Source organism: Coptis chinensis, chromosome 5 (assembly GCF_015680905.1).
Source record: "Coptis chinensis isolate HL-2020 chromosome 5, ASM1568090v1, whole genome shotgun sequence".
Taxonomy (NCBI): Eukaryota; Viridiplantae; Streptophyta; class Magnoliopsida; order Ranunculales; family Ranunculaceae; genus Coptis; species Coptis chinensis.
This window is the reverse complement of record NC_141460.1, coordinates 16,051,639-16,123,727: the sequence shown is the minus strand read 5'-3', so window position 1 is coordinate 16,123,727 and position 72,089 is coordinate 16,051,639. Positions and strand designations below refer to the sequence as shown.

Genomic DNA, 72,089 nt, shown 5'->3' with positions numbered 1-72,089 from the left:
TTCCTAACCAGTAAGCTAACACCTTGGCAGCACACCCCTTCTTCTCACCCTCTCACGTTCAAGCACAAGGATCTCCAGACGAAATCATCAGTTTAAGGTAAAAAAAATACCCTATATTTCCTTTTCTTCACACCAAAAAAAAAACACTCCAATTCAAATTCAACTCTTTCAACACTTCTTCAATAACCTTCTTCAAATGGTGGAGATAACGAGTACTCTCTTTGTGGTTCTTTGATCTTCAAATACTTTTTTTTTTCAGTTCTCTTTGTTTAATCCTTTGTAATTGAAAGAATTGTAGTTTAATTACTATTTTGGGAATTGTCTCGGTTGCATACTAGATTCTAACATTATTATTATTTTTTAAAGAGCGGGTAAGGATGGAGAGAGAAAAGGAACTCAGCCACAATGAGACTGAGTAGAGCACGTAGTTGAATAGCAGTTTTAGCTAGAGTGATGTGACACTTTGTTCAATTTCCTATATTTATTTGCATTAGTGTTCTAGAGTGAACATGCATTGAAATTTCTACTACCCATTTTATCATGTAGCTTTATGGCCGGTTTAGTTTTAGGAGAACTCTATGTCTCTATATATTTAATTTTACAAAAGTAAAAAAAAAATGAATGGAGGTATAGCTGACATAATTTTATCAGTACTTTACTTTTGTCATGAATTTGTTGACTACTGAATTGGTTGGATTAGTTTTCTAGAAATCCCATATATACTCCATTGAAAAATTAGCTAGATGAATGTGGCATATTCCTCCAAGCATTAGCCTACCTAGCACGAACATTTAACTCAAACACAAACTGCAATAACAAATGCCAGCTTTCAAATTTGGCAAGTACCATGTCATCATGAGTATTACCACTGTCTTTTCTCTACTTAATATGTATCCTTTATAGAGAAATTTTTGAGAGAATTATTGTTAGGCATTTATATGTTCTTCTTCCTATTTATTTTGGTATTTCACGTAAATTTTTCTTCTTCGTTCATACTGATTTTAGTACTTGCATAAATCAATCTACTTAAATTCAAATTATTGTAGGCAAGCAATATACACAACTATAAAATTTAGTATGTTCCCTTTTCTTTTGGTAAATCTTTGATGATCTATGATTTTGAACTTCCGGTTTTAATGATTTTGACATAAGATATTATTTTAGATTTTTATTACTCATTACTGTCTTTGCTTTAGGACCTTTCAACAGTGTTAGGCATGTTAGTACTTGAAGTTAGCACATGCATATGACTATGTACATTGATATACCATAGTGCTCAAGCAATCACTTGATATTTGCTCTCCTAGGAGTCTTGACTTTAACTGTTTGAAATTGTTTTATAATGGTTACATATTATAGTTGTAATTATCTGAGATTTTCTTATTAGTTGTAAATCCCTTTAGTTATAAATTAGTTTGTTGTAAACATTATCTGTTTAGTTGTAAATCCCTTCCGACACATTTTTTGTCAATATCACTTGGATTCCATGTTCCTAAAAAACGCGTGTTTATTTCTCTGGGCCTCAAGTATAACATCAACTCATACCATTTTTTGTCTCTAAATGTTGGGCATCCACCCTTAATTCTTATTTTGGATTGTTGCCTTATTTTGTTAAGCTATCTTTCCTTTAACATTAACTGGCATGTGCAGGTGATTGAATCATTGCACTACGGCCATAATGCAAGACCACAACGCTAATGTCCTGAGTGTTGGGGAATAACGATTCCAATCAATCCCCACTACACAGATAACTTGTAATATGAACACACTACTACTCCAACCAATTCTAAATATCCACTACAACCAACCTAGCATGCCCAACTCTCTAAACAACTATTAACAACAAATAATAATACAAAAAAAAATAAAGCATACCATAACACAAAGATGTATCGTGGTTCGGCTAATGATGCATACTTCTATAAGAGTTAATCCTTTTATAACGTGGGAAGGAAGATTACAATCACTCCTCTCAAGTCTCTCCACCTTACTAGATCACTCCTATCTCTTTACAGGCTTTTCTCTCTGCAAAGGTTTTATCTCAATTTTGATTTCTCTCAAAATTGGGTTTCTAAGACTACGTGACTTTGTTTTCTAAAACCTTGTTTTTGGTTTTATACTGCACTTTCAATTTTGCAGTTACTGTAGCGAATTAGAAACTACAAATATAGTCATGGGTGTGGGCGCGCTCTTGGCAAGGCAAATTTCGAGCGAGCACGCCTTCAAGTGCCTGTTTAGTTTTCCAATAACAAGGGCGCGGGAGTGCCTTGGGCTTAGACCAATCTGAGCACGCGCGCTCAGACCTCTTCACGCAAACAACACTTCTTTCTCTCCTCTTCTTCCTTATCCTCATATGAGGGATAACTCCAACAATCTCCCCCTCCCGAATAGTGAGGGGGACTACCTCCATGCAATTTCCAAATCAACAGGAGAAGTCTGCTACCATTCCGGCGGTAACACAACAAACATCAAACTTACCTTTCTGTAAGACTTTGGTCATCATATCCGACCCGTTCTTGTCAGTATGGATTTTCTCAATGCACAAATGCTTGTCTTTGAGTACTTCTCTAATCCAATGACAACACACATGTATGTGCTTGGATCTAGAATGAAAACTCGGATTCTTGCTCAAATGGATGGCGCTCTGATTGTCACATAGAACTACAAATTGTTTCTGCTTTAGCCCTAGTTCATCGAAGAACCTCTTCATCCATAGCATCTCTTTGCAACAATCAGTGGCTGCAATATACTCAGCTTCTATAATGGAGAGGGCAACACACTTTTGCAACTTAGATTGCCAAGAAACTGCTCCCCCTACAAAAGTAAATAGATAATCGAGGTGAACTTTATCGAGTCAACATCACCTGCCATGTCTACATCAGTATAGCCTTCAAGTAAGGGCTTACTTCCACCAAAACACAAACATGCTTTGGAAATGCCCTTGAGATATCTCAATATCCACTTAACACCTTCTTAATGCTCCTTACCCGAATTTGACAGAAATCAGCTTACAACACCAACAGCGAAAGCAATATCTGGTCTTGTATACACTATTGCATACATCAAGCTGCCCACTACGGATGCATAAGGAATCTTTTCCATCTTACTCTGCTCATGCTCACCCTTTGGACACATCTCCTTGGTCATGCAAAATTGGCCACCAAGCGGACAACTAACTGGCTATGCTTGATCCATGTTGAATCTCTTCAACACCTTCTTAATGTAGCTTTCTTGAGAAAGCCACAACTTCCCACTCTTTCTGTCACAAGTGATCTGCATCCCAAATATCTACTTTGCTTGACCCAAATCCTTCATCTCAAAGGACTTACTCAAGTCTTTCTTCAGCTTGGATATATTATTAATGTTCGGGCCAACTATTAACATATCATCCACATATAACAAGAACACTATGAAATCCCCATCTGGAAATTTCTGAACAAACACACAATGATTAGAAGCAGACTTCTTGTATCCTTGCTTCAACATAAAGGAATCAAACTTTATGTACCACTGTCTCGGTACTTACTTTAACCCATACAAACTCTTTATCAGCTTGTATACTAGGTGCTCCTTACCTTTGACCTCAAACCCCTATGGCTGGTCCATATAGACACCTTCTTCATGGTCTCCATGAAGAAAAGCTGTCTTGACATCTACTCGCTCAACCTCTAGGTTCATACTTGCCGTCATACCCAATACCACCCTGATAGAAGTTATCTTAACTACAGGAGAGAAAATTTCATCAAAGTCAATACCTTTCCTTTGACCGAATCCCTCCACAACAAGGCGAGCTTTGTACCTTGGGTATGGATTATTCTCCTCATGCTTGACTTTGTAGATCCACTTATTCTTGAGAATTTTTTTTCCTTTCGGTTTCTCAACTAACTCATAAGTGTGATTCTTATGCAAAAAATCCATCTCATCATGCATGGCCTTAAACCACTTCTATTTGTTTGTACCTTCAAGAGTCTCTTGATAATACATAGGTTCTCCACCATCAGATAGTAAAACATACGTATGTGGTGGATACCTGGTTGAAACTTGTCTCTTTCTATCGGACCTCCTTGCCCCATTTTCTTGTGCCTTAGGAGGATGCACTTCTGCTTGCTCAGGTGGTGGTTCATGCACTTCATCTTCATCTTCTATATCAATAGATTCTATCCTATCATGAGCAATAGTATCATTATCATGAGCTTCAAACCTTTGATTCTCTACATTCTCAATGCCTTCTGCACGTTCCACAGTAGGAACTTCTGGTTCTAAATCAACAAGATCATTAGTGAAAGCTTCTAGCTTCTCACCATCCTCAAAGTCTGTTATGGTTTGGTATTCCAAGAACACAACATATCGACTTCGGATTACCTTCTTGTTAATCGGATCATAGAGTTTGTAGACAAATTTCTCATCTCCATAACCCAGAAAAATGCACTACTTGGCTTTGTCATCAAGCTTGGATCTCTCATCCTTGGGAATATGAACAAATGCCTTGCACCCAAATACCCTCAAGTATCCATAATCAATATCTCTGCCTGACCAAACTCTCTCTGGATAATCACTATTTAGAGGCTTTGACGGCGATAGGTTGATTACATGTACGGCTATGCACATTGCTTCTACCCAGTAACTTCTCGGTAACTTAGAGTGAGACAGCATGCATCTCATCCTCTCTACAATAGTACGATTCATCCTCTCAGCTATACCATTTTGTTGCAGTGTCTTGGGAACGGTCTGCTCATGACGAATCCCATGACTCTTGCAATACTATTCAAACGGCCCTATGTACTCACCCCCATTATCTGAGCGAATACATTTTAAAGGCTTCCCTGTCTCCCTTTCCACCATGCTATGGAAAATCTTGAACACGCCAAGTATTTCATCCTTGGTCTTCAGACTATATGCTCATATCTTTCTTGACACATCATCAATGAAAGTCAAAAAGTACAAAGCTCCCCCGTGAGACTTCATTTTCATAGGACCACATAAGTCAGTGTGAACTACCTCAAGGACATTGTCCTTTCTGTGAGGCGGGAATCTTTGGAAAGACACCCTGCGTTGCTTTCCTACGAAACATTGAGTGCTTCTATTTAAATGTGTACCTTTGATGTCTGGCAAAGCCTTTTACTTGGCAAGAACTTCCATGCATTTTCTCCCATATGACACAGTCTTTTGTGCCATAGTTCGGAGGAATTGAAGCTTCTTCTTCTACCGCACTTACTTCTACTTTACACTAACTAGCCTGTGTCTTGTAAAGAGAGCAAGTTTTCTTCTCTTTGGCTGCTGCAATGGAACCTCTGCTCAGTTTCCATTCCCCATTACCAAACAAGTTTAGAAAGTCATCATCATCTAACTTCCCAGCAGAAATTAAGCTTAGCCGAATGTCAGGGACATGTCTTACATCCTTAAGTGTCAAGGTGTACCCGACATTGGTTTCTACATGAACATCACCAATGCCTACAATCTTCGAGATGCCACTATAGCCCATCTTTACCTCACTAAATTCACCACAGCTATAGGTAGTGAAGAATCCCCTGTGCGGTGTGACATGATAGGATGGTCCTGTATCTATCACCCACTCTGTATCATGGAATGAGGTACTAAGATAGCACACACCACATTCTGACACAATTCCCACTAGACCATCATCGACTAATGTGGTAGTATCTATGCCTATGTTTCCATTTCTCTTTACCATGTCTTCATGTACACAGTTATTCTTCTCATCCCTTATCAGTGTTCTGCACTCATACCTGAAGTGACCCTTGGTGGCACAATAGTAACATTGTCTCTCTGCCTTAGGAGTTCTAGCTTCACCCCTAGATTTGCTTCTGTCATCACCTCTAGAATGAGATGGTTTTCTGCTCTTACCTCTCCCCCGCTTCTCTGTGACAAGGATCTCTGAGTGAGAGGAGCTGCTTCTTGAACCCCTTCTTGTCTCCTCATTCAACAATGCCCTGGTAGCCATCTCCATGGAAATAACTCCATCCTTAGCGGCTTCGTTTAGAGAAACTGCTAACGTCTCCCAATTGTCGGGTAGATAGTTTAGTAGGAACAAAGCCTCAACTTCGTCTCCCATATCAATCTTTATCAAGTGCAACTGATTGATGGTATTCTGTACTTCATTAAGATGCTCAGACATTAAAAAACCTTCTTTGTACTTCGTGTTAGCAAACTTCTTAATGAGCAGCACTTTATTTCATGTTGACTTCCTCTCATAGAGGTCTTCGAGTTTCTTCCACAAGCTAAAAACACTAGTCTCTTGGAATACATGGTGGAAAACACTGTCGTCAATCCACTGTCGAATGTAGCCTATTACTTTTCTGTCAAGCTTGCTCCACTCAGCCGCAGCAATCATTTCCGATTTTTCTCCTCCATTTTCAATGGGTTGTGCCAAGTCCTTTCAATAGAGCAAGTTTTCCATCTTGGCCTTCTAAATAGTGTAATTCGCTCTATTCAGACTAATCATGCGAGTGTTCACTGAATGGTCTATCTCTACAAGTTATTTAACCTCAAATCTTCTCTCAGGAATTTTTTCAAATACCTTCTGAGCAAAATTCAGATAACAACCTAGGTTAATCTAACCTAGCTCTGATACCACTTGTTAGGGAATAACGATTCCAATCGATCCCTACTACATAGATAACTTGTAATATGAATACACTACTACTCTAGACAAATTCTAAATATCCACTACCACCAACCTAGCATGCCCAACTCTCTAAACAACTATTAACAACAAATAATAATGTAAAGAAAAATAAATCATACCATAACACAAAGATGTACCATGGTTCGGCCAATGATACCTACTTCCACATGAGCTAATCCTTTTATAACGTGGGAAGGAAGATTATAATCACTCCTCTCTCTTTACAAGTTTTTCTCTCTGCAAAGGCTTTCTCTCAATTTTGATTGCTCTCAAAATTAGGTTTCTATAACTTCGTGACTTTGTTTTCCAAAACCTTGTTTTTGGTTTTATACTGCCTTTTCAATTTCGCGGTTACTGTAGCGAATTAGAAACTGCAAATATAGGCATAGGCACGAGCGCGCTCTCAGCAAGGCCAATTTCGAGCAAGGGCGCCCTCAAGTGCATGTTTCATTTTCTAGTAACAAGGGCGCGGGTGTGCCTTGAGCTTAAACCAATATGAGCGCACACGTGCTCAGACCTCTTCACGCAAGCAACACTTCTTTCTCTCCTCTTGTTCCTCATCCTTATGTGAGGGATAACTCCAACACTGAGTAATATGTGTTGTTTGATATTTCTAATATATATTTCAAATGCTTATATTGCAGTAATAGTAATTTTCATTTAGATATGAAGTCTTTGTACTAACTTTAATTTTGTGGATTTTTTTTTTGTTTGTTTATCGCTCTTTTCGATCAGGTTCCCTTCAATCCAATCATTCAGGTACTTCATGTTCAAGCTCTTTGATGTACTATTACAGTTAAAACTAATGTGTTTGGTGATGAATGAAATGTGTGAGAAATGCTGCGCTTTCAAGTAAATTCAGTAGATACTGTTTTGTGTACATCTATTTATAGATTATGTAACTTCTTTTACACATGGGAATCTATCTGTTATGTATCTATCTATATCCTTACAAATCTCTAGATATCTTATGAGCTATATATAAAGTTTGCCATTGTGCAGCGCCATGTGTGATCAGTGATGAGTACATATAACATTGTTAGCAAGTCCATCTGTTGCTCCATTACATCCTTTGAAATTATGTATCGTTTAGTTTTTTGTCTGTTATAGTTAAAATTAGGGGTGCAAACGGATAGGTTCGGATGCGGATATGACTGTATCCGGATCCGAATCCGAAAATTTATACCGATATCCGAATCCGAATCCGAATCCGACGGATATTAAAAAAATTATCCGAATACGATTTCAGATATCCGAAACGGATATTGGATAATATCCGATCCAAAAATTAAAATTAATTAAAATTTTATTTGTTTTGAATAATTCATTTTACCACTATAAAAACTAGTATAAATATTATATTTGTCATTTATTATTAATATTTTGTTATTATAGTTTTATATTATTAGTTTATGATTTTATATAATATTTTGTACAATAAAAAATGAATAAATTAATTATATATAATAACTATTAATTTTTAAATCGGATCGGATATTATCGGATCGCGGATATGTCGATATCGAATCCATTATCCAAACCAGTTCGGACATAAAAAAAATATCCGAATCCGAATCCGAATCCGAAATTTTCGGATAATATCCAATTTTTCGAATACGAATTCGAATCGGATTCGAATATTTGGATATCCACTTGCACCCCTAGTTAAAATTATAGCTAGAATTTATTGAATCATAGCTATAAGTTTCTTAATACATATATTTTTGGTCTAATTCGATGAGAGATTTCTAAAGGCGTAAGCAGAATCCAAGTTAGAATCCAAGCTAGAAGATGATAACTGAGTGCTTTTCAGCTAGACAGTTTATATTTTTTGCTAGATTTCTGCTGGAAAGAGGTTTGGTTTATACAAAAAACCATCAATAAACCAATTGTTAAAGTAATTAAGAAAAAGGTTCATTTTCAATATAGTTTGGAGGTTTTGAGTATTGTATCATTGATTTCTAATATATAGTTCATTTTTTTTATAGGCACTTGAGTGACAGGTTTTTATGAAAGAAAACCAAATGCCAACGATGACAACCTGATTTTTGGGTCATATATTGAGACAATAACTATATTTTGCAAGAAATGAGGCTCACCTCCCTCATTCAGAACCCGTTACACTAATCCACCCTCAAATTGCCAATACCCACTAACCCCCCCCCCCCTCTTTTTAAGTCGTTTATATGTAACCTCCCTATTTTTGTAAAAGTAATTAAATCTCGGTCTAATTTTAATATCCTAGCCAAAATTGTTTCCTTTTCTACCCTTTCACGAAAATAGAGATTTAAGATTGACGAACCGAGGGTTACAAAAAAAAATGAAGAACACCGAAACAGTTATGTTCTTGTTTCACCATTGAATTGAAGAAACAAACTTCCACTTTCAGATTCTCATTGTTTGGTCATTGAAGAAACAAGATTTGACATTGAAGAATTGTAAAATGGTATATATTCTTATATAGAGAGATTGAGGAAAGTGGTATATATTTTCAGCTCGACCATCTTCAAATTTGTGTTGGATGCTTTCTCAATTTGATTACGAACTCTATTCAATTAATGCTTCTTGTTTCTTTTGTATTTTATAGTTTTATGCAATTATACATCTTGATATTATTTTCACTTTGTTTTAATTTGCTTTTATGTGTTTCTATTAGATTTTGAATTTGTTATGAAAAGTAAAACTTTCGTAATGATTCATCAGTTTTGGTGTTGTTACTATGAAAAGTTAGATTTATGTAGTGTTCATCAGTTTTGGCATTGTTTTTGTAAATGCAGTGAAATGGAGGGATTGTGCTTTTCTGTCATTTGTTGCAAAATCCTAACTAGTGTTCATCTTGGCGCTAATTGTATTATTATGGATTTTAAAGGGGAAAATGGTCGGATTTTATTCCTTTATCCATTAGGCATTTCATTTTATTCGTTCTTTGAAGCATAGTGTGATAGGGATAGACTCGGAGCTTCAATCCTTGGCGTGCTTCTGTTAGGTGAAAAGTGAGTACCGTTGCTATGGCTACCGCAAGCTTCAACTCTTGGATTCTGCTAGAACACCACTTGCCTATCACTCCAATGGTGGACAAAATCCATGGGAAAATTATGAAAATGACGTCTGATCGGCAAAAGTTAGGAGACCAGACAAGAAACGGAAGCAGAGCACTGGTGCTGTAAGAGGTAGGAAGAAGAACAAGCGCCCTTACTATGACCACCGCAACCCAAGAGTGGGCTCCACTCCTACAACATGCTCTGCACCGATTCAATTATTTGTTCTTTCATGGTTGCTCTTTTTTTTTAAAAAAAAAGATAAGCTAGGGTTAAGCTGACCATCACCTGTATTAATTAACCATGTCTTACATAAATAGTACCTCGTGCATCCTCTATTAATTTTTGCAATTCTCTATCTAGAGGAGGAATAAACACTGACAAGTCATTACAAAGAGATGGATTAAGCCTAGCAAGTAAGTCTCCCGGCTTATTAGCTTCCCTAAAAACATGCGAGAAAGAGAAAAAACTAAATTTCACAACTAGCTTTGATATCTGGGCTTCCAAGTTCACACATGTCCATGGTGGTTTTGCTATCTTGTTGATTATCTTCACTGATGTCAGGGAGTCGGATTCAACTTCCACCTTTTGAACTCCTATCTCATAGCATATCTCGAGTCCAATCACAATAGCTTTTATCTCCTAAAATAGCACAGCCTGCGTATCACCACTTCCCGAGTAAGCAGACAACACCACTCCATCACTGTTTCTGATTATACCTCTATGACCAGCTCCCTTATCTGTCAATGCCCCATCAGCATTTAACTTTACCATTCCTTGTTCCGGTGGTATCCAGCTGTACTTATGCATCTTTGTAGCTTTGAACTTTATTTGTATGCCCAGCGACTGGCAGAGGTTTCTAGCTTCTATGGATTCTGCCATTTTAGTTACTTGGGTCTGAATGTACGCCTTGGTTTCTCTGATAATTCTCCTTAGAACCACTGCAACTGGTCTCGCATTGTTCTTGAATCTGCTCTCATTTCTTTCTTTCCAAATCCCATCCACAGCCGCACAAATGTAAACCTTGTATACTTCAGCCACTACACTCGAGCCTTTACACATTCTCAACAGCGAAGACCATTCCTTGTTCGAACTTCTATAGTCCGCCGTAATTCCCAGAACAGTTTTTATGCTTTCAATAATCTCTCGTGAATATGTGCATTCAAAGTAAAGGTGATTAGAGAACTCTCTACTCTGATTGCACAAACAACAGGACAAGAAAGAGATGATCTTTTTGTATACTAACCTATCTTGCGTTGATAAACTGTTGGAGAACAGTTGCCAGGTAGTAAAAGAATGTCTTGGTATAACCAATCTGCCCCAGACAAGTCTCTTCCATCTTACTTTTTCTCCTTTTCTTCTCATAGCTTCATATGCACTGCTCGATGTAAACTTTCCACTTTGATGAGGCTTCCACACTACTCGATCCTGATCTAGATGTTTATTGATTCTTATGTTCAAAATGTCCTCTTGTAATGATAACCGTAAAAAGATAGTCTTACTCACAAATAGAGCGATGAAACTCTAAACGAAAGTAAAACTATAAACTGTTGCTTATACTAGACTTATCAAAGATATTTGTTTTCTACTCTCGAATCTATTGACGTAGAGTTGGAATAGAAGATTCGTTCCACTCCTAGTCCTTTAGCATTAAAGTTTTCTACAATTGATGGTCTATCCAAGGTCAATGAGAGATTTACGAAAGGAATTTATACTACGATGTGAATTCAAATAACAAGATACAAATAACGGAATGACAGAATGCTAAGAGTTGAATATAGATAAAGAATTAGGGGAATTTGAATCCACCTTGAATCCAACTTAATAAACTAGCATAGATTTGTTGTAAACCAATTCTTATGTTCTTACGGTAAGAATTGGTCGTTCTAATCCCTAATTATACATGGCATTTCTATCAATTCATAACTAGCATGTGAGGTCGTCCACCCATTCTCATGGCGAATCAATAACCTTCTAGAGTGGAATAGATTCTTACAACGATTCTATACTACACAATCAAGTTTTCATCAAGGCTTCATCAAACCCCTCTAATGGAGGTTTAGCCTTCATTCATCAAACTATCATTTCCAATTGAATTAAACCTAGACATAATATAAAGATTTGAACTTTACTAATTTAACTACTCAAAAATTCAATTCGAAATTAAACAACTAAGGAATGAATAACAACTAAGAATTGAAATGAGATCTAAACAAATGTAAATGACAAAATCTAAATGATCAAGAATAAACTATTTTATTTATCTAATGAAGGATAATGATTCAAATAATTAATCTAAAACAAGGAATGAAACCTAATTATTTAACTAATTCAAATTCAAAAACTAGATCTACAAGCTATTCTAATGGCTACTTTCTATTCTAAGCTATCTAACTATATCTCTTTCTTAAGAACTAAGTCTTGTTTTATGTAAAGGATGAGACCAGATCCACAATTTCGTGCATGGGCTGAGGAGCCATGTTTTGGGCCGGAAAATCGAGCCCAAAGCCCAATTTCTTCAGTTCACAGAGCCCGTTTCAGTTGGCTTTGACTTCAGTAGACTTTTCATCCACTTCTGCTCCTTAGATTGGGTCAAGGCTTAAACCATTAGAAAGCTCTTTCCGAGCCGGTCGTTTTGACGAAAGGTAGGCCCAAATCCGAGGCCTGAGTCCAAAGATATGGTCTTCAGAAATTCTGCTGACTTTTGCACTATTTTTTCCCGTGTTGACTTTTTAGCTTTTGATTGGGCTTCATAAAGGTTTTGTCTCCTTGAATCTTGGCCTTTATCACAGAACTTCTTAGCAACCAACCCTTTTATCCTTTATATTGCCAAAGTGGCACATTTCTGCACATAATTGAGTTCCATGCCTGAAATACATAAAAGCACGTAATTAGCATTAACTCTTATTTATTACTCACATAATTGGTCTAAAAGTAGTATTATTTAGGGGTTAAACTACAGTTTTGGGCTCTTATCACATAACCTGTTACATTGGATGTTCTGTACCACTTTATTCTAACGTCCTTCTGATAGGAGCTCATCCACTGTGGCGTTGATAGGAAATTGGAGTTCAAATTACTGCACATAAGGCTGAGCAAGAGAGGACTACTATTACACCAAATATCATGCCATAACAGCGTGTCTCGGCCATTTGAGATAGAGTACAGAATTAGTTCTCGCGCTTCTTTTCTGCTCTATAAGATATTCCTCCAAGACCATGAACAGTCTTGCAGGATTGTCATAGTCCACAAGAACCTGTTAGCCAGTTGATTCTTCCACACCCAATCGACCCAAATACTACTCTCCTTGGCAGCCACTTTGAATAGCAGCCCACAATAAGCTCCTTTATTCCAAACTTCCATATTCATGATTCCTAATCCGCCTTCTTCTTTTGTCTTGTAGATGGTTTTGAGGCTCGCTTGATGCACACATCTTTTGGTATCAGTTCCACTCCACAAAAAAGTTGCATATATCTTTTCCACATTCTCTAGTACCGTTTTTGGTAGGATTAATGTTCTAGCCCAATATATATGTAATGAGCTGAGCACTAATAAAATCAGTTGCAGTCTACTTGCATGAAAGAGTAACTTTGCTTTCCAGTCCTTGATTCTGCTTGTAACCTTATCTATAAGAGGTTGACATTCTTTGACACCAAGACGAGCAGAGAAGAGAGGGAGTCCTAGGTATCTTACTGGAGGATGTACAAGTTCGATACCTAGTATCTAAGCCAGATCCAAAGAGTCTTGTTGTCCCATGGCACCAGTCATAATAGTTATCTTGTTCGAATTTATCTGTAGACCAGTCGCTAAGCTAAATTCCATCAAACAATCTCTGAGAGCATGTATAGAATTCACTTCACCTTTGTAGAAAATTAGTACATCATCAGCAAATGCCAGGTGCGTGAGCTGATTTCTCTTGTATTTAGAGTGGTATTGAATAAGTTTATTTTCAATACTCTCTCTAATTAGACAACCTAGAACTTCCATGATAAGCACAAATAAATATGGAGATATAGGATCCCCCTGCCTTAATCCTCTACCTCCAGGAAAAACAACCTTCAGGAGAGCCATTTATGAGGACAGAATAAGAAGGTGAGCTAATGCACATCTGAATCCACATTTTCATCTTTGGAGGAAACTGGAATCTTTCCAACATGTAGAGGATGGACTGCCAACTCACCATATCATAGGCCTTTCTGATATCCAGTTTCACTGAGCATCTGGGGGTGTCGTGTCTTCTCTCATAGCCTCTCAGAACTTCATGGGACATAAGGATATTATCCTATATAGATCTTTCGGGAATGAAAGCCGACTGATTTTCATGTATTATCGCAGGCATCACCATCTTCAACCTATTAGTAATGACTTTGGCCACGCCTTTGTATATCGTGTTGCACAAAACTATAGGTCTGAAATCTTCAACTTTGGAGGGTGAAATCACTTTTAGGATTAGACAGAGAAAAGTTGCATTAGTACCCTGAGGCAGCTTATGTGTTCTAAACACATTCTCAATTGCGTTTACAACATCCTCCCCTACAGTGTCCCAGCAATATTTGAAAAAGAAAGGATTATATCCATCCGGTCCTAGCAACTTATTATTTTCCATCTCAAAAAAAGCTTCCCTGATCTCTATTTCAGTCACCTCAGTTTCCAACACAGCACTCATACCTGGCTCAATAGTTTCTCTGACTTTCAGCTCCATGAAGAATTCTCTATCGCTAACTGGTGGAGCTATAGCACCCAACATCTGCCAACATCTGTGTGAAGTATTTCACAATACTATGAGTTACTTCTGCCTGACCATGAGCTGTACCACCACTATCATTCTTTATCGCCCATATTCCTTTTCTGGCTGCCTTTTCCTTTAAGGTGTTGAAGAAAAACTGCGAACATCTATCCCTTTCTGTCATCCATTGGGCCTCAGACTTTTGGGCCACATCTATAGCTTCGGCTCTTGCTAGATCAACATATTTCTTCATAGTCTCTTTTTCACCTTGTCCACATCAGTTAGGTTGTTTTGGAGTAGTATCTGTGCATCTTGTAATTGTTGCCTTGCTGAAATAACTCTCTCATGTAGATTAGAAAAGTTTTTTCTGGCCCACAGTCTAATCCTCTCCTTAAGCATCTTAAGCTTTTGAATGAGAACATACATAGGATTTGCATAAATCCTTGTATTCCAAACTTCCTCTAGAATGGTACTGAACTCCGGTTAATAGACCCAAAAGTTGCAAAATCTAAATGGTATTGGAGCTCGACTAAAATCATGCCATGTGAGGAGCATGGGGGAGTGATCAGAAACTCCCTGAGGTAAGAATTTGGCCCCTGAGTTTGGATATCTTTGTTAACCACGACATCGCTCAAGAGGGCAGCTATCTATTCTTGACATAATACTTGCAGTACCAATAGATTTATTCCACCAAGTATAGAAAAATCCGCTAGAATTGATGTCCGTTAGTCCAGCATTCTGAAGACAAAGTATAAAATCATGGTCTTCTCTTGGATGCATAGGGTCCCCACCTACTCTTTCATTAGTAGACCTGATGTTGTTAAAGTCTCCCGCTACACTCCACGGTTTATGGATTGAACCATGCAGCCTTGCCAAATCTTTCCACAATACTAGCATTTCTTGAAAAGAATTACTCGCATACACCACTGTAAGAAAAAATTCTTCTGCCTTGGGAAGGTATTCCACATTACAATGAATGAATTGCTCAGACATCTCAAGTTTTTGTACCTTCACAACAAAAGGATCCCAACATATCCAAATTCTTCCTGATGAAGACATCTCATAGTTATTCTCCTCCTCCCAGTTAGGGCAACACACTTTATGAATGTTATCATACTTATCCTTCTTCACTTTTGTTTCGAGTATCCCAAACAAACATAGTTTCTTGTCTATCCTCACCTTATTTATTTCCTTAGCTTTCAAAAGGTCATTTGCTCCTCTCACATTCCAAATACATATAGGTCCTATCATTAATGATGATGTTTTTTGTTCTTTGCTCCCTTGGGTCTCCCCTTGCTTTTGCTACCTTGCTTTTTTTTACCACTGGCTGCTTGGGTCTGTTTGCCTTGACTTCTAGTCACCACTCCATCTCGAGGTGTTGGAGTATGAGGCTCTTTAGTCATAGGCAAAAGATTTTTGTCTTTGAAATAGACAGTTTCTTCCTCAGACACTTCTTCATCAGACATCTCCCCAAGTCGTGTGCTTTCACAGATGTTATTGTATTCCTCATGTTCCGCTTCGTAGTGCATCAAAGGGTTGAATCCGACAACTTGTTCAAGGCCTTGTGTGCTCTCCACATAAGGCACTAAAGTGTTAACATTCTCTCCCAACTCCACCACAGAAAAGTTCTCTCTGATCTCATTGTTAATCATACTTGACTGCTCCTGTACATACTCAGAAAACTCAGCGCTATGATCAAATACCCTATCTAACCTTGCCTGAGCCCCATAACCATCTCATAACTCCTATCCCTGTTCTCCCTATTCAGCCCTCTGCTGTGCTCGGACCCTCTATCTGCTACATCCTCTACTGCTACCATTATCTCGGTACTGACCACTAACGCTGACTCTATCCGAGTTTCTGCACTATAAATGGTATCTATTACTCTTTCTAGGCTCTCTGTCTCGCTACTCAGACCTCTGTTGTCCTCAGACCCTCTAACAGCTACATCTGCTACTACTGCCACTACCTCAGAACGAACCACTTCCTCTGTTTCTGACATCATTTCTGCTTTGCTGCCTGTGTCTATTATTCTCTCTGGATTCCCTGTGCCCACTTCCTCATTGATGTTACCGACTATCAGCTCCTCTCTCTCAGCTGGTAGCTCTCCAAGGGCCTGCCTCACTGTAGCATCAGAAAGACTAGTGATTTCTTCCCCTACTTTGTTTCTAAACATACTACTCTCAGGTATGGTAACTTAACTCTCCGCCTGCATCTCCTTTTGCCTCTCAGCCCCTATCATGTTACCTCTTCGCAAACATCCATCGGTCTTATGCCCAAACTTCCTACAATGGTCACACAACTTCGGTATACATCCATATTCCACATCAATCCTTCTAATATATTCACCACCCATATCTATATCAAAGGTATTAGGTAACTCTGCATCTATCTCTACTAACACATTAACTCTAGCAAAAGCCAATCTTTTCCTTGTGGCACTTGCTTCATCCATCCTTTGGGGTTCTCCTATTCTGCTTGCTAAAAACCCCAATCCTTCACCAGTCCATAAATCTTTTGACACATTGTGTAGATTCACCCATATCGGAATAGCCTTTACTGTATTTTTCCTCTTCTCAACATCTTGATTCCATTGGGTAACTATGAAGCACTTTCCTTCCATAAAGATTTGCGCCATCCCCAGAACCTTTCTCTTATCTTCTTCATTAGTGAATTTGAAGTAGAAAAGATTGGAGTCCGCAACCATCTCATAATCACCCTTTGTTTGCCATTTTTTCCTGAGGAATTCCCTGACCACTGGACATGGAAGTTTTTGCTCTAAAAAAAACCCCACAACATAGTCTTGCCAGATACTACGACCTTTACAAATTAAATCCTCTGGTACTTGCGTTACCCCTTCCACTATATTTAGACTAAACTGTTTGAGCCCAGTTTCTAATGGTGTTCCCTTATCTCCCTGGAACAGTTTATTCCAATTCCGTGGTTGCGGTCCTGGATTAGCTCCATTTTCTCCTTGAGTACGGTCTCTATCCACCATAGCATTGAGGGTTTGAGCTTGAACATTTGTATTTGTGGTTTGAAGAGGTGGGAAATTCTGAAGGTTCAGAACATGAGAAAACATGTTGCTTGCAAGGTTTAATTCCACTAATGAGCTCGCACTGTTATCAGTGAAGGATTTTACTAAAAGTGGAAGTAAACATGCGTTTGGAAAGGATAAGAATTACTAGACAAAGGGTTTCTTTCCTATTCTTGGTAAGAAGATAGGACACAGGCTCAAAACACAGCTTAAGTTATGTTGCACCGGTCGCCACAAGAATGGTCCCCATTATCCACAAGAATGGTCCTTACAAGTTATTTTCCTAGTTGCTCTTATTCATGGTTGCTCTTATATAAAAGCAAGATGTTAATGAGTTTGCATTCTTTGATGTTGCTCGTGTATAAAAAATGAGATGTCAATGAACTTGCTTTCTTTTTTCTGATGTTGGATTTTATAGTTTGACATTGAATTTTATATGTTACAATTTTTAGTTGGAGATTTTTAAAACAGCTAGTTAATTAAAAGAGGTTTTGTATTACTGTGTAAAGATATTTTTACATAGTAACTTTTAGGACTGAAATTAGCCTGACACCTAACATAATATATATAAATATATTTTTACATAGTCATTATATATGTAAATCTATATTTACATAGTAACTTGACCTATGAAAACTTACAATTACATAGTAACTTCTTGGTAATGAAAATTGCCCGACACCTGACAGAATGTAAATGTATTTTTACATAGTCATGTATATGTAAATCTATATTTACATAGTAAAACTATTATGAAAATTTCAGATTATAGAGTAAAACTACTATGCAAATTTAAGATTGTAGAGTAAAATTTAAGATTGTAAAGTAAAAGTACTATGAAAATGTAAGATTGCAGAGTAAAACCACTATGAAAATTTAATATTGCCGAGTGAATTTTAAGATTATATTGCAGGGTAAAACTACTATGAAAATTTAAGATTGCAGAGTAAAACTACTATATGGACCTGACAACCTTTAATAATCGAACCCAGGGAAAAATAATATTTCGACTTAAATCTTGCTATGTACCATCACCGCATGTTTACATCCCCATAACTGCATATTTGTTTTCTAAATAACTTCCTATAATAACAGCTTCAAAGACACAAACACTCAAAGACCTACCTATTAAGGCTTATCAAAACTCTAACATCATGAATTTTTGAATTGACTACTTGGAAAATATAAGAATGCATAGTAACAATTATTACTAGATCTGTGATTTTCCCTTTCTAAAACACAATATGTTTTCAATTACAGGAATGAACTAGCCATTGGCACCATACCAACTTTAAAATCCAAACAAGCTCGACTTCTGATTTTCATGTGGAAATTTAAATTTACAGAATAGTTTGATATATGAAAATTTGAATTTACGTAGTAGTTTGATATAAGAAAATTGGAATTTACATATGAAAATTTAAGTTTACATAGTAGATTTAAGAAACAAAACATATATGCCTGATGAAAAAACATTTGTACTATGCAAACTTAAATTTACATAGTCACTGGAGCTATGAAAACTTAAATTTACATAGTAACTTGATCTATGAAAATTTAAATTTAATTAGAAGAGTATGCTTAGAAGTCTGCAACACAAATAAGAAACTATGCATGATAAATTGTTTTCACATAGCATTTCTTTGAAATTGACCAATCTAATAATATCTGACAGAATGAACTCATGTAATTTTTTACGACTTATTAAAATGTATTTTTACACAGTATATTACTACAAATAATATCCGACATAACTGATCTATGTAAATTTAAATTTACACAATAACTTCATCTATGAAAAGTTAAATTTTTAGAGAAAACAGATCATAATAACCTATGCAAAATTATTTTTACATAATATATTTCTGAAACAGAACAAACCCAACTGTTTTACCAACTGAAAAGATAAAACAGATTCCCATTACATCAATTACCAACAACACATTAAGCCAAATCAGCCTTTTTACATCAAGAATTCTAACAATTGTAGTCATTACATCAAAGATCTAATAACAAATCCACCAAGAACTGATTAAACAAAAATCAACTCATCATTTCTTGCAATCTTCTTTTGGATCCCATGTTCATTGTTAGGATATGTGCAGCTCTAAGCCTTTTCTCAAAATCTGCCACAAGACCAAGCGTAGGTAATGCAGAAGCTCTAAAGGTCTTGTACGACTTATTCTCGTTTGCCTTCTGTTACAATGAGAGAAAACCAATTAATAACAAAGACTATCTATGCAAAGTTTAAAATGGCATAAATGAATTAATACGCAAATTTAAAAGTGCAAAGTAAAAGTATTATGCAAATTTAATAATGTAGAGTAAAACTACTATACAAATCTAAGATTGCAAAGTAAAACTACAACATAAACATGAAAATGCAACATAAAAGTACTACACAAATTTAAGAATATAGAGTAAAACTACCACCACACATTACACAAACATGAAAAAGTAGAGTAAAAACACTACGCAAATTTAAGAATGTAGAAAAAAAACTACTACGAAAATATAAAAATACATGGTAAAACTACTATAAACACAAACATAAAAATTCAGAATAAACTCAAACTTGAAATTGCAAAACTATGAAAACTATAAAATACAGAGTAAAATCACTAAACAAATGTAAATTCGTATTTACAAACTAACTCGCATATGAAAATTCATTTTTTCATACAAATTTCTAAAAATAAGATTAAAGGTTGAAGATTCTCACCAGATTTGGTTTGTTTGGCGTAGTTTTTAGAGCAGTCATCTTCTTAATTTCATCTCCATCTCTTTTAGAACTTGAAAGTTTGATATTTTTTTGTTTGGATTTTCAATTTTTTTCGAAATTATAGAGTTCTTCCTTTTCTCTTTTGTTGATGATTCATCCACTTTATTCTCCTGAACTATGTGAATTTAGATTTGCATGAGAAGATATTTCAGATCTAAAAGCCTAGTGAGAAGGAAGAGAGAAAATATAAGGATTAAGTGGGGGGGTATTTTTGTCAGTTTCCTATTTTCTTAAAAGTAGGAAGGTTTTGTGAGTTGTTATGATTTGAGGGGGTTTTAATGGACCGGATATTTAACCAGGGAGATTAAACTCAAATCCTGCTATATTTTGTTATAATAGATATTATGAAACCTAGAAGATGCTCCTGTTGACTGTATTTTTTCTTTTATTTTCTTTCTCACATATTTAGTTCTTACATTTTCTAAAGGTGTTGTATGTATCAGAATATGTTCTCATGTTTTAATCAAAATGTTAACTCTATTTTTCCAAGTTTTTCCTATTGAATTAGGTGGATATGTTTTAGTTACTTATGGGATCCATGAGACTAATTGTTGCAAGTGAAAATCAGCATTATCAATATTGAAACTGAAGGCTTGTACATGCTCTACTGACGTTAAACTTAAAAAAATGATTGCATGACCTCAAAGATATAGCTTACTAACTGTTGAGTCATTGGTTTTATGAGAATGATCATGCATCATGTTTATTCTTAGATCGTGTGAAGCATGTTGTTTATTCTTGGGTTGAGGTTTCGCAATTGTGTGAAACACATTAGTCTATTGCAATTGCATAGGATTTGAAGCACTTGTGGGTATATCACGTATGGGCATATTGTCGTGTGAAATTGAGTATGTATGATGCATAAAAGTTCAATTTAAATGTAAAAAAATAGTAGAAACACTCTTGATTTTTTTTCCAATAAAATTGGGGTTAAAATAATAAATTGAGACGATTTTATTTTGCTAAATTCACCCATAATGACTCAAGTGGTGTAGCCACGGGTTAAATTCATGAAGAGTAGATTATATCTACAAAAAATCATTCACTAATTTATTGTTGAAATGCACTTTTTGATAGGATGTACAATAAGGATGTCACATAAGGGATGTCACTCTTATATATATATATAAGTACGTAAGTAAAACATCACCTAGAAAATGAATTAAACTCTAATTTTTTGTAGGTATTACCTTCATACCATAAAGATCATCTTCACAAAATTTGAGCTCATTTGGAAACTTCTAACCTAGCTAAAAATTATTGTCATCTTTAAAAAGAAATCTAACGGTCCATAAAATAGTATTTTTGCAATCATCTTTTGCCTAAGTTAGAGATTTCCAAATGAGTTGAAATATTATAGAGATGATGTTTATGGTGAGTAAATGATATCTACAAAACATTAGGTTTGAATTCATTTTCTAGATGAAGTTTTACTTACGTACTTATTTTAACTTAAAATTAGTATGTACTTCTAAGATCCGGCATATATATATATATGTGTGTGTGTGTGTGTGTGTGTGTGTTGGTGGGGGGGGCGCTACCTTGACAGCTGATCTTAACAGCTTGCTCTAACCGTTCGATCTTGTCTAATCCAACAATCATATCTTGCTTAAAGTAACAAAAGGATTACTCGACAGTCAAGTAATTTCCCAAATTAAACACTTTTCACTACCATTTTCCTCTCCCTTCAAACCCATTATTGCCTACTACTCTATTCCATTTGAGCTCATCTCTCTCCCTCTCAAATCCCAGCCCCATTGCTATTTTCTTTCATCTTAATTCCATCTCTTTTCTTCGACATTTCGAAAACGATTTTTTAAGATATAAAAGATATAACTTTATCTCTTGTTCTGAGTTTTCTCTTCAAATCTTTTTATAAGGAATTGGGTAGAAAGATGTTTAACCCTCTTCAAATCTTTTTATTGGGTAGAAAGATGTTTAACACATATGGGTTGGTTATTGAATTCTGCTGAAAATATATGGAATTGGGTACAAAATATAGTGCATCTGTTGTGTTCTTCCTTTTTGGACTTTGTTTGCTGCGGCAAAATTCAAGTTATAATATTGTTTTGAGGATTTTGCTTGTGTGTAATTTTGTCTCCTACCACTATTTAAAATATGCAATATTCTTTCATGATATCCACCCACAATACTGTAAATTAGATCTGTAACACATGTAAATGAATCTCTAGCGCCAAGACGCACACAACATATATATATATATATATATATATATATATATATATATATATATATATATAGAGAGAGAGAGAGAGAGAGAGAGAGAGAGAGAGAGAGAGAGAGAGAGAGAGAGAGAGAGAGAGAGTACCACACTTTTTATACCATAGTTTATACCATGTCCTACAACTTTATCTACAACGTGAATTATAACCGTATTTTGTGTGGATGTGTTCAACTAACCATGAAGATCACCTATATAAAATTTCAGCTCAATTGATAATGTTTAACTATGTCAAAAGATAATTGCAAATTCAAAAAAATTGAGCAGTTAAAAAAATTCAAAGTTGACAACGATTTTTAACTAGGTTAGAAATTTCCAAATGAGATGATTTTTGTATAGATGTTATCTATGGTTAGTAGATCACATCCACAAATTATATATATATCCCTACAAGTTATATATAACTTTGATTACCCAAAAAAACAAATTATGCGAAACTGTAAGATTAGAGGTTTTTGTTAGAATAATGAATAAGAGAATACTGATTAAGTTATTTCGACAACCACCAAGTACAATACAGTTCGGACTCACAATGATTCATAAAAGTTTCACTATCATCCTAAGAAGCATTTCACAGTCAACATCAGGAAGCATTAATTATTATTACAACTTAGTTTCCAACAAAAAAAAAAAACATAGTGGTACCAAAGGAAAATAAAAAGGCAATACATAGCCAAGCACACGGGAATTAGTATTGTAAATCAGAATCGAGAACATAAAATGTCGGTACTGCAAATGCTTCCACCACTCCACCGGCCAATCCCATCATCATGCAATATTATAATGGATCTGCACCAAACAAATTAATTGTGGGTCTTTTAATAAATTACTTGAGCAAAAAAAGGAAAAAGGTAAAGTACATTACATGTTTCCCAAAACCTTTCGAGAAAATTGATGCCAGCAAGTTCATGACATAACAAGTCAATAGCGAAAGGAAAAGTACAGTGCAGCGCAATTCCTTCTCTATCTGTTGGAATGTTCTGAATTGATCCTGTGTAACAAAGAAAATAATTGTTTCTCCATAAAAGATAATGATATGATAAAATTTAAAGAAAGAAGCTAATGAATGTGAAGTAAACCTGATAGATTTGACCATGGTGGAAACCGCATCGCATTAAGTAATACAAAGTTCTAAAATCTGGATGCCTAAGGTCGGCATTATAACCCCTAAAGCGTTTAAACAATAGTGATGGTTTTTCAATATAGTACTTAAAGTTGAATTGGGGGTTATTATCATTAAGATTGTCCAACGCATCACGAGTTTGCTCCTTGAAAGTTGGGTGGCTATTCAATTCGTCAAACTGAATTATAAATTTACGCCTTTTCTCGTTATCCCACAAGCAATAATGGTTGAGAATGTGTTCTTCATACCTATAGAGAAAATAAGTAAAATCCAACTTCACATTGTAACAAAATAGAAAAAGTTAAATTTGTTTGTTCCTTACTCTTGAGGTTGATTCAGTAGAGCTCGAAAGCTTAATATCTCTGAAGGGATTAGATCTTCTCCGATAACAAAATGTGCTTGAAACCATCGACTGCTATGTAATCATTCATCCACGCCAATCCATCTACATCATTGTTATTATCATCATTAAAAAACCTCGTGATTAACAGGGAAATCAACAACTTTATAAAAATGTTTGTTCAACTTACCGGGATCATGTATATATAAGAGGATCATCTAGCGGAGACAAGTAAGCTTCCGTCAAATCACTCCCATAATCAAAAGAGATTGACTCTATCCCAACGTTACCAACCACCTTATTATTGTTATGGTGGAGATGAATTCCCATTATAAAAAAAAAAAAAAAAAATTAATTAATTCTCTCAATCGACTCATAGAGTTCTCTTCTACTACTTGCTTCGTCGTCCGAGTTTCCTGGTGCCTTTGAAATAGTGCTTGTAACCTTCATCAGATATTTTTTTATCTTACCAAAATCAACATGTCACTACTAAAAAAAACGTATAGTTTATATCGGTTACAAAAATTGGTCTCAATCAATTTTTAATATAACTGATCGATATAATATCTTCGGCCAAGGTTTCTTATATCGTTTCATATTTTATTATATCAGTTTCTTATATCGTTTGATTAGATATTATATCAGCTCAAAGTGGAATAACCGATATAACAAACTGCCTAATAACCGATATTATAAATATTTGTTAAATCGGTTTTGTTGTTACTTATATCGGTTTTACAACAGTTTATACTATAATTTTAGGTCTACAAGCTAGACATCGGTTTTCTAGTAACCGATATGTAAAACACATTTGTTATATCAGTTTCAGCCACTTTTTATATTGGAGGTACTTATATCGGTTCAAAGTGTGTTGCAAAATCGATATAATAGGTCTTTTATATCGGTTAAAAACTAATATATAATGCCTTTGTTTTTAGTAGTGTGTTTTGCTTGAAGTGTAAGTTTGGTATTAGGGTTGTTGGATAAAACTTGTTCAATTGTAGACTTGGCGTCATTGAGGTAGCCTTGGACAAATTCAGCACAAATTCGGGCTTTCCTAAGTTCAGTTTTGGCATTTTTAGCTGCAAGTTCTTGGGATTTGAGAGACATTTAAACTTAGACAATTCTTGTTCACAAAGAACAACGGTTGCACGAGCATCTCATAGTGTTGCAGATGTAGCACGAGCAGTTTCAAGTGATTGGAGCTTTTTAACAAAAGAAGTAACTGAATCTTTCAATTTTAAGAGTCATACAATTCCAACATGTTGATCTTGCAACGTAGGTCATCCACGTCTTCTACGGTTATATCATTAGGGCGAGGGATCCAATCTATGATGACAGATGACACTTGTATAGATTGTGGGAGTAATGGGTTGAAGTTGTTCTTCTTAGATCTTATGAAGAGAAGAAGTATGGATGGATAAAAACTAAACCTTTTCTTAACTTCTCATTTTCTATTTGTAAATTTTTGATGTATGAAGATGTAGACAACAATTAGTTATTAAGGGTTTTGATGATTAAGACATGAATATTTGGATTGGTTAAGTGTAAAATATGTAAAATGATGATATGGAAAGATAATTTGGTTAGTAAGTTATACTCATTTGATTTATTCAAATGAGTATAACTAGCTTTTTGGGTGTGAATGAATGAATAAGAAGATGTTTTAAAGAACAAATTTGATGAAAGACAAGATTAAAAACAATTTTGAATTGAAGAAAACTAACTTTGATTCAATGAAGCTTGAAGCTTAAAAACAATGAAAATGAAAAACAATAATAAAAACTAAAGAAAAACTATTATCTATTTATGATATCCTACTCCTACTAGAGTCTAGTTACTACTTAGCTAGCTCCCTTATTTTGTGGGCATCTCTACACTTATAGTTTATCCCTCTTCTTTTGCTTATCAATCAAACAACCTAATCTATAACCTCTTATGCCTTTTAGAATTGAGTGGATAGGACCATGCCTTTGGGCCTAAGCCCATGTATTTGGAAGTTTGAGCCTTTGGTCTTTTGAAGCTATAGGTGTTTAGCCTATGTCTAGAAAATGGTTGAGCCCTTGTTTTATGAGCTTTTGAGTTTTTGGCCCTTGAGTTGACCATTGACTTTGATCGTTGACTTTTTGTCAATTTTTCTCAGTTGTTTAGATATTTGGTTCAGAATAGATTTGTATCTTAAAAAAACAATAATATAGTTCTCTATATTATTGATCATATAATTAGATTAAATTGAAGCATTATTAGAGGATAAAAACGTGTATTTGAGGTCTGACCGTCTGATCAATGGATTCAATCATTTACTAAGTTGTGTTATGTTTCACCCACTAACAACCGTCAAATTGATGCTGTAGTAATGTCAGAAGAAATGGAGGAAGTCTGAGGACAATTATTGCCTTGAGGAAATTCATGCGAAGAAGAACCTGGCGAACGCTGATTACGATCTTGCCAAGTTTGGTTTAGCCGATTTAGAGAAGGCTCTACAATATGTTTTGGCAAAGTAGTAGTAGTATGTTCTGGCAGAGTAGTAGCAGCTGAATTTGTCCTCTGACTACTTCTCCTCGAGTCTGGTTGTTGCTTCCTCCTTTTGTGCTTCCTAACCATATCCTCATCATCTGCATCATCAACATAGTTTTGAGAATTTTGTTAAACTACCTCCTCAGGGCATCACCAATGAAGGCCCTCATAATAGAGGGCCACATCAGCATTTTGAAGATATGTATAGAGGAGAGAAGGGACATAGAGGACCCTTATATTTTGTGTCCTACAATGCTAACCTTTAAAATTAATTTTAAATCTTGTATTAACTTTCAATTCTTGTGAAATTGGCATTTGGAAGTGTAGATAGCCCAAGACCCAGAGGTTCTGGGTTCGTGTCCCATTTGTAACATTTCATTGTGATTTATTTTTATTTTAAATTTGGTACAAAAAGTTTAAAAAAGACAACTTGTTCGGGTGGGGTTTCGAACCTGGGATATTTCCCAATATACAACTTAATTGTAATTTTGACCAATTTTGCTGGTATTACCAACTAACTGAAATTATTTTGACCCATTTTGGTCTTATCTTAATTAAATCGGACCGGGACCTCTATAAATGTGATAGAAATTTCCCCCTCCATAGTTTTAAGGTTGATGGTAATTATAGGGGCCAATATAGAGGCTGCTGCATTGGAAGCCCATTTATGTATTGTTCTCTTAAATTTGAAGATACAGGGCCATATCAAGGTCCCATTGGTGATGCCCTCAGTGCCTGATTCCGACACCAAATATGCAAAAACCAGTTCCTCAAGCATCAAAATTAACCGCTCCGCAATGCCCCATGCATGACGGAGCTTGAATCTACAATGAAGTAATTCGACGTTATTAAGTTTTCAGAAAGACCCTCTCCTTCAATTGCTGTCAAACAAACCCTAACACTTTCATTTGTTGAAGGATGACGTACCCAACCCAGTGTCTGTGCTTTGAAGCACTTCCCAGTCTTCTAACTCTGTCATTATTTCAATTGCGGCAGTGTTCATTACAGCAGTAGCAAGAGAAAGAGTTAAGCCCGATTCGTCAGCTGTCGTGGCAGTTACAAATTCACTATCTATGCCATGGGAACTACTCAACAGATGGAAACTCTGCTTGAGAACTTGTCGTACCTCCTTGAATGTGACTCATACTTGTACAATGAGACTATTTTTAGTAACGACCCTCATGGATATATAAATAGGAGGTGCTTAGCTTATGGTTTGTATGTGAGACATGTATGAGTGACTATGGGCATTAGCACTGCCACATAAAACTTGTAATTTTTTACATTCTTTTTAATATATTTTAACTTACCAAACAAAGAGGAAAGTAGAGAATTCTACAAACTGTAGTTTCATGTAGTGGGTTTGGCGATCCAAACGACAACTACAATACAATAAACTTCAGAAGAACATAAATCATAAGGCTTGTGCAGAAAATAAGGAATATGAGAAACAAAGACGTTTTTTACATGGTAAAACCCTGTAAATTAGGGAAACATCTACGATTCGATGCGAGCAAAAGTTCCACTATAAGAGACTTTTACAACGTTACTGATTTCAGCTTATGAATTGCCTCGGTATTGCTAATCTCCTATTCTGTTTTTGCTTCTCCATATAGTCATGAAGAAAACCAGAAAACGTGGATTATCTATCTATACAATGAACAGGTTGGCTTGTCAATTAGACTTCTATTGTGACTTTGTGAAAAAAAACTCACTGATCATTTGGATCTCCCATCGTATGTTAAAGCTTGAGACCTCTTTTAGCCCAGCCCAGCCCAGCCCAGCCCATTTACTACCATAGGCAGCCAGAAAGGGCCAAAAATTTGGCCAACGCAAAAGCACATGTAGCCACCAAAAAGGAGTCAGCAGCTCTTTTTGTTCTGTACCTGTGTCAGATTATTAAATCTATCTCCATTCACCTTTATCTGATTGGTGTAGGACCCACTTTTTACTATAACCACATCACTTCACTTTCAAGTCCCTTTCTTCTTTCTTTCTAGATTTTCTCATAGATTTTTCTTCGCACCATTTTCTACTTACTTTACTTCCCACTTTGTTTTCAACTCTTGTTATGAAAAGAGTATCATCATAACCAACTCATCATAAGTGAAGTAAGTAAACATGGGCTCTTGTGCTTCAGTCTACAAAAAAGAAGATGCAGCTAAGAACGATAAACCCATTAATGGAGAGTGCCCGCCTGTTTCTGTACTGAGTTTCAAGTCTCAGTCTTCTCCGATGCTTCCACAAACTGGGTTTCGAGACTTTGGTATGTTTTTTACTTCTTGTTTAACGTTTAAGTCCATAGTTATGTTCGTATGTTTGTTTATGTTCATGTCTGCTATCTATGGTGTTTTTTATTATTATTTTTGTAGTTGGTGTAGATGATTTCGGTAGTTTTTGTCATTTCTATTGTTTAGTATGAAGTTGTTAATGACTTAATGCGTGTAGCAAATTATTGTTTTATCAATATTATATTATTGTGTATCTACTTTGTTCAACTATTATTCTTCGAATTATTCATATGTAATGATATTATTAAATTATTTAATATCAATACAAGGGTGCTGATAGAGAAATTATGTTTATTTATTTTATTTATTTATATGTTTTTTTTGCTCGTGGTAGAGCGTCTTGTCATACTTTGTAATAAGTTTCTTAATTAGCATAAGACCTACTGGAGATCTGTTCTCTTACTGAGTATGTAGTTTGTTGATATAGGCTATTGTGTGACAGAAAAAGCTGCAGTTTAGTCATGCTCATATATGACAGCAATAATTGGATTTTTAGCGATTTTTTAGACAGATTTACCTTTAGATTATTCGTATGCACGATTGGGAATTTTGTTTCGCTTACAATGTGTTCTGTTCTGAATTGCATGTTTTGCTAGCGATATTACTTTTCCATTAGGAAATGAAAACTGAAATCTCATGTGAGTCCATAATTGAGGGCTTGTTTTCTCTTCTTTGAATTGAATGAAGCATTTCGAAGTTGATGCATAGAGTTAGTTGCAGATCATGGGGACCAAATTGAGTCCAATTAAATATGTTGTGTCACTAGTGCACATGTCAATAAAAAGACATGTTTTAATTTCTATCCTGTACCTCACTTTAAAGACTTGGGGGAATGAGGACCACGCTTGCAAGTTGGATTATAAATGTCTCGCTAAACTGTTAAATTGAGTACAGAGAATTTATGTTATACTCTGCTGAAAAAACTTGTCTTTAAATGTCACTCTTGGAGAGTTCAAAAGGAACTGTATACGACATTTGCATTAGATGACATCGAGTTAATCTACAAATCACTTTGAAACTGACTTAGAATTTTGGTGGATGTCTTTACCACAGTGGAACTCTGTAAGATTTAGTTTTTAGCAGTAATTCAAAAGTAATTATAACTTCTTTTTTTATGTCAGAAGTCGGGATATTGAGAGCTTATAGAATATGGATTCAGGAGGAACTTATTATATGTCCTACATTAGAGATGCATTAGGTTCATCATGTGATTAACATTTAATACTGATACAAGTAGTAGTTATAACATGTATTTTGGATGTCAGGAGTCAGGATATTAAGAGCTTCTGGAAGATGGAGTCTCTAGGAACATTTTATATGTCCTGCGCTGGAGATGCACTAGTTTTCATCATATGAAAAACATTTTATTTATTTATTTATTCTTTGGATAGGAATGACCCACATAAAGTGTCATCTTTGAGTCTCCTTCTAAGTTGGCACTTCTCCAGTGATGTATTTTTGCCCCCTTAGCTGCTAGGTCAGCTGCTAGAAATTCAGCTTCACCTGGAGAGAATGCTTCCATTCTGTTTGTAAACCCCAATAAGTAATCTCTATTGCTATTCCCACACAAACACAGCCAAAGAACAGTGTCTCTTAACTTTACTGCATCAAAATTTATCTTAACTCAGCCAACAGGAGGTAGGATCCAGTGAGAGTCAGGACTGGAAGTGCTGTTGCCTTGTCGTGATGATGTGTTGCTCAGGATTGTTCTGTTATGATCTGCCCATTCCATCCAGTCTGTGAAAACCTGTTGAAGAATACTAGTTGAATCCCATCTCTTGTGTTGGCACTTAATAAGATTCCTGTGATGCCAACTTGCTTTAAGAAGAAAAAAGCATAAGCAGTTTAACTTCCATGTTCAGTAGACTCAGAATCAAGGCTAAGACAAAATTCTTACGAACCTTTTTTCAATAAAGAAAAAAATCCCATTTAATAGCTAAAAGGGTGGCAAACCAAATACTCCTAGATGAAGGGTAAAGAGAAAGAAAATAGGTGATTAGGTTCTTCAGGAGCAAGGTTGCATAGTGGGTTCTAAGATCAACATTAAATACGCTGGGCATACAAGTTATCTGTAGTGAGGATTAGGTTGTTGAAAAGTTACAAGATGAAGGTTCTAAGTCGCACAGAAAATTTTAATTAGAGTTTTAGGTCTAGGGATATTAGAGGACTGGACATCACATAATTCCAGTAACCTAGCTATATGGAATGGAGATAAAAACAAGAACTTGCCAGAATTGGACTTCGTCCATATCAGTTTATCCTCTTCATTTATAGTAGGTCTTATATTGAGGATCAAACTGAGCACGTTTCTACTGAGCATTGTTCTCAGGAGAGTAAAGTTCCATGCACCATTAGGCAAGATGAAGTCAGCAGCCTTGCTATTGTCATATGATTCTTGACTCACTAAATCCCTAAAACAAGTTGGCTTACCATTATTTAGTATCCAAGGATCAAACCAAGAAGTACTTTCTTCCAATTCCGAATACTCCAAAGAGTGCCTTTTTTGTTGATATATTTTGCTTTCCCCATGCTTTTCAAGGTATAGGAGGCATTACTTGGTGGTGGAAGATAAAAATTTAAGGTGGAGAATTTTCCCATACTTTGCTGTCAATCATACTAGTTACTATATAGAGTCAGAGTCTGATAATGCTTTCCACTACTTTTTAGCATGCATAGCCAAATTTTTGTGTCAACTGAGTCTAAATCCTTACCCTCCAGAAGTTTTGGGCTTAGCAATGTTCTTACATTTAGTGAGGTGGATGGCTTTGGCTTTATTAGTTCCTCTCCACCAAAAATTCCTACACGTGTTGTCAATTTTTGTAAAAGTGTGGATTGGGAGGTGAAAGGTGTCCATCGATTGAAAGGCTTCACCCCACTCTTTAAAACGGTTATTTTACCAGTACCTTGGCTTTCCAAATAGCAATTTTTGAAATAATGTCCGAGTCAAATATGAAAAGTAACTGACTTTTGACTTAGAAAAAAGAACAGGAGAGCCAAGATACTTTTCATTAGCTGGCATGGGTTCAACATTCAGAAGAGATCCAATGAGTCTCTGGGACAAAATTGTGGATTTATCATACTTCTCATTAAAAGTTGTTGTTGATGATTTCTGTAGTTTTTTCCATTTGTAGTGTTTATTGTAAAATAGTTAATGGGTATATCAAATTATACGCTTATCAATTATATGTTATGTATACTACTTTGTTGAGTTATTGTTTTTTCAAATTATTCCTGGGTATTGACAAAATCAAAATTTTCATGTGTCTTTCATATTATTCATGTGTACTTCATTTTTTTTGCTCGTGGTAGAGCATCTTGTCATTCTTTTTACTTATCTATCTATGCATACCAATATGCTCTACAATTAGCATAACATGTAATAGTCAACTGTCCTCCGTCTACGTACTCTGCTTTTATAGTTGTTGCGTAATGAAAATTCCATGATTGGTTAAACAATTTAAGTTTTATAACATCTACAGTCTAGCCATGCTCAAATATCAGAGTAAAATTGGCTTGTTTAGCTATAGACAAATTAGACAGACTTAGCTTTTAAAGTCTTCGTATGCACGATTGAGATTTTTTTGTTTCTTATAATGTGTTTTTTTCTGAATTGTATTTTTTGTTATCGATTTTGGTTTTGCACTGTGTTTCTTCTTGTAGCTTAGGAAATGAAAACTGAATCCTCATGTGAGTACTTATTTCCAGAATTGTTTTCCCTTTCTTGAATTGAGCATTTCGAAGCACAGAGTTAGTTGCAGATCATGGGACCAAACTTAGTCCACTTAAATATGGTGTGTCGCTAGTGCACTGTTGCCAAACATGTTGATAAAAGGACATGTTTCAATGGATGTATTTCTATCATATACCTAACTTTAAAGACTTGTGGAATGAGAACTACACCTCCAAGTTCGATTACAAATGTCTCTCTAAACTGTTAAATTGAGTAGAGGGGAGTTAAATTTGACTTTACTGAAAAAAACTTGTGATACTCGCGAGTCCTTATTTATTTGTGAACTTGTTATCCCTCTCTTGAAATGAATACAGCATTTTGAAGTTGATGCACAGTGTTAGTTGCAAATCACAGGGACCAAATTGAGTATGTATGGTGTGTCTGTGGTGTGCTGTTGCCAGTCATGTTGATAAAGGACATATTTTAATAGAAATAAATTTTCCTGTACCTAACTTTAAAGACTGGAGGCATGAGGACCACATCTGCAAATTAGATTGCAAATGTCTAACTAAACTATTAAACTGGGGACAGGGGAGTTAAATTTGACTCTGCTGAAAACATTTGTGGTACTCATGGAAACACCAATGGAAATGGATACAACATTGTGCTGCAGATCCAGTTCTTCTACATATATCTTAAGCCTGACGTAGGATTTAGATTCTTGTCTTTAGGCACCATTTTAAGAGTATTTTTCTTGTGGAACACTAGGCCACTGATAAAATATGGATTCTGGAGTATTTTATAATTTTATTATATGTCCTACACTGGAGATGCATTAGTTTTGATCATATGAATAACAATAATCTCTAGCAAGTCTTAACATAGACTTAAGTAATTTCCCCAACATGGTTTTCAGAGAACTCATGTCAACATATATCAGTGACCACGACACAATTTTTAGCCAATGGTGATCTTTAGGATTTTGGTGAGAGATTAGTTTTAACCCCATTAAGAAGTGAAAGAGAACTTTGAATTCTCAAGTGGATTCTTCAGAACCCCAACCAAAATGATAAAGGGAATATTAGTAAACGAAATGTAGGTGTAAAATTAACCCGATTATTTTAGGAGGTTTCTATTATTGTAAACTCTTATTTTCCTATATATATACTGAAGTGGTACAAGGCCGAAACTAACAAGGCCGTATCCTCTTTTTCTCTCTGTTCTCTCCCAACTTCTTCTCCAAATTCAAAAATACAATTTTATTGTTATTTACTTGAAATGGCTTCTCCCCTGAATCGATCAGACCTGCAATGGATTGGCTTCCTCAAAAATAGAGACCCGGTTTCAGGAAAAGGAATAAATTGGGTTTTAGTAGTGATGGAAATGGTTTAGGATTTATTTTCAGATTCAAATATTCTAGTTTTTTCTTCTTTCTTCTTCTTTATTTATTTTTTAATTATTATTATTACTATTACTATTATTAATCGGGGATGTCTAATGGCTAGGTACGAAAATAATTATCTAAAAGCCTTCCTAGAAGGCCTTCTAGGCGGTAGGTTGTGCCTCTCCAACTCGTCTACTCTAATTGCTTAGGAAATCGATTGGACCGAATGTCGGGCAACTTACGCGGACTATACCAATTCAGTCCGACGAGGTACTGGGCGACTAGCCAATGCCCAACGGTAAGTCTAGTCTATCTCCACTCGTCAACAAGAAGAGGAGAAGGAGAGAGATGTAGTTGTTCTAATTTCTAGTGAAGTTAGTAAGGTGTAAGGAATGGGTGTTGATGGTGGTGATGATGAAGATGTCAAGTCTGGTTTGGTAGTTACTTGGGAAAGGGTTAGAGAACCATATGGAGCAAATAATGTCCTAGAGCCTAGGAAGAACACTATTATTTTTTATGGAAGAGAACTTCTTGAAGAGGACGTTGTAACATATTAGGACATAAATTTGAGTCCTACATGGATGAATATGGAGAAGAAGAGTTAGATACCTAAGTTCATAACTTTTTCTGTCTGGATTACGGAAAATGTTTGGTTGCAGAAATATTTTGGCATTTTAAGATGTATTTTGTTTGTGGTTCTACTTTGAACTATGGAAAATGTTTGGCGGAGAGTTCTTATGCATTTCTAAGAAGTAAAGTTTGACCTTTTCATATCTCAGAGTATCACATTCATATATTTTAAAACAAAAGTGACCACCTAGTGCGTCCTCCCTCGGCCCGCCCTAGCGCTAGTTAGAACATTGAACCAAATCATCAATTATCATAGTAGAACCCATGTTGCACTAGTTTTTATAATCTATCTCTCAGGCTACTCTGCTTTAACATTATTTATTAAATTAACTCATTAACATTATAAGATTGTCATGTTTGAGTGTTGTGTGTGTTTATTTGCAGGTAGTAAAGAGGAGATCTTCTTTGACTCCCAAGCATGGTTAGAATCTGATTGCGACGATGACTTCCTGAGTGTCAATGGTGGTAAGAACACCTTTCATCAGCTGCATATAAGTTCACTTACTCTTTGGTCTTAGAAATTATCGTATAGTGTGTTCAAACAATCTTTCAACAGAAATAATTTATGTAGCATGTATACTTTGTCCGGCGCCCAAAAAGATATCCAAAATGGCTGGCTATGTCGTCCATATCACCCTAGGTAAATTGTCACTGCGTTTCTCTCAAGGACCAAAATATTGCTGATATATCTCGGTTTTTTATGTACCCGATATGGATATATTGCGATATATCAGATGGATATATTGACACATTTTGTATCCGATATATATCAGATTTTCCGATATGTTGATATATATTGACTGATATATACAATATATATAGATCGTTGACTTTGACCAATCTTTGTCCAATTTTTATTAATATAATTAGCGATATTTCTGATATAATTGGCAATATTTCCAATATTTTAAATATATCGACATACAAAACAAAATTTTGACCAGTCAACAAAGGATATATCCACCAATATATCGATATATCTGATATATATCGGTTTTTGGGGGTCCGATTTATCGCCCGACATGGAAATATTTGGCCTTGGTTTCTCTTAGCTGTTGAGGAGTTAAAACTTTCAAGTATACCCTGAATTTCATATCATAGGCTGTTTTGGCCATCTGGTGTTGAAAACAAAAAATAGAAGGTTTTAGTTGGCCAAAGTTACTTTGTCAGAATAGAGGATGCAAATCCCTTCCCCCCCATCACAGACCTTTAGAAGTTACTTCTCTTTTAATTCTAAGACAATTATCATCGTATCATTTTGTTGGTTTTTTATGAAGTTATCAAATTATATGCAGATTTTATTCCATCCTGCGGCAATACCCCGTCTCGTGGCAATACTCCAAACCATCAAAGTAGCTTCATAGGAACTCCTCAACTTAATAAAACTATTTTTATGGGTACAGCAGAAAACATGAAACCCGAATTCTCACCAACTGGTAAGAAAAAGAAGTTATCTGACCTCTTCCGAGAGAGCTTTCAAGTTGATGAAGATTCTGGCGATCGAAATACAGATGATGGAACGCTCGAAGTTAAACCTACAAAACTTGGTATTCAATCAAACGCAAGTCATGAAAGCCCATATACATCTGGCGCAAATTCTGATAGCAATAGCAAGAAAACTCCGAGTAGAGATTCAATATCTGAGAGGGTGAAATCGTCCAGGACTGGCCACCAGTGTTGCCTGCCTAGTTTGGTTCCAAACCGTAGGTCTAGTGAGAAGAAGATGCTGACACCCAGAAACAAGGGTGGAGGATAAACCAGAGTTTTCCACTGTATTTTTGTAAAACTACAGTTACATTGTATAGGTGAACTTGTATTTTGCCAATGTCCTTCACCATGGAAGGTTTCCATCATTCCATGAAACCTGCTGCATATAAGCATTTTCGGGTGAGTATTTTGGAAACGTACTCAGGGCTTATGGTTAAGTGGGAAAAGATGGGGTTTCATTTTAAATATCCCGAATGTATCAGTCCTCGAGAGTGTTACATCTTGTAATTTGGTCTGTTCGCTCTGTTGAGAGACTGAAAAGCCTTGTAATGGAGAAAAATATACACCAACTATATATAAGCAGGGATATAGTTACTCCTCTTGCATTCCAAGTTCTAGAACAACTTGCACTTGAAGTCTTGAACAAGCGTATGGAGCAAGAATGCACTTGAGCTCGGTTTGGGCTTGCGTGGGAGCAGTTGCTGAGGCACAACTGCACGAGTACTTGCTGGCTATAATACCGTTCTTATTTGCCCGAATCGTGACCCACTATGAATGGTACTAAGCTCCCAGTTCTACAACTGAGCAGTATCTGTTCCTCAAGTCTTTGATTAAAATTTTGAAAAGAATCGATGCTTTCACTATGTTTAATGATATTAAGGGAAAACCGTATTTAAGTCCAAGAATTGGGCCTTTCTTGGGCGTTTGGGTCCTTCCAACTTTCATTTTCAATTAGATACTGTAGTTCTCCAAAGCTGTGCCTTCCAACTCAGCTCCATGATAACGTAGATTTTAATCGAAAAAATGAGTTGTTGGATGTTTAATTTTTAGTTGTTAGATCACATGAAGAAAAGGAGCGTCAGGTGTCAAGCAAAATGAGTCATGGGTTCGAAAAAAAATTCGTTGGACTACATGAATCATCACACCTTAGTTTGGAAGCCAAGCTAAATCAATTTCTAGCCTTGCGGGTAATGCAAACAAATCTGAAGCAAGACAGAAGTTAGTCCACGTTTGTTTTAATTGAACGCAAATAACAGCTATTAGTCTAAACAAGGTCCACGTTATAGATCATTTCAGTTGAATTAATCAGTACCTAATTCAAAAGCAATCTTCACATCTCCAAGTTTCCTCAGCATATATATTGGAGTCTATACCAAGTGATTGAAGGAAGAAAAGTGAATAGAAATGAAGGCTGTTTACAAGATTTTGCTAGTTATCTACCTGGCTTTGGGCGCAACAGAAGTTCTTGCAACACAACATGTAGTGACATGGGATGTATCAACTGATTTAAACTCTTGGGCTTCAGGACGCACATTCAAAGTTGGAGACCAACTTGGTAAACTTTTTGTTTCGTTTTGAAATACTTTGAGCTATTCTAATGTATTTAGCTTATAACTTGTGTATTTGGTTCTGCAGTTTTCAAATATATGAAAGGCTTGCACAGCTTACTCGAGCTCTCTAGTGAGAAAGAATACAAGAATTGTAACATTGGAAATGCTGCAGATTCTAAGAATGGTGGGAATGATGTAGTGAAGTTGACAAAACCTGGTACAAGGTATTTTGCTTGTGGAACATTAGGACACTGCGACCAAGGGATGAAACTGAAGATCAAAACTGTTGCATCGAATGGTTCATCCCAGGATTCATCCCAGGATTCACCTTCATCGTCATCTACGACTACTTCAAATACTCCAACTTCTGCAGCTCCAAGTTCTCGCACATTTGGTGCTTTCGCTCTCGCATTAGCGTCATATTGCATTGGCTTGCTATATATTTTAGACTGAGGATATTAGTTACATTATTTCTCTGGAAAGTTGGTATCAAATTGGAGGCCTGATTACCAACAGAGTACTTCTTATTAATATTCCTCTTATCCCCAAAACATGATTACTGATTTCTTAATGCAGTAACTGCGAACACCTTTTCCTAAGAATTTGCATTTCGATTTATTGGTTGTACTTTGTGAGCAATTTTGAATAAAATCATGGGGACATGGGTCCAGGTTTTTTAACTGCCCTAACTTGAAAATGTGATTCACTTAGATTGTTGATCCACACTGTAAATAATACATTAACATGTTATTCGAGTTATAGAACATACCTCTTGTCTAGCGGAAGAAACCCGAAGTCAAAGAATGATAACCTTGTGAGTTGTTACTAGCCTTGTCTCTTGAAGGATTGTTACTTAATCAATCAATCCCTTTGTATCCACACCTTAAGTCCACCCTTCAATGAAGAAATAAGAGAGTCGAGAATTGTTTTTTTTTCCTTCAAGCGGTTAAACTTGTCTTTTTTGTAATACCTTTAATTAAGACAAGTTAAGATATATAAAACCAACCAAGCATATATTAAATGAGCAACTCCCCTATGCGACTCTTGGATTCATATTAACAAGAGATTCATGATATTGATTATATTCTATCCAAATTTAGTGTATATTCTATCCAGTAGAACTACGATCCTACGATCCAGGGAATAGCTTAAATAGGGGATGGATCCTTGATCCATGTAGGCGGACCTAAGTGGTCGAACCCACTTACACACACAAACGTTTAGACAGACTGATCAGGAAGGAGGGGAGCGATGAGCAAGAAAAATACTAAAATCATGAGACTAGGTAATTGACCACCTCTAGTCTATCTAACAAAAGGTAATTGACCATCTCTGCTTCATAAGAAGTAACTGAATTTCTTTGTGGCCGATAAGGCGCGTGTTAAACCATGGTGCTTTTTGAGTCCTGGTCACATGCTCCACTGCCTATCAAAGGGCTCGTTGTGCTAGTGCATCTTGTTCTGTCACGTTTTCTTTTATAAATTGGACAGAAAAATACACACATAATATATTCTTCTTCTTTTTTCGATGAATTACATCATTTACTTAAATTAAAATGGGCACTAGGCCAGAATCTCTAATACAGAATTACAGACAGAGGCTGCCCACAATGCCTACTGACCTAGATCATGAGCATCTCCATTGACTAACCTACTTATCCACTCAAACGTACGTGACTGAAAACTAGAAGAAATCCTACTAATGTTAGCGAGTAGCTACTACATTTTCTAAGGACCAGCACAACTGCACAACATGTTGCGATTTGACAAAGCATTAATAACATTTCTGTTATCTCCTTGTACAACAAAATGCCCTCCACCCAAGCGGCTTGCTAGCATCACTGCAACTTCACCAGCTATCACCTCTGCTTCTTCGGGACTTTTTGCATTGAATCTTCTTACACCGACTCCCACAACTTTCCCATCTTCATCCACTGCTACAGTGCTACTGCCGCTCCAGCTCCTCTTCTTTCCACATAATATATTCATTGGTTTAATTTCTATTTCTATGTCTCTTTTCTAAAATCAATATATGAGCTGGCAACTTGAAACCTCATAACAATGAAATGAAATGTTATTGTAAGGGAGTAATATTCTCATTGAAGAATATTAAGCACGCGTTAAGCATAAGCAGAGATCGTAGCGAACTCATGACATCGACCTCGAAGATCGATTCGTTAGCAACTCGCTTCATATAGGTGGTACACTTCAGCTCGCTCAAGAATACCTCAAGGCGAATGAATGACCTAAAGCAGAATGCTTCGAATAAGGACATCGTCCCTTATCCAGATGCAATCATCACAATAGCCATACTTGTACTTCCAATCACCGTGATATATGAACCACTGCACCCACTCCCAATCATCACACAATTCCAACCAAAACCAACCTAACACTCATACTCAATCTCCACCCTACATATGTACATGACAGTACACGTGTCTCGAGGATCTAGACCTTCCAATGCTTATAAATACCACTTATATGAACTACGTGAGACCTGATTCTTCTCTCCTCCCAGAATCAAGAGAAGATACGTAGGCAGTTCGCTCAACAACGAACTCGGTCTAAACCTTTTCCCACATCCAATTCCCATTCCATCCTCTTTCCTCCCTTGTATGTGAAGCTAGGAAACTAAAACACACTTTTACATTGGCGCCGTCTGTGGTCTCGATTACTTGAGAAACCACTTTCACACAAATAAAAAACCAAAAACCAAAAATCTCAAGCCCACGAAGCATGGCAAACTTCGAAGCTCAAGTTCAAAGCCTCGCAAACCAGCTAGGTTTAACGAATGAGAGCATTTCCTTGCTCAGGCTAGAAAATGCTTGCTCACTACCGCGCTGTAACAACCGGTTGGAACCCCGTCGAGAATGGCATCAACGAAGTTAATCAACAGATTAACGAACTGTCTCAAAGGATCGACCAGATTGCAGTAAGAAAAGACGCAACCCAGATCGTTCAGAAAATGCTCAAGACGTACCGTGCATCGCCATTCACTACTGAGGTACTCAGTAAACCCTCTCCTCGAGATTTCATTCAGCCACATTTTTCGATGTAATGCGATGGCAAAGACGCATTGCCACGGTCGAAGACGCGTGGCTCACTACATTCAAATCCTTGCACTCTACAGTTCACCAGAGTTCGATCACCTCCACTGTCGTTTGTTTCCCGTCAGTCTCAAAGATGGCGCACTCAATTGGTTTTTCTCACTCGAGCCAGACTCGATAAAGACCTTCGAGCAGCTCACCGATTCATTTGCTAGTTAGTACGTCCATAACAAGCGTAAGAAAGCTGATCTTGATTCGCTGTTCCAGCTCTCACTTGGCTAAGACGAAACAATTCTTGAATTTCTAGGTTGGTTCAAAGCCGAACTACTATGCATGGAAATAGATATGAAAGAGTCCTTCGCTACCCTGACATTCTCCAATGCCTGCCATGTGCGTAACACGGCACTCGCCAGATCGCTGATGAAAGAACGTAGTCAACAAGTACATTAAGCTGCAGGAAGGCCTGAAGCGCCAAGGCCTACCAGAAGAAGAAGAGGTCGCAGCAATATCCGACGACCACCCAGCTTCCAAAAAGTGACCCCGACAACAAGAACGAAAGTCGGGAAACAGAATGAACAATGACCGTGAGTTCACTGTTCTCACACGATCTCCCCACATACTGGAAAAGATCAAGAAAGCTACCTACTACCGACCTACTGTACGACAACTAGAAGATCAATCTGGCAGGCCTTATTGTGCCTTTCACCGTGCCAAATGTCACGAGACCGATGCGTGCTGGGGGCTAAAACATTACCTCCAGGACCTCATTGAATCAGGACATATCAAGCAGTACACCAACATTGCTGATGGCGATCTGCGCCATAAGCTCATGGCTCGCAGAGTGCACAGTCGATCTCCACCTCACCATGAACATCACAACGTCCAAGCTCGCTCTCATAGCAGAGGACGACCAAGAGATCGCTCCCGCCATGAGCGTCGTCAGCATTTGTCAGACCGAGATAATGACAGAATCATTCACATGATAACGTTTCCAAATGATTTAGTAACATCATCCAGAGAGAAAAGACGGCGTGTTGACGCCCTTCAAGAAGTTTACCATTTTTCTTCCCGGCGCGCTGCCCCGCCAGCTTCGGTCCTCAGCTCGAGATGATATCACTTTTACAGAGGCCGACCTTAACAAGGTTTGCCTCCCACACAATGACGCACTTGTAGTCCACGTTAAAATCAGCGACTGAACAGTCAATTGCGTCTTGATAGATCCCGGTAGTTCATGTGACATTCGGTTCTACCATACTATTCAAGAGATGAATTTGCCCAAGTCGGTATTCATAGACCCCATCGCTCCTCTTTACAGGTTCAACAGCTCCAGAGCCGACCCAATTGGTGACATCATACTCCCAGTTTCGGTGGGATCTAGAGAGGACAAAGTCAGCTTCAATACGCGCTTCAGCATTCTAGACCAATGTTTTGAAAATCGAACCGGTGATTGAACTGATTTTTTGTTAACCAGGTTCAACCATGGTTCTACTCGGTCGGACCGATTGATGTTTATTTAGCAATTTTTTTAATAATTACAATAATAAAATGAATAAATACATGTTTTAATTTAACATTAATTGGTATTATATATCGAAACAAATTTCTTATACAAGAAACACATAGTAGCATGTTGGTTTGGAGTTTAGACTATCTGGTTTAGGTGCTAGGTTCAACTCCCCACATTATCAATTTTTCAAAAAAAAAAATAATAATAATAATAAAGGTGATCCGGTTTAGAGTTGAACCGGTTCGCCGGTTCAACCACAGTTTAAACTTAAACCGATGGTCCAACCATAAACTTAAGTTATACCTGAACTGAACCGAAAATTTACCGGTTTCGATCGGACCCCGGTTCAACCACCGGTCCGGTCCAATTTTCTAAACACTGTTCTAGACATCAAGTTGTCCTACAATGCTATTCTAGAACGGCGTTGGAGTTTCGAACCAATCAGCTCGAGGCTTATCATTGTAATCAAATCCTCTTAGCGAACAAGACCGCTGACCTACATTCCCACACAAGGAACGAGCCCACCAGCTACACAATGGCCAAGGACCTGGTCGCTGAGGTCAGAGCCAAAGCACCAACACAGAATGCTGGGGGCTCCAGCAAGAAGGTATATTTGTCTGTTCAAACCCCTGAAGTCACTCAATCCATAGTTGCTCCACCAGTCAGGACCCCAAAGGTCGCATCAGTTGTTGTTGATCCACCAGTCAGGACCCCAGAGGTCGCTTCAGTTGTTGTTGCCCCACTAGTCAGGACCCCAGAGGTCGCACCATCATGTGTCGCACAACCAGCACCGATTCCAAAGGTCACTCCAGCCCCTATTGTCATGACCACAGAGGCCACCTCAACCCCTGTTGTCGTCGCCACAGAGGTCACTCCCGATCCTGCTGCCAATTCCACTTTCCCTCAGATCGACAAAGTATCTCCATAGATTAGTCCAATTGAGGACGCATCAGCGTCAAAGACAGCATCCCAACCTGCAGACAGAGAGCAAGTGAACCTAGGAACAGAAGATGACCCTAAGTTCGTATACGTAGGGACTAACTTAGACCCTACACTCAAGGCTCAACTGGTAAACTTTTTAGCAATGAATAAAGATGTTTTCGCTTGGTCGTATATCGATGTACCGGGTATAGATTCCAATGTTGCATGTCATAGACTAAACGTAAATCCTAATGCTAGGCCAATTCATCAGCGACCTAGAAGGTTATCTCTGAGGTTTCAAAAAGTAATCAATGATGAGGTCGACAAACTCAAGCAAGTCGGTTCATCAAAAAAGTCGATTACCCAGACTGGATCGCTAACATAGTAGCCGTTCCAAAAAAGAATGACACAGTTCGCCTTTGCGTGGACTTCACCAATGTTAACCAAGAAACACCTAAAGACGGCTTCCCTTTGCCTAGAATTGACCGACTTGTGGACCAGACCTGTGGCCACGAGCTCTTATTCTTTATGGATGCATACAGTGGATACAATCAAATCCCACTCGCTGAAGAAGACCAGGAGAAAACATCATTCATCACCGAACAAGGAATTTACTGCTACAACGTCCTCTCGTTTGGCCTCAAAAACACTGGAGCGACTTATCAACGGCTGGTCACTGACATATTCCAGGACATGTTAGGGGATACCATGGAAGTATATATCGACGACATGGTCGTCAAGAGCAAGAAAGCAGGTGACCACCTCTCTCATCTTGAGAAAGTGTTCTCCAGGTTACGCCAGACTCGAATGAAGCTGAATCCCGAAAAGTGCCTTTTTGGAGCGTCCTCAGGGAAGTTTCTAGGGTACCAAGTATCACAAAGAGGTATCGAAGCTAACCCAGACCAAATCAGAGCGTTCTTAGACATGCCCAATCCACAGACAAAGAACCAAATACAGAAGCTATCAGGAATGGTTGCAACACTAAACCGATTCATATCCAGGGCGTCAGACAAATGCCTGCCGTTCTTGCAACTTCTTAAAAAAGGTGAGCAGTTCTCATGGAACGACCAGTGCCACCAAGCATTCTCCACTCTCAAAGAGTACCTGACTACTCCTCCCGTCCTGGCAAAACCAACAGATGGCGAAACGCTGGGGCTGTATCTAGCAATATCAGACTTCGCCATCAGTTCGGTTCTCTTCAAAGAGGAAAACAACTCAGAGAAGCCGATCTATTTTACAAGAAGATGCTCACTCCAGTTGAAAAGAATTACTCTTACATCGAAAGAGCAAAACTAGCATTGTTATATTCTGCACGAAAGTTCAGACCTTAATTTCAAGCGTATCCAATCAAAGTACTCACCGACCTCCCGTTGAAGAAAATTCTTCACAAGGAAAACAAAACAACTCGCATGGCAGTATGGGCCGAAGAGCTCGGGGAACACCACATTGAGTTCATCCCATGTACCTCACAGAAATGACAAGTCGTTGCAGATTTTCTAGTAGATTTCCCTGTTAACGACCTCAATTGGGAGCCAGAAACTAATATTCCATCCACAAAGAAGAATGACAAGACCATCTGGTCTCTCTTTGTAGATGGATCTAGCAATCTTGGAGGAAGTGGAATTGGAGTTGTCCTAGTATCGCCAGATGGAACAATGTTGGAAAAATCAGTTCGCATCGACTTTGCGACCTCCAACAACGAAACGGAGTACGAGACGTTAATCATGGGGCTCCGCATGGCGTTGCAGCTCGGTGCCCAAGAGCTCCAAGTCTTTAGTGACTCGCAACTGGTCATTTGCCAGGTTGCTAAAAATTACACTACCCACGAAGGTAACCTTTCTAAGTACCTTCAAGTTGTTTATCAGTTACTTCTGGCTTTCAAGAGAGCCACCATACATCACTTTTTGCGTGACGAGAACCGTCACGCAGAGAGTTTAGCTTACTTGGCTACTCAAACACCAAACTGCGCCCCTAGACAATTACTCATTGAGGTAGTTGACCAACCTGCTTACCAAGTGGAACACGTCTTAGAAATCAGCGACCTGTGCCCACTTTCTGATAATCAGATGAGTCAAACATGGATGTAACCCATCATAGAGTACATCCAACAGGGCACGCTCCCAGAAGAGCGTACCAAAGCCAAACAAATCCCATATCAGGCCCTCCGTTACTGCTTGGTCAATAACAAGTTGTTTAGAAAATCCGCTGGCAGCCCTCACTTGAGGTGCATAAGCCCAAAACAAGGTCAGCTGATCTTTGCTGAGATTCACGAGGGAGAATGTGGAAACCATGCGGGAGGTCGCTCTTTGGCTCACAAAGCAATTTCCCAAGGATACTTTTGGCCTCGCATGCAGATCGATGCCAAAGCATATGTACTCAAGTGCGTCAAGTGTCAGACCTTTGGCCACAACATCATACAACCAGCTCGTGAATTGATTAACATCGCGAGCCCTTGGTCATTTCACATGTGGGGCATGGACATCATGAGACCGTTCATCCCACAGAAAAGCACTGGTTTCCGCTTCGTCTTAGCTGTAACCGATTATTTCACTAAGTGGGTCGAAGCAATCCCATTAGCACATGTCAAAGAGTCGCATGTTAGAAACTTCATCTGGACCCATATCATTACTAGATTCGGCTTGCCACACACATTGGTGATGGACAATGGTTCCCAATTCAAGGGAAAAATAGTTAAGGAGTTTCTGGCCAAGTGGAAGATCATTCATGCATTCTCCACTCCTCAGTACGCCCAAAGTAACAGCCAAGCAGAGGCCAGCAACAAAGCAATCTTAGAAAATATGAAGAAAAAGATTGACAAGAACAAAAGCCAATGGCCAAATCACTTAGAAAACATATTATGGGCTCATCGCACCACAGCTCGCTCCAACACTGGTGAATCATCATTCTCCTTATGCTATGGCACAGAAGCCATTATCCCCACCGAACTAACAGTCACTACGACTCGGTTAGAACTCATCGAGTCTGGACACAATGACTCCGCCCTAGCACGAGAGGTCGATCTGCTAGAAGAGCGGCGTGACCTAGCCGCCATCAGAGTGGCATCTTATCAACAAACTCTGAAGAAGTCCTACAACAAACGAGTACATCCTAGATCTTTTCAACACGGCGATCTAGTTCTGAAAAAGACTCAAGATGACTCTAAACTAGCACCAACATGGGAAGGACCATACATAGTGGAACGAGTCGTAGGTAACGGAGCGTACTGGATCAAAATCCAAGAGGGGAAATTATTACCACGACCTTGGAACACTTATTTGTTAAAGAAGTTTTATTAATAATACTACATTATTGTATATTCCATGTTTTCATTTATTGTAAATTCAAGTTTAGTTTACTTATGCTTGTTATTACAATCTACTCCATTTACTTGCATCGCCAAGTCACGCAATTTGTACCGCAAGCACCACCAGTACACATCTACTATCAACACTTTCAGAGTTTCTATGTTCTCAGGGAGCAGTACGCTTTCATAAGCTACCACGCTTTCCGTGAGCAACACGCTCCCTTGAGCTTACAGGCTCCATAGCCTCTCCAAGTCTCACTAGTTGAGGATCTATATTTCTAGGCTCTACTCAGTGAGAACGCTCTCAGTAAGCAATACGCTTTCATAAGCTACCACACTCTCCGTGAACAACACGCTCCCGTGAGCTTACAGGCTTCATAGCCTCTCCGAGTCTCGCTAGTTGAGGACCTATTTTTCTAGGATCAACTCAGTGAGAATGCTCTCAGTGAGCAATACGCTTTCATAAGCTACCACGCTCTCCGTGAGCAACACGCTCCCTTGAGCTTACAGGCTCCATAGCCTCTCCGAGTCTCGCTAGTTGAGGACCTATATTTCTAGGATCAACTCAATGAGAACGCTCTCAGTGAGCGATACGCTTTCATAAGCTAACATGCTCTCCGTGAGCAGCACGCTCTCTTGAGCTAACAGTCTCCAGCGCCTCTCCAATTCACCCAGTTGAAAACCTTTAACTTTAGGGTCAGATCAACGAGAACCCTCTCAACGAGCCTTACGCCATAGCAAGCTGGCACGCTCAACTAAGCTACCAAGCTTCACAATCTATATGGTTATTACATGTGGGCAACTCACATATCAAAACGATACTAACCCCCTATACTGTCTTAATTTGTGGTCAGCCCACAAAGGAGGACGATAATTACGAGCGAAACGCTTATTTAAGCTAAGTCTCAGGCTCCTTAGCCATTTCACACCATAAGCATTATAAACAGAACACTAGCTACAAGCAATCAAGCAAAAACATGCATTCCATACACATTCAATAGAACTGCCAGGCCAACGCCAGGGAATCAGTTCCACCGATCTGCTGGGTCTACCCAGGAAATCCAGATCAGTATTTCTTACAATTTAGCAAAACATCGAATTGCCATTTTCGTGGAAACCAGTTCACTGTCTCTCAGTGCCAAAAAGACGAACTGATCAGACAAGCTTGAAAACTCAGCTCTATTGTTTAACTCTCATACAGAGAGGAGAACAGACAAAGTACTTACAAATTTTTAACACTGACAAAGACAAGAACGGATATCACTATCAAGGAGCAGCAACAACATGTTTATCCTTTGGGGTAGCACTGGTCGAGGGATGTGCCTTGTAGCTCTCAGCACCACGCACATACCCATACCCTGATCCCCACCACCACACGCCTTTTTTAGCTGGAAATATTTCTCATCTAGTTTGGCATATTGGGTACAAGCCATGATGTACGGATCTTGTGCTTTGCGTGCAACCCCCTGACATTGCTTGGCATACTCGGTAACTTCAGCTAGCTTCCCTTGCAGATCAGTCATCGCCTTAGCAAGCATAACATTCTCATCAGCAGCATCCCGATACTTTTTGGTCATCACTTCCAATTTCTTCTTGTCAACTCCCCACGCAGCTCACATACATCCCAGCTCGACGTGCGAGTTAACATCAGTACCAGCGTGGTGCACAGCGTTCTTCAGCTTGTCATACCCCGCAAGAAACTACAAGTACAATACTAAAGTTAAAGTTACCCAGGAAACAAAAAGAAAAACATAACAGATGACAAGCTCACCAAACAAGTAGCCATATCCATGGTCCCCAATAGCGACTCCATATCTTCGTCCTCAACCTCAGCCTTATCACCATCCAACACGATCCCTTTCAGAAGACTGGTCACTATGGATGCTGAGTGGAAGCTGCAGTCAGAACGTTTCATAGCACGCTTCTTCCCCGTCTTCCCCACGTAGAAGAATTTGCTCCCCACATCCCCGAGATGTTGGGGCGGAACTATCACTAGTGACGTGGTGGCCTTGACCCTGGTCGCTACGTCCCTCAGTAGCTAGATCGGTCTCATTCATCTGCTGAGGAGACCTGAAGATAATGCCACCAGTCGAGCGACCTGAACTCCTGGGTCACTAATTGCCCTTAGCTTCTGAAGCAATAGCTTTTCTCTTACCACGGTCACCATGCACATGAGGTTGGAACTCCATTTCTTCCATTATAAGAGGGGAGGCTTCCCTCAAACTCCCCTCCCCCTTAGTATATTTGCGACACCTGGTCATACTAAAATCTACAAGGAAAGCTGACATCAAGCGAGTTAACACTCAATAGACAAGTTTTTCTGTTCAAGAAAATTAACCAAATACAGAAGCAAGGCATACCTGAGTAAGCACCAGCGAAAATGACGCCCAGAAGTCTGGAGAAGAGTGGATGCAATCAGAAGAAGAACAAATGCCTTTGGTCTTCTAGGAACAGTTCTACTTATTCTCAAATAACATATCTTCCCTAGGCATGCCATAATTACATCGAGATGCCAAACGGCAGGCCACCTGGCAGCCATCATTACATATTTCCAGCCGTTCATATTCTTGCACGTGCAGAAATACTTTCGCTCTCCACAATGAAGAGCACGCCATACGTCCTACTATTTATGCAGGTCGTACACTAATTCTCCACAATGACGAGTCACTAATGCTCGTCAAACGCGACCTACAATGCTAAGGGAAGATTAAGGACAAGACGTTCACTCAAAACCACAGGTTACTTAAAATCGCCTACTTTTACAAGGAGTCGTCTACACAACCACACAGATAGAGCAATATCACTACTTATACATTCAACCATGCAAGAGGTACACAAAACAAAGAAGCAAACAACAAACATAGCATATAAGTAAAAAGAAGGACTGGTCGGGCAAACCCAGACCATAGTTCACAACTTAGCCGAGCTACTGAGTCTACTCAGGAAATCCAGCTCGGCTAACCATCGGCATCATCACACCTGGCACCCCAAACCAGTACGGGGAGCCAGGTCGTTCAGTATGTTAACAAACAGAAATAAGAAAAGCGAACTGCCCAGGTTACCCCGGGAAACAAGCTCTATTGTATCACAAATTACAAACATCAACATCAACAATATACTTTCACGACTCGCCAACCCCAGGTAGAACAGCCAAATTGGCAGCCGCCAGCGAATCCTCAACTTCGGCATCCCTCCCCTCAATCACAACTGACACACCATCCACATCTAAGTTCACAAATACACCTGACATAATAGCTTCAGTTTGAGGCTCAGCAACCTCTTGTGCAACGACCGCAAGAGTAAGAGCATCACTTGCATCTCCCTGTACCTGTACCGCGGAGGTACGGAGAGTCCTGCGTTCATGCTCCTCTTTCAAAGCCTTATAATCGGCCTCCAGTTCAATGAAGTTGGCATCTAGAATGTCATAAGCTTTGGTAGCTTCCTGAGCAACTCCCTTGCAGTGTAGGCGTGCTTTCATTCTACCACCAATTTCTCAAGAAGCAACATTAACGTTCTCTTGGCAAACAGTTTAGTTTTCAGCGGGTTCGTCCACCTCAGTGTTCCTCATCAGCTTCACTAACTTAAGCTCTTGATACTCCTTCTTCACCACTTCAAGCTCACGACGATCTATGCCATACGCATCCTGAACATCATTCAGCTCGTTTTTCAACTTCACCACAGCCTCTCTATCTGACTCAAACTAATCGGGTAATCTCCTTCAAACCACGAAACCCACTCACAAGCCGCCATCGCACATCTAAATGTTAAATCGGGTTAGCGGTAGTTTTCATAAACAAACAAGCAAATCAAATCTGGACAATGTTACTTACCAGATATTGTGCTATCTCCATTCGCTTCAGGTTATTAGCTAGCCCCTTGGCATCCAGCTCCTTACGGTTACCATCTAAAGCTATATGTTCAAGTAAGCAAGCCGATACCTTACTCAATCTGAAGCTGTAATCAATTTGCCTCACAGTCCGTTGCACCCCCTGGTCGTCCAAGTACACCATTGCCGACTCCAAGTCCTCAGCAGTCACAGGTGACTTCCCACCAGCCTTACTTGGACCCTTCGCCAGTGGGGTAGGCTCTCGCAACACTGGGATGAGCTCGATCTAGCTCCAAAAGTTGCCAGGTCCATAACCTGTTCCGGTCTCAATCGAGTACTGCGAGTGGCTTTACCGTCAACTCGACCACCACCAGAACCGGCCCTCGTACTGGAGCTCTCCCCAAGTGCATGCTTCGCAGCTTTGGCAGCCTTTACATCGCCTTGCTCCGACGTGTCTGCTTTCCTCTTCGCCGAACTGCTCCGCACGCGAGGGTTGAAGACCACCTTCTCCAGCTCTACAAGCGCGTCAATCAATCCCCCTTCAGGTCGCCAGCCTGACCCAACATCCCCCGAGGCACCAGCACCTCCGGAGGGTCATCTAGAACTACCACAACCTCGGTTCCTATCTTCCCTAGTTACCAAGTCGCTTGTTCGTCTCTCCATCACCCCTTTCCTAGCTTGACCTCGAGCGCGGTCCTTGTGAACTCTTCTTTTCTCCCTGATCGCTGGACCTCCTTTTTCTACAAAGAAATAAGCTACTTCCGGCAGTTTCGCTTGTTTCTAAGCTTGAATTAACCGTGCGAACCTCTCTATTTCCTGCCGATCAGTTCATGTTTTTACAGAGAAATCTGCAAGCAGAACAAAAACACAGGTCAGTTAACATAACAATAACTCACCCATCGAAACGATGTGAGCAAGACACTCCCACCCACCGAAGATATTGCAAATCCTAGTTTGCAACCTACATCCGCTAGCACAGTAGCTGCCAACTAGCAGCAACGGCCTCTTTGTCCAAGCCTCGTTGCTTACACCGTCAATCACACTGGAACGCATCATCATAGTTTGTAAGTTAAAATTGAAATTACCAGATCGCCTTACAACAAAGTGCTTAGTAATATCATATACCCCTATGTGGTATTCACCACTCGCATTCAGTAGATTGAACACCTTGAACAGCCGCCAAGTGTTACCAACAAACTGACAAGGGGATTTCCAATAGTAAGCTAAAAAGTCACAAACCAGCTTTGAGAACGGTAGTTGCATATGTGCTCTCAGCTGACCCTCACAGATTATCACCCCACCATTCGGCGGGTTGTATTCCTCACTCTGCACATTTTCACTTGACCCTGGTTCGTATATCTTCAGGTCGGGTATATCTATCCCGTAAGCTGCCCTAAGTTCGGGGAACGCACTCGCTGCAAGCCGATCCATCGTCCTAGGGGGCAACCCACTTGAGGACGACCACGACCTGGCGTGCTAGCCACCGCACCTTCAGAGCCAAATCGTATACAACCCTCATCTTCCCTAACTTCAACCTCACCATACTCAGAACGACTTTCAAGACTCACTGACTTTTCGATATCTTCCTCATATTCACCACAACTTAAAGATACTTCATGAACCTCTTCCGATCGTGTATCGTCAGAGTCAGACATTTTTTGCGTTTTCTTCTTATCAAATAACCAAACCTAAAACAACAAAACCTGACACCGACCTACTTATTAGACACACTACACTTGCCCAAGCAGAAAGAAAACTGAAAATGGAAAAACAGCAGTAGCGAGAACACTCACTGAGAAACCCTAGCTTGCGGGTTTGTTGAAGAAGAAAACAGAAAATAGCTTTTCAGTTCCCCCAAATTTGATTTTGTACAACCGCCCGTTCAGTTCTCAAGAAGTTATGATTACAACCTACGCCCTAGCCCGCACACGTGTCTCAAGGACCTGTCTTTTCAAGATTCTGAAAAATGCGGCAACACGTTTCCTTGGCAACTGCTATGATTCTGTCATGTGCCAACCGCATGCCAACCTCCACTTCACATCAACTCATTATACAACACGACTCGACCCTTATGGCGAAGCAATCAGTTCCCTTCACGCCAGCCCGCTCTTCCACTCATGCTCAACACGTACGACCGTTTTCTCTCAGCAGACCGCTTTAATGTACAACACAATCTACTGAGAGGGGGCTGTGTGAGGGAGCAATATTCTCATTGAAGAATATTAAGCACGCGTTAAGCATAAGCAGAGATCGTAGCGAACTCATGACATCGACCTCCAAGATCGATTCGTTAGCAGCTCGCTTCATGTAGGTGGTACACTTCAGCACTCAAGAATACCTCAAGGCGAATGAACGACCTAAAGCAGAACGCTTCAAATAAGGACACCGTCCCTTATCCAGATGCAATCATCACAGTAGCCATACTTGTACTTCCAATCACCATGATATATGAACCACTGCACCCACTCCCAATCATCACACAATTCCAACCAAAACCAACCTAACACTCATACTCAATCTCCACCCTATATATGTACATGACAGTACACGTGTCTCGGGGATCTAGACCTTCCATTGCTTATAAATACCACCTATATGAACTATGTGAGACCTGATTCTTCTCTCCCCACAGAATCAAGAGAAGATACGTAGGCAGTTCGCTCAACAACAAACTCGGTCTAAACCTTTTCCCACATCCAATTCTCATTCCATCCTCTTTCCTCCCTTGTATGTGAAGGAAACTAAAACATACCTTTACAGTAGTGTTGCTTGATATATGAAAAAAAAATCGCCTTGACTGCATGAATTTTAGAGATTAGAACCTGCTTTGTGAGCATGAAATACTGTGTATTTTTTATTTGATAATCAAATACTGTGTATCTTGGTCTGATAATCAACCGTTTTCATCAAATTGTCAAACCAAACTGTTTTCTTTCTTCTCTTATTATATTAAATTAAATAGTGTATGACACGAAGAGGCCAGCGCTGAAGGAGCTCGATACGGTAAATTAATGAGAAATTATAGGACTTTTAAAAGGTTAAAGAAAATTCTGAAATAAAGTTTTTTTTTTTTTGGTGGATTGACAAATAAAATTATTATTCAAACCACACGATTTAGAAAATGCACATTTGCTTGCCACATACCAGATGTAAGACCCACTACAACAGCCAATGTTATAAATTTAGGATTCAGACCACACGTATCGTAATTCGTCACTCATAAAAGTCATAACGCCATCATCTTGTTCCCCCTTTGCCCTTTAACCTGTGGCCTTGTTTTTAATGAATACGAGATTTGGGTTTTGCCTAAAATCTAGAAAGTAGTTGCGTGGAGGCTTAGCTATACAAAAGGGCGACCATGGAATATGAGAATAAGAAGAAACTTCTCTACTGTTCCTTATCCAGAATATCTATATAACAACACGTAATAAGCCACGCTCTAGTCAATTTTAAGGCATTTTCCCCTATCTCTCCTAATGTATCTGTGATTAGGACTGTAATATATATCTGTTATCAGCAGTTCCAGCTCTGATTTCGCTTTCTACAACATAATCTAACCATAAATTGTAGGAAAGCTTTCAATAATATTATATTCTAATGGAAATACATGGGCCTCTGATGATGATGACCTTTGAACTAAAATCGAAATATTTAAGGGTGGACACATTGTATACTCAGTTCTCACAACGTTTTGTTTGGCTTATTACGATGTATATATCCGTCAAACCGCACAAACCAGAGCCCTTTGATAGTAAGTGGGCCATGGTGTGCCAACTTGCAGTATTTTATGATCATTAATAGCCAATATATTATATACAGTAGTATCAGACTATCAGTAAGTCTACCTTGGTGTGCATTAATTTTCCGAAATAAATACCCAATAAGTTTCTTAGTCTGGCCACATTCTTGTGTTTTTAAAGAAAAAAAAGAAAGAGAGAAATAATGTCAATGCAAAAGGTATGCAAAATTCTAATATTGTGCATAAAAGTATTCATTCTGTCAATGTAGAAAAAAGACAATTGGTTTGCTTATTCTAGGTTCTCCTTCTTTTTTACTTCTTCTTGCTCTTCTTCTTAGAATTGGAAGGAGAGAAGAGAAACAGGCATGGAAGTTGTGAAGAGTTTCAAGGTCTCAAAAACTTTCAGTGTTTTTACACTTGTGTTGCTTGCTTTTTTGGTCTTGTACTTTTCCTCAAATCCAGTTGACAACATTGGGAAATCTTGGCTTTGGAAAACACAATATGTAAGTAAGACGTTATTCCTTTCAGTTGATTTTTGTTTTTGATTTATTTCGTGATGCCTACACACCATATAATTCACAATAGCTTGGATGATTTTCCAAGAAAAATTGAGTTTTCTTCATAACTTAACGCTTGATTTGGAACTGATACTACGTAACGTCATTTTGTATGCTAAACTGATAATAAACGTTACAAACTATTAATTTTCAAAGAAATTTTAGTGCTTCAGTTCTCCTTAGGCGTTTTATTTTTTCGATGCAACATTCTCCTTAAGCGTTAATATTCATATTCCTTGGAGTTTGCTTGATGTTTGATCCAAGGGAATATTCAGTTGATGCACTGATTCATATGTTGATACCGGAAGAGTTCAAAGTGGATTTTGTTTCGAGGATGGTGGGGACTGGGGACCCATGTTGATATCCCTTAGCTATTGAATTTTTTCTACGTGGGCCCACCAGCAAATGCCTTCCCATTGCAATTTGCCAATTTCGCACCAATCCATGTGTTTGTAGTCATATGTGGTATCTTCCTTTGTAAATCCTAACCAAAAGCATTACTGTTACTATCTTTCAATTGTAAATTTACTGGGGTTTTGAATGGGAGTCGGAACTTCAAGGAATTGGCAAGATACTTTAGTGTTGTCATAACCAGTATTTTACTGTTTATAGATCCAAATGTGCTGAAATTTGAGGAATTGGCATGATACACTAGTGTATGTCGTTGTTTCGGGTTTATAATGGTTGGAATATCAACATATTTTATATCTCAAGCCAAGTCCGGTTGAGATTTTGAACACGTTCAACGTCCAAGCCACCATACAAATTCCCTCTCTCTGGTCCACTTTCTTCCAATTAGTGACATCAACTATTCACAAAATTTGGCAGCATTAGGTTGGCAGATTGTCCTTCTCCTGAGTCCTGATTGGTTTCTAATAGTTCTTGGTTCCCTTATAATATGCTGTCAATTCTGAAATAAGTGAGGGGTGTATCAGCAGGCCCATTATTGTGGTATTGCTGTATACATCCATCCATACTATAATACCGAGTCAGCTCAAGCCTCAAGCACAGTACGCCATATAGAGGCCCAGAAGTTGTTGTCATTGAGCTTATCCACCTTAGAATCTATTACAAATCGCATTTGCAGATGGTGGGACTGGGTCCAAAAATATTCCTCCTCTGGATAGGCTTGTATTATACTATTATAGTACTAAACAAGTAAACATCTTGCTTTGCTTCAGTTGTAATTTGTAAATACACAAAGCAGGAAAACAAAGGAGAGTGCATAGATCAACTGATGGAACTACCATGGAAGTATTCTAAGGGCCTAAGGCCAACAATATTCATTTCGTTTATATCCATGGGCTCAAAAGAATGGGCCAATCATCTCCATAATAGACTCTACAACGAGTATCAAATCTGTTTGTGTACTTCACAATAATATTGTGTTGCCATTTGCAGCAACTTGAACGAGAGGAGCTAGGGAGGGTGTTAAAGAATGCATCAATGGATGATAGAACAATCATTCTAACCACCCTGAATAAAGCATGGGCAGAACCAGGGTCCATGCTCGACCTCTTACTTGAGAGTTTTCGAATAGGTGAAGGGACATCCAGACTCCTGAACCACCTAGTTATTGTGGCCATGGACCCAACAGCGTTTACTCGATGCAAGGCTATACATCCACATTGCTTCTATCTCACAACTCCAGGAATCGATTTTTCCGAAGACGAGCGGTTCATGTCTGAGAACTATCTGAAGCTCATGTGGAGGAGGATCGACTTTTTACGAATTGTTCTTGAACTGGGCTACAACTTTGTTTTCACGGTATGGATTTATTTCTTTCGATTCAGTCTTGCATTTTAGTTGTACAAACACCAAAAAACTCGCATTTCCTTAGAATCGAGCCAGCCATAGACTAGACCAGCACAAACCAAATTTGGCTGGTTCTTTTGTGTCGCTCATAATGCTGACGCAATTGTGAGGACACACTTATATAGGTGGTACAGCTTAATTAAGATCTACCCTCATTTGAAGTATAACATTTGCCTGGCCAATGCAGGATGCAGATATAATGTGGTTTAGAGACCCATTTCCCTACTTCGATAGTGTGGATGAAATTCATATTGCATGTGATTTCTACAAAGGCAATCCACGAGACAAGGGGAACAGGGCAAATGGAGGGTTTAACTATGTAAAATCGGTTGGGGCAACCATAGAATTCTACAAATACTGGTACAAGGCAAGACGACTCCACAAAAATCAACATGATCAACAGGTCTTCGAGATTATTAAACATGAACCAATCGTTGCTGCTACAGGACTGCGGATTAGGTACCTAGACACAAAGTACTTTGGTGGGTTTTGTCAGGCAAGTAAGGATATGAACAAGGTTTGTACCATGCATGCTAACTGCTGTGTAGGCATTGAAAAGAAAGTTCCTGATCTCAAAGCTATCCTAAATGACTGGAAGAACTTCACAGCACTTTCACCACAAGAGAAGGAAGCAAAAGGGTCTTCTTCATCAGCTTCTCCGTGGAGTGCTCCAAATAAATGCAAGGCCTCCTGGAAACATTAGTCTACGATAAACAGGGATGAAATCTTGTGTAATCATAGTTTAGGTATTTGCACAAATGCATGCTGCAGCTTTACAAGCGGTGATTCAGTGACCACCCATCAGGATATGGTAGATTATTACATGTTGTGAATGATTTTCATACAACAATCAAGCTCATTTTTGCACATAGAAACTCTGTAATCTGAATAGGTTTTCCAAATGTTTTTACAGTACTACTAGGTTCTGCAGGAAAATTCTAGTAACAGTAGGGTGTTGTGCGAGTAGGTGATCCTTCAAAGCCTTGCTGCTTTAAAACTACCGAATTGATGACCCTTCATAGCCAAGTAAGGAGAGCCACGGGTACAACTGTACAAGAGTGCTATAAGATATGATGAGGCCAGACACACTCACACGAGTGATATAGAATTGATGAGACTTGAATTGAAAAAATATTTTCGAAGTTGAGGCTCTTGATACTATTGCGACGCTTGCGCATCACTTTCAATTCTATTGCGGGGAGTCGAATTTAATGGGAGACGCTCTCCCGAGATGGATCAAAAAGAGAAATCATTTCCTATCTTTCTCTCCCTCACTCACTGATTTGCTTATAAGTTGCCTATCAGTACACTGATGTTGTTATTCAATTTTACTATCTAGAATTGTAAACTGCCAATTGATCTTCTTGAAACTAATTCCTTGGAAGCATCCCAATTGTACACAGGTATGTGACAAACGATCTGATCTGGCCTGTTTGTAAGTTTGTGTAAGTCAATTTTTCCTATTTACATTTTTGGCACTTATGAATAGCAAAATATTCCAAATAGCTTGAAAACCTCCCCCCCCCCAAAGTGGTCCACCACTTATGGATAGAATAAGTGGAAGTGCACATGTAAGTACTAAAAACAAAGAGTTAACTACCTAAAAATTTAAGTAACTTTGCCAAAAGTTCACAAAAATAAAAGGGTAATTTCCCAATTAGTAACCCATAATGTCAATCTGTTCCCAAGTAGTAACCACTCTTCAATTTTGACTTTTCAACCTCACTTTTGACACTTTTGCCCTTCTCCTTATTTCCAAACAATGCCCACGTGGACATGCAACACTCTCTCTCCCTCTTTACCTATCAATAACTTCTAATCATATTATGTACGATGAGTTTGACTTTCTGATGATGGACAACCCGTTGGATCTTGATAAAGAAAACACATTAATCAAAACATGTTGTAGTATCCGTGTTTGCTATAATGAAAAACAATGACTAATAAACTATCGGAACTCTCGATTTTTTAGTTGCGATTACCTTTACAACTTTTACCTCCATATTTTGAGCCAACCTAAAAATAAGGACAAAAGCTCAAAGTTTACGTTTTTTTTCTTGGTTGTTTCTTCTTCTTCCTCGTCATTGTCCCTCTGCTTTTTGTATTTTTTAAGGTTTGACATGGAAAACATGACACATTCACATGATAAAGGTATAGTTTGTTGTTTTTTAAGCTATCTAGGGCCTTGGGTCTACTACGGTTTTGTTCCACGTAGTTTAGTGTTTTGTTTGTTTGATGCTTCATCTTTCAAGGAAGAGGGTTTTGAAGACAGCTATGACGTCTCCATGCATAAATGCTTGTTGATTATATAGTTGTGGTAGAATGTTGGTGGTTTCCATGTTGATTCTATATTTAATGTTGGGTTTAATATTAAGGCATTTAAGATAGATTTTGTCATAAATGTCCTAAAAGTGTTAGTTTAACTAGTTTGTGCTTAAATGTTTGAATTTACTTTTCAGTTTTATGGTTTATGGTTAGGTACTTCTTTGTAACCATCGCTTTTTGGTTGTTTTTTTATACTTACTAGTTAGGTACTTCTTTGGATGTTCTTATTCACTACAATGGGGAGATGGCGGACAAGTATGGCCGGATGAAGTATGTTGGTGGCGAGGTGAAATTGAGAGTTTGTGATGGGGGTATTTCATTTGAAGGATTCATGAGTACCGTAGAAGGTGTGTTGTCGAGAAAGAGATCTACTTTTTCTATAAGATACTTGACGAAGAAGTCCCCGTGTCGAATTGATGAAGAAAGCATTATTTGAACATGATTATGAAACAAAGAAAGTCTCCAAGAAAAAACAATGATGGTTTGGGTTATCAACGAAGTAGAAGTGGTAAGCAATGGGCGGACCCTAATGTTAAGAAGAAAAGAAGTTGCTCTTGAGTTGTTTAAGAAAGACGCGACTCCAAGCATTGTTTCTCTGTGAAACACTCTTTTCTCGAAACGAAAGGAGCTAGCTTCGTCGAAGCGTCCTATTAACCAATTTAAACTTGTCGATGAAGCAATTGGTAAGTAATGCGGTTCCATTTGGTTAGGTCATTATTAGTGAGGGTGGGTACATGCTTTATTTCACGATAGTTATGAATCTTTGGTTTTTCGAATAAAGTCCCCTTTGACCAACCACGGAGTGGGAGAGTGGGGACTCATCAATGGGGAAGATGTGGAGATTCACGGCGTCGAAGAACACATTCAACCTCCACGGCTTGTCAACGTTCGAAAGCGGTGATGGCGGGTAAGTCTTCGATATCAATGGGATATGTTGATAGATGATAAAAAGCCCGTCACGATAGTGGTGTGGAACTTCTTGAGTGTTCATTGAAATATAGATATTTGTCGGAGGGTGTTTCCTCCGAAGTTACACTGAACCTTCGATCTGAGAAAAAAAAAGGTCACACCGCCTTCTCTGTTTGTGGAAGGTACACTCTATAGCCTTGCAAGGTACATATAGTTCCAGATTCGATAGTGGGGAGCTAATTCTTGATATAATCTGGGGGCGGTCAATGATGGTGATGAGCAAGATGGTGTACGGATCTTGATCAACGATTATGATGACTTTGATTCCCAAAATCCATATGGTGATCTGAGAGGGCGTCCACGAGGAATATAGAATTTCCATGAATCAAAATATTGACAATAATGAGGGTGATGATGATGAAGTTGAAATACTACATGAAGTTAATTTTGAAGAAGAAGAAGTAGTACAAGTAAAGGATGGAGTGATGATGATGAAGTTAGAGTAGTAAATGGTGGTAATCAAGATGATGATGATGAAGTTCAATTATTGGATGATGATTGTGATGTATGGTCTACTCCTAACCGTGTAGTCAAAGAGTTTTTTGGGGAGGCACGCTATGGTTTAATAATGATGAGGAAGGCCAAAGTGAACTGATATGATTGTTAATGATGAGGAAGGCCAAAGTGAACCTGATATTGAAACAAATGGAATGGTTGATGCTTTACGCTATTCGTCGCGAAGAAGATCTCAATTGGAAGACTTACATCAAGGATATGATCCTCTTAAAATCTCCCATAGTCCGAAACACCGGCTAAAGTGGATGTAACTCCTCTTCATGTGAACTGAAGTTTGTTCCTCCTAAAGTAGAGACAACACTATCCTACTTCGGGATGATCTTATAAAAGACATGAAGTCATACGCAATAGCAAACATGTTTGATTTCGTCGTCGCGAAAGCACTTCTCTGAGAGGGATTTATATGAAGTGTAAGTCTCACACAGTTGCACATTTCATTTGTTTGCAAAACCGACCAACTTGGTTACGATATATGGGTTATTATAACCTTGAGAGAAGCACATACATGTTCACAAGATAAAGCAATTGCAACTAATAAACAAGGCGATGCAAAATGGGTTTGAAGTTGTGAAATCGAAACTTAGGGACAATATTGATATGGCTCAAAGCGATTCTTGCAGTTGGAGGTTAAGGGCCTTTTACGGACAAATGTGTGTGGTATAAAGTTGCTTGGAAAGCAAAAGAAATTGCAATGCAAAAGGTAAGCGCCTTGGTTATATCGACAACTAATGAACGCCTGATAGTAGCAACAACTAACTTATGTTTGTTTCACTTTTTGCTTGCAGATAAGGGGAAGCTTTAGTCGGTCGTACCAAATGTTGCCAAATTATTGTAAAGAACTTAAAAGAGTGGATTCAGATTGTTTCACCCGAGTTAGCTGCAAAGCGTCATCGGCCCCGAGCACAAGTTTGAGCGTTTGTTTGTGAGCTCTGGCGTCCTTTGTCGAGCTTACAAAAGATGTCTTAGATCCATTGATTATGATTGATGGCACTTTCATGACATGTAGGTACAACTCAATCATACTAAGCGCTATCGGCGGCTGATGGCGATAGCCACGTGTTTCAATTGCATTTGCCATAGTCCCAAAGGAAAATAATGACCACTTTGGGATTGGTTTTACGGAAAAGTTAAGAGACCTTGTTGTTGGGGCCGGACAAAACTTTGTTCTTCTCTCGATAGGCATCTAAGCATTCTTCAAGCCGTGCCTAAAATACTTCCTAATGCGGTCCATTGCTTTTGTGCACAACACATTTCAAATTGTATGACTAAGCAAGAGACAAAAAGGGAAGGTGAAGAGAATTTCTTTGAAACTTATGAGCGAGGCAGAAATTTGTAAGACTTATGAGCCAAATTTATTGTCTTGAAACAGCAAAGGTTATGCAAAGATTGTAAAGATTCGAAAGAGTAATTGGTGTTGTGCTTTTGCTCCATGAGAAGGTATGGCATTTGCTACACAAATCACATAGAGATTTTGGAACAAGATGATACTTCGAGAGAGCTATGCCCGTGACATCTCTTGTCAATGGTATTAGGTTGAACATAATGAAACATTTTATGACTACCGGGTGATGGCGTCAAAGCTGAAGACAAAGCCCGACCAAATCGGTGAGGAAGTGCTCATCTCGTCGAGATATTCGAGTAGACGCGTTCCCGCGAGCAACAAAGGCAAGTGAGCACGCGTTTATTACGTGCAATCACTAGACCGTCTTGACACCGTAGACCTTTTGGAGAGGACTTGCACATCGCGGTTTCTTTCAACAGGTTGGTCTTCCTTGTAGCCATGCTATGAAGGCAATCGATCAATCGTAAGCTATGTGCATATGACTTTTGCTTGCATTGGTACACAAAAAGAAACGATGATGGATACATATAGAGAAGCTGGACACCATTAAGAGGAAAAAGAACGATGGGTTTGGGTTTATGATGGCATCATCGTCCGTCCACCCGTTGATGAGGTGATGCCGGAAGACCACAGAAAAAGAGAAAAGCTCTAAAGGAGAGGGAGTCCCAGTGCAAAAAAAGAAGGTGTAAGCGTTGTGGTGGTCTTGGACCTGATAAAAAGCTGACTTACCGCGGTTGCCCGGTGATGATCTTGAGTGGATTGATTTTTCAGCTGGGATTCCACCAGATTTTGCATATGAAGAGTACATATGATCTTTCAGTGGTAGCTTTGGTTTGTTTGAAATTGGCACTTGCAGTTGCATATATGTTAGTGGTAAATTGTTACCACAATGGCTTTATTTTGGGGATAGTTTTGGTTGGCAATTTTGGTTTCATAATTAATTTGGTTTGAACAGACATCTTCTTGTACTATTAATATCAGTAACTATAACAATGACATGGTCAGTCTCTAATGGATAGTTTCTTTACAAGTAGGCTAACATCATCAACACTATGCCTTCTATTTTCATTTTAATAGGACCATCAATGGTGATTTGCAACTGGTTTTCCTTTGTCACCTTTGCTTCACTAGCAGGTGCTTTAGCCTTATGTGTCCCTTCACCTTCTAGATCTATCCATTTAAAACCCTTGCATGGATCGGCCCTGCATGAGAAAACCTTCTTCCCGGACTATGTGGCTTTGTACTTACACCATACCTCATATTAAAATGCTTGAGCATAAGCGGAAATCGCGTAGTTGCCCGTAGATGGACGGTTGATCTTCCGATTACTTGAGTTTTCCCACACTCAAAACATTTGCTATAGTTGGTTGATGATGAACCAACATTTGTATTATTCTTGGTAGAATCCTCACCCCACCCATTTTGAGCGAGAAAAAAAAAAAAAGAGAAATGGGATGGACCAAGAAAAGCAACCCGGTTTGTACTTATAAAGGAAACACACTATTTTCCCTTGAAGTGGTGTTGGCCAAACTATTCCATGAAACATTTCCGCCTAAACTATACACAAATGTTTGATGAAACAAAATATTCCAATAACCATATTGCATTCGCGGGGACCTATCGACAACTAATTCCATAAAAATGCTTCACTAAAACATATTGCATTCGCGGGACCTATCGGCAACTAATTCCATAAAAATGCTTCACTAAAAACTTAACTTCATCACTCCATGAAAGCATGAAGCAATGAATGACAAATTCCATCATCACAAATTAAGTAGTGATGATATTAGCGGCACCACAAAATGATATTACCATACTAAAATTAGACAACTAAACACAAAATAGAAGAAGTTATTTGTTTCACTAAACCTGAAATAGAAGAAGTAGCATCCACCAAGCTGTTTCATAGTGATTCCCCTGCTCCGCGTCCGACTTCTTTAGCATCCTCCAAACTCTTCTCCAATTGCTCTTATGCGCTTTTTTTGAAGCGATTATCTGGATTCAACCCACAATTAATTATATCCATTCCAATCCTCTTCCTCATTCGATGAGGTTGCATATCTATTTTGTTTACTTCCTCCGGTACCCCTCGGAAAGGCGCGTCTAGATAGGCTAGGCAAAATAGGCCACAACTATTTGTATCTGGTTGTTGAGTAGCGAGGGCACAAACTCACGAGCCCAAGGGGCTCCCAAATCATGAGGTGGCGATGGATCGGCCACCCTCATGACATAAGTAAGACAAGTCTCTATAGCAAGTTGCTCATCGAAACTTTCTTGAGACCAAGAGAATCATAGTTGTAGATTTTTCTCTTTCCAAAATTGTAGACTTCAAGAACCCGATTGGCTACCTTCAACTTGAAGAGGAATGATAAGACCCATTGCCCGGATGGGTGTGCTTGATCTCTAATTCTTCCTTCATAAAAGGGGTCTAAGTACTCTTTAACAACTTCATGTGGATGATCGCACCACTATCTACTCTATCATCGGGGAGTTGCACCAGCGAAGGTTTGGTCTTCCATCTTCTTCTTAAAGTTTGTATACTCTCTTTCATGAATTTCTACATCAACAAAATCATAAAGTACTTCATCGATGCGGTTGAACTATACAAAACAAATTCCATCAACCAATGAGATCAACTTACGAGAAAAGTATACATCCTCAATGATAGTATATGTTTCTTCTTACGGAATGCCATTTTCCTTACAATGTTGGATGTACCACCGATCAACAACAACTTCACATATATGGTGATCACCTGAGTCATAGAATTTTAAACATTATTATCGCGAGGTTCTTTGATGGTTAATATGTTAGTTCTTGATGGTTAATATGTTAGTTCTTTGCTAGTTAATATGTAAGATAATATGTTAGTTGTGTATTATTGACCTCCCCATCTACCCACTCTCTTCCATGCAATGAATGGAAACTTTGCCTTTGAAATAGGCTGGTTGTATCCAAACACTCTAGCATCTAAACAGGTTTGTGTGGGTATACAACCTTGTGAACATCTTCCAATAGTATCTGTAATCACGAGGAGGTCACCTTTGGTGGTGGTTTTCTTGATAAATGTTTTGGCGGGCTTGGACTTGATCGAGTTCATCACATTCTGTCAATGTTTTCTTCCCATGACCCGACCTTGCATCCCTTCCGCTTCTCTTCTTTCTTCTTTGGTGTGTTTCTTGAGTTTTCTTTTCCATTTCACTTGCCATTTGACTCGTATCGCACCACATCGGGGACCACCATTTCCCCTCCACGGCATCATCATCATCTACATCATTATCACGTTCTCCCAACATCACATTGTCATTTTTAGATTTCATAACAACAATAGATTTTAGTGACTATCTACCTCAAAGGTTTGGCGGTTGTGGGTGACAATCTGACGGCAAGTCGGTTATGTCGATCTTTGCAAGAAAGTAAAAGCGAAAAATGTGACCTTCTCCATTTCGAGTTCAGGGACTTCTTCCCCATCAATATCAATATCATCATTGGAGGGAACATCAACATTAGGTGTAGGCGGGGACCATCACCGGAGCAATGTCCAAGGGACTAATAAATGGCACATGCTTTCGAGCAAACATCTATATTATAGACTTCCACTACTTCCACTAGGGAACTTTGGCCAACCACATTCTCATCAATGGGCTCTTTCACACCCTCTTTCGCACTTCATTGCTCAAAGACTCACGAACCACATTCTCTTGACATTTGTAGGTATTTACAACCCTCTCTTCAACCTCCTCAACTAAAAACTCTGGAGCACTCTCATCATTATCATAAGGGCCTTCATGTTCATGTTCCGGGTTCTTGGAAAAACCATGTACATGGTCTTCCCCATCACCCACCAGTCATCATGAGGGAGTCTTGGGTAACTCTTCACTAATATCTCTCAAAACATCAGGCTTTGCAACAAGATCGGTTTCACTACCCTCCCCTCTCCATCTTCTTCTTCCTCACCTAAACCAATCAAATTTCTTCTTCTTTTTTGGTTTGTTAGCTTCCTTGCTCTTAGCCTCCATGTCTTTTCTTTTCTCACTGACTTGACTTCTTTTCAAAATTGTTTGCCTTTTGCTAGCCTTTTTGACCTCTACTTTACTTAACCTTGGTGGTGGACTCTCACTTCTCTGCATACTATGTTTCTCTTCACCCCTCCTCCTTACCATTTTAAACCCGCATTCACTCCCCTTTTTTTCTATTTTCTTCAACCTCATGTGAAAGATCAAATGTAACTTTCTTAGAGGATGATGACTTCCTCTTAGAAGGTGGGGATGATGACTTCCTCTTAGAAGGTGGGGTAGACCACACGACTTCTTCCACAACAACTTTAACCTTATTCTTAACAAACCGTGTAGTAGGTTTTTGACAACAAAGACATCGGCATTGGTGTAGACCACTTCTTCCCCTTGTTTTCTTTGTTCTTGGTCCCTTCCACAACCCCTGGGATGATGATGGTTCACCCAATCCACTTTTCTTCCCACCAGCCCCTTGCGGTATTGTCTCCATACATCCCTAATTTCAGACTTGATGTCATTCCGAGCCACCCTAACTTGTATTCAAAAGTTAGTTGAAGTAAACATTGCGGTGTATCATAGAGTCCTATCTTATGAGTCCTATCTACCTTATGAGCACTAACATAAAGTTCACGATATATCCAGTTTTGAACCTATCTTATCGGTTAACATAAAACTACCATAGAGTTTACGATATATCAAGTAGAGTTTACGATATATCAAGTTTAAGAACCTATCACGTGAGTCAACACAAATGTAATATATACTTCCCGATATTTTCAGTTTAAGAACCTTTCTTATAAATGCAACAGATGTCAAATAATTAAAAATGCAATCTTGATGTATCCGATTCGCGAGAATATAATTAACAATCAGAGTTTATAATCAACAATGCAATCAGAGTTTATAATCAACAATGTAGAGTTTATAATCAACTATCTTGAGTTTCAATAATATGCTTACAAGGCCTTTCAGTAGGTGTGCCTGTCTCTGAAGCATCTCTTCTGAAACCGAAGCAGCTTTGTGTGGCATGTTGGTTGAAAGCCACCTTCATTACATCTTCATTCATTTCTTCTTCTTCAATATCCAAAGTGTCAAAGGCAACAACCTTACCTTTAAGAGGCTCGAGCTTCTTCTTCCAGGTCTGGAGATGTAAGTTCTTGGGAGGCAACTGAACCCAATCTAGTATTCTTGGGAATTTACCATTCAATGCCCTACGAGCCCCAAGAGAGGGGATGTGAAGGTATGCCCAAATATCAAAACAAATAACACAACCATAAACTGCAAAGGAGTCCTTCTCAGCTAACACATTTTTGTAAATATCATCCAAACAGTATTCCAACATCTCAAAGCAAGGTGTGCCCCATGGAAACTGATCAAAAGCAGCTAGGTCCTCTGCAAGATCAACATACCTTCCATCTACAGTCCTAGAAGATCCAGGAAGCACAACTTGGAGCAGCACATACAACCTATTGAGCCTAAATATATCACTTTTATCTTCACTACCACCGGATTTTGCCACCACTAAAGCATCTAATATTTCTTTCTCACTAACACTGCTTCCTTTAAAAACCTAGCCGCGAAATTCTGATGTGTTGTTCTTCCGTCCACGATGGTGTAGAATGAGTTAACAACAGAGTTTACACTAAGACCCATAATCAATGCAACATCACTCTTCTTGAATACCAAATCTTTGTTACCAATCCGATAGCAAAGTCTACCAACTTTATGGCTAACTATGGCACAAACTAGTGTAGTTGTTATTCAGTGCATATTTTTGGATTTGCAAAAAGCTTCAAAACAGGAATTCTCAAAATCCTCCATTTCTTCCTTACTAAATCCACCAAATAATTTCTGCATTTTATCTAATGACATTCTACATGTCGGGGTTAAGCTTCCTCATTTCTCCACCAATAATTGAACCGTAAAGATAAAATGAGGGTGGGGTTATAATATGGAGATTGAAGTGAAACTAAAAATTAGGGTTTCAAATTTAATTGAGCTTCACTAGGACAGTTTTTCCCCCTAATTCCCAATTGATTTCTTTAAGTTTAGGTTAATGTGACACGTCGTTCCAAGGTCATTTCCTCCGCGTGTCGGACTTCATTGCATACCCAACTTCATTTCCGCCAAAATCTTGATGTCCATGTTGATTCCTCTATCAAATGAACAAACATATTCCTACCCTAGAACTATCGGCAACTTTACTATACATTGTCTAAATAATTAATTCTAATAAGGTTAAAAAAATTCAAGTAAATTCGGTATAAAGATTAACATTCTACATGAAGCTTTTTAACATGCGAGCATGCTTGCCACTAGATATCATGAAATAAACATGGGTATTTGAAAAAAAAAAAAGGGTTTGATTGGGGACACATGTCAATCCTCAAATTTCCCATGAAAATAATGATATTCGCCCACGTCAATGAATAACTATATTGTGGCCTTAAGACTATCAAGAACTTTCTTGTACATTGATAATTATTTATGGGTAACCAAATTATTCATTCAATCCATTTAGGGTCCATTTATGGGTTAATTTCTAGGGTTTTAGTCGAAGTTGCATACTTGCATGTCCTCTAATATGGCAGCAAAAAACAATTACATTGGGTTTGACAAATGGTCAAAATTCACTTCATTTTCTAAATTAATTTTGGTCTTGCTGTCCCTTCATTGTTTTTGTGTGTCATGATGACCATTTACGGTAAGGTGAAAAGAAAACTAACCACCCCACATAATTACAACACCTCGTTTCCCGCAAACATTTATCTTTGAAATAGTCATCTAAAATTTGATCTCTCTCACATTCTAATATTCTTTCTGTTAGCAACATTCTACCAAAGCAACAATCTGCCAAAGCAACAATCTACCAAAGTTAAATCTACCAAAGTTATCAACATGCCTCTTCCTGGATGTTCAAGCGGTGAAACCACTGATTACTCAAGTGACGAGTACGAGAAAATGTGGGATAGTTATTCTCTGCGACTACAGCGATGAAGAAGAAGCGATGAAGAAGAAGAGATGTATGATCCTTATTTTGTTGAAGACCCTACTGATTACATGTGGGAAGACCAACATGATGATGATGATGATAGTTCCAGTTCTGGGGATGATGGCGATGATGAAGATGAGGAAGATGAAGACGAGGAGGAAGATGAAGACGATGAAGATTAAGGGTTGTTATGTTACATTGTTATGTTATGTTCGGTTTTATGTTTGGGGTTTATGTTTTGTCTTAGTTTAAGTGCTTTTGCAATTTTTGTTGATGATAGTTGTAGAACGATTACATGTCCCGTGAATGCTCTGAGATTTTGCTTAGTTTAAAGGGTTTAATACATGGGTTGGTTTAATTCATGATTTTTATCTTGTTATTTTTACAAGAATCTTATCCATTATTCATGTTTTTACCATTATTCTTGTTATTTTTTACAAGAATCTTATTATTTCTACATTTTTCTTATTAAAAATAATTTTTTATAATAAAAATAGTATATGAACAATGTTAATGTAAATAACCGTCCATCTTTATGGATACTGAATCTCGAGGCTTTTAAACCACGAGATCGTTAAGTGACCGTTCATTTGCATCTCTTCATCTCTAAGATAATCTGTGGTATCTATCCACACACCCATCAAATCACTTCAAATCACTTCAAATAAGGAGAGAGAGAGTGTTGCAGTAGAGAGAGAGTGTTGCATGTCCACGTGGGCATTGTTTGGAAATAAGGATAAGGGCAAAAGTGTCAAAAGTGAGGTTGAAAAGTCAAAATTGAAGAGTGGTTACTACTTGGGAACAGATTGACATTATGGATTACTAATTGGGAAAACTTTCAATTATTCCCAAAAATACAACGGGTTCCACATATGAATGCCGTCAAATTAAATTGATGGCCTGCCTAGCTCTCCAGGCTCCAGCCATTAAATGCCAACTTGGAATGAGGAATTGCAGCATCCTCCAAATTTCATTGAAATTTGAGTTGAAATTTCGCCAGTTTATGTTTTTCACAGAAATTAGACCCATAAAATTTCGTCGCTTGGTTTCTATTTCTTCTTCTTCAGAAAAAGTTTTGTCGGTTTCTTCTTCTTGCTTTGAATCCAAAAACTAGATCTAACCATAGTACAAAATATCAGGATATGGGTATTTATCGATATTCAATTTCTGGATATGTATCGTGGATATATTCTCCTCTTTGGGGATATTTGACATTGTTTCACATGCAAATATCGTAGATATATCCAAAATATCGATAAATATCGTTGATATTGTAGATATTTCTTGATATATCATGATATATTATTTATATTTATTTGAAATATAATGGTAAATATTAAATAAAATTGTTATATATACAAAATATCGCCAAATATCGCACAATATCCCCAAATATCACAAATATCGTAAATATCACCGATATTTACAGTCGTATATATCTCTGAACATATCGTGATATTTATATATCTTTCTCTGAAATCTGGATAGATATCCCCAAATATCGCGATATATCGGGATATTTTATACTATGGATCTAACAACATAGATTATATTTGGTTTGAATTAGTATCCCTTGAGAACTCAATGGCAATCAACTTTTTTTTTAACAATTGGAGAAGAAACTGCTTCGCTGGTAGCTAGTGAGAGTTGAAGAGCTTGATTTCGATTCAGTTGGTGATAATCTTCATTACTTCCACTCTTCTAATCATCAATGCCACATAAACAAACACAAAATTCAGAAACTTATGGAGTTGAAAAAGATTGATTAAGGTTGGATGTGGATGTTGAGGTTGAAGAGAGAAGAGATTGATACGAAGATTGGTTGTTGTAGTTGAAGCAATAGAACCACCATTGGCACTAACACTGAAATTGGAACCAATTAATTTCTCTTCTTCTTTTTCGTGGATTAAGGCCTAGTTTGGGGAAAAAAAAAACAAACAAACAAAAACAAAACCCCGTTTCATTTTTTAGTCTTGATCGAAAAACATGAAGAAAATGCATAATTAAGCAAAATAAGAAATGCCCATTTTGATTATTGACCTCCATTGTTGTTGTTGTTGTTTAACTGTTGAAGATGATGAAATTGAAATTTGACGAAATTTGAGTCAAAATTTTGAGCAGGAAATTGGGTATAGGTACACAGATGTAAATTTTTTAAGTTTAGAGGAAATAACAAACTTTTTTTTTGTTTTTCCTCCATAAAAACTGAAATTTGACATATGTCTCAAATTTTAGACTGACTTTTACAATTTTGACCTCTTTTATTAGTCCTAACTAAAGAAGCCAACTACCAACAAAAAAAAAACTACGAACTAATTAGTTACCAAAAGAGTACTGGGTTAATCAAAATAACTAAAATTCATCCGAAATCTACAAAATTCCAATTAAAAGTGAAATGAATTTCTGGAGAGACCAAAACAATGTGGAAAATATCAACTTAAAAAACGGAAAAAATGTTGATTACAACTAATTTCAATACAGCTTTAACAATTTAAAATGCATCTCTCTGATAATTTTGAATAACATGTTTAAGCTTGATGTAATTCAAATTGTGAAATTGTGATAGAACAAACGGTTTTTTTTTATAAGACAATTGTATTATTTGATTGCAGTATATCTTGGAGCAATACACACGCACCCTTGCCTGATGAGTGGCCTCGATTGACACATACATCTACAGCCTGCGCACATAAGATTTCTGTTTTATTTATTTGTGAAAGAAATTGGCAGTTACAAATAAAAGGGTAAAAAAGATAAATAAAAGTTTTAAAAACAGTTAATACACCCAAAAATTGACGTGTTGTTAAAATTGGAGTAGAATCAAAAGATAATATTGGTCTTTCTCTAGACAAAAAGCACACTAAAGAGAGTGTCTAGATCCCAATTTCTAGAAATTTTAAGATGGGTGTCCACGTTGGCACAAAACAAATTAGGGGTGATTTTAACTGTCTAGTGTACAAGCCTTCCATTTGACGACATTCATATGTGGAAACACATTTGAAACTTGGTTGTATTTTTGGGAACAATACAATTGAAAGTACATTTCATTTTTGCGAACTTTTGGTAAAATTTCTTGTATTTTTAGGTAGTTAACTCAAAAACAAACACCCCCTCAATGATATATGTTTGTTATAAATTCTAACTTAGCAAAAAAAGATGTTTCTAAATTCCTTTGTGATTTAGAAACATTACAAATTCTAATTTACAAATTTACAAAATGTTTGTTATTAGAGGATTTGCTGCCAATAAAACTATTACAAATTTACAATAAACCAAAATGAAATAGTTGTTTTTAATTTTTTTTTGGGTCTAAGAGCATCTCTAGGTGGTGGAGGCATCAATTGCCTATTTGAGACCAAAATTTGAGGTAATGATCAGCAAACAATAACAAACTCTAGGTGGACACAAAATACAGTTGCAAAATTTGGGACAGGAGCTACAACCCACGACATTACTATTGTCGCACAATATTACTGCTACCGCGCACACATTTGAACAAATTAAAAAACAATCCGTGCGACACTCCTACTGTCATACTGTTGATGTCTCCACCTAAAGATGATCTGAGACTGATTTTCTTATTCCATCAAAGACCATTAATACTGAGTAGTTGAGAATGCTCCCAGCAACCCACGTCAGCCCCCTTTTTTTCTCTGAGAATGACACATCAGATTTTACATAAAAAAAATAATTTTACGCCCTTTTTTGGCGATTTCAATTGTTCGTAACTCAAAATAGATAAAAACC

The 72,089-nt window shown here is 38.1% G+C and overlaps 3 protein-coding genes across 3 annotated transcripts; all 3 read left to right on the top strand.

The window, feature by feature from the left end:
- The first annotated feature begins 28,334 nt into the window (after positions 1–28,334).
- LOC147496883 (uncharacterized protein At3g27210-like) lies at positions 28,335–36,513 on the top strand. Its single transcript, XM_086559739.1, has 3 exons — positions 28,335–28,717; positions 34,811–34,891; positions 35,722–36,513. The coding sequence occupies exons 1-3, from the start codon at positions 28,573–28,575 to the stop codon at positions 36,180–36,182; spliced, it is 687 nt and encodes a 228-aa protein (XP_086415865.1). The 5' UTR covers positions 28,335–28,572; the 3' UTR covers positions 36,183–36,513.
- A 716-nt stretch (positions 36,514–37,229) lies between these two features.
- On the top strand, positions 37,230–38,144 carry LOC147496882 (Cupredoxin superfamily protein). Its single transcript, XM_086559740.1, has 2 exons — positions 37,230–37,469; positions 37,550–38,144. The coding sequence occupies exons 1-2, from the start codon at positions 37,319–37,321 to the stop codon at positions 37,915–37,917; spliced, it is 519 nt and encodes a 172-aa protein (XP_086415866.1). The 5' UTR covers positions 37,230–37,318; the 3' UTR covers positions 37,918–38,144.
- Positions 38,145–53,873: 15,729 nt separating this feature from the next.
- Positions 53,874–57,057, top strand: LOC147496881 (uncharacterized protein At4g15970-like). Its single transcript, XM_086559738.1, has 4 exons — positions 53,874–54,028; positions 54,149–54,313; positions 55,769–56,134; positions 56,370–57,057. Exons 1-4 carry the CDS (start codon positions 54,014–54,016, stop codon positions 56,883–56,885), a joined length of 1,062 nt encoding a protein of 353 aa, XP_086415864.1. The 5' UTR covers positions 53,874–54,013; the 3' UTR covers positions 56,886–57,057.
- Positions 57,058–72,089: the final 15,032 nt, after the last annotated feature.

Bases quoted from the DNA above. Each gene is read 5' to 3' on its own strand.
- LOC147496883 (XM_086559739.1), top strand. From the start codon at position 28,573: ATGGGCTCTTGTGCTTCAGTCTACAAAAAAGAAGATGCAGCTAAGAAC. The intron at 28,718-34,810 runs GTATGTTTTTTA...GTTTATTTGCAG, and splicing joins AACTGGGTTTCGAGACTTTG to GTAGTAAAGAGGAGATCTTC. The intron at 34,892-35,721 runs GTAAGAACACCT...AATTATATGCAG, and splicing joins CTTCCTGAGTGTCAATGGTG to ATTTTATTCCATCCTGCGGC.
- LOC147496881 (XM_086559738.1), top strand. The intron at 54,314-55,768 runs GTAAGTAAGACG...TGCCATTTGCAG, and splicing joins GGCTTTGGAAAACACAATAT to CAACTTGAACGAGAGGAGCT. The intron at 56,135-56,369 runs GTATGGATTTAT...TGGCCAATGCAG, and splicing joins GCTACAACTTTGTTTTCACG to GATGCAGATATAATGTGGTT.
- LOC147496882 (XM_086559740.1), top strand. From the start codon at position 37,319: ATGAAGGCTGTTTACAAGATTTTGCTAGTTATCTACCTGGCTTTGGGC. The intron at 37,470-37,549 runs GTAAACTTTTTG...TTGGTTCTGCAG, and splicing joins CAAAGTTGGAGACCAACTTG to TTTTCAAATATATGAAAGGC.